The 72,089-nt window shown below is 40.2% G+C and overlaps 3 protein-coding genes and 1 long non-coding RNA gene across 11 annotated transcripts; 2 read left to right on the top strand and 2 right to left on the bottom strand.

The window, feature by feature from the left end:
- The first annotated feature begins 1,125 nt into the window (after positions 1-1,125).
- Positions 1,126-3,860, top strand: LOC134470056 (uncharacterized). Of its 6 annotated transcripts, XR_010039136.1 has the most exons (5): positions 1,128-1,177; positions 1,737-1,821; positions 2,112-2,237; positions 2,905-2,990; positions 3,682-3,860. It is a non-coding gene; the product is annotated as an uncharacterized LOC134470056 (long non-coding RNA). The 6 variants fall into 6 exon arrangements; XR_010039135.1 differs by lacking the exon at positions 1,737-1,821 and having other exon boundaries at positions 1,126-1,177; XR_010039132.1 differs by having other exon boundaries at positions 1,737-2,237.
- A 23,229-nt stretch (positions 3,861-27,089) lies between these two features.
- On the bottom strand, positions 27,090-45,185 carry LOC134435054 (NACHT, LRR and PYD domains-containing protein 1 homolog). 3 transcript variants are annotated; one of them, XM_063183801.1, is made up of 18 exons: positions 44,969-45,184; positions 41,558-41,977; positions 41,156-41,212; positions 40,893-40,949; positions 38,926-40,660; positions 38,480-38,563; positions 37,911-38,078; positions 37,551-37,667; positions 36,708-36,827; positions 34,970-35,140; positions 34,613-34,693; positions 33,878-33,997; positions 33,460-33,603; positions 32,368-32,442; positions 30,684-30,821; positions 30,200-30,334; positions 29,215-29,328; positions 27,090-28,840 (listed from the first exon to the last, which is right to left on the bottom strand). In XM_063183801.1, exons 1-18 carry the CDS (start codon positions 44,994-44,996, stop codon positions 28,555-28,557), a joined length of 4,050 nt encoding a protein of 1,349 aa, XP_063039871.1. In that variant the 5' UTR covers positions 44,997-45,184; the 3' UTR covers positions 27,090-28,554. The 3 variants fall into 3 exon arrangements, with proteins under 3 accessions (XP_063039871.1, XP_063039872.1, XP_063039873.1); XM_063183802.1 differs by lacking the exon at positions 38,480-38,563; XM_063183803.1 differs by lacking the exons at positions 27,090-28,840; positions 29,215-29,328; positions 30,200-30,334; positions 30,684-30,821; positions 32,368-32,442 and adding an exon at positions 32,980-33,122 and having other exon boundaries at positions 44,969-45,185.
- Positions 45,186-52,083: 6,898 nt separating this feature from the next.
- tmem50a (transmembrane protein 50A) lies at positions 52,084-59,218 on the top strand. The gene is made up of 7 exons (XM_063183800.1): positions 52,084-52,141; positions 53,198-53,308; positions 53,675-53,787; positions 54,641-54,708; positions 56,961-57,053; positions 57,781-57,841; positions 58,318-59,218. The coding sequence occupies exons 2-7, from the start codon at positions 53,207-53,209 to the stop codon at positions 58,361-58,363; spliced, it is 483 nt and encodes a 160-aa protein (XP_063039870.1). The 5' UTR covers positions 52,084-52,141; positions 53,198-53,206; the 3' UTR covers positions 58,364-59,218.
- Positions 59,219-59,617: 399 nt separating this feature from the next.
- LOC134470055 (ras-related protein Rab-39A) lies at positions 59,618-61,458 on the bottom strand. Its single transcript, XM_063224078.1, has 2 exons — positions 61,093-61,458; positions 59,618-60,643 (listed from the first exon to the last, which is right to left on the bottom strand). Exons 1-2 carry the CDS (start codon positions 61,305-61,307, stop codon positions 60,223-60,225), a joined length of 636 nt encoding a protein of 211 aa, XP_063080148.1. The 5' UTR covers positions 61,308-61,458; the 3' UTR covers positions 59,618-60,222.
- Between the last annotated feature and the right edge of the window lie 10,631 nt (positions 61,459-72,089).

Here is a 72,089-nt window from a genome sequence, read left to right as displayed (position 1 = left end):
TCTTTGTAGCCTAATTTACTGAAAAATAAGCCGTTATTCATGTTGCTCCACATAACCGCGTATTGCAACTTCATAATTAAATCCCCACAACAAAATACTGAGCTTATGGGCTATTTTAGTCACATTTTAGTTCCTAGACAAAAGTCTGTTTTGCTAGGATATTAATAAAATAACAGAAACTGTTTTATCCTATACGAGAGCATTTGTAGTATTTGTCCAGAAGACTTTTGTGGCTGAAAACCATTCAACCAGTAAGGTTTTTGAAATATTCATTGTAAATAACCCTGACGTACCCCCACTGTTTATGATGATGTCATTTCATCGCGACCTCCATGCATTGGATTGTGGATTTGATTCACAGACCTGTATTAACCACTGCCTGCAGTCTGATGTGGTTTGGCTGAGCTTTATTCATCAATTGGTAAGTTAATCTGATAAATTAGATATTTATGATCTACCCTATTTGAATGCTTGACACAGCGGCACATCGGGATGATCATGCAATTTGTTTATCACACAATTCCCACTTCATTTGTTAAGCTAACTTGGTTTTACGAGCTAGCTGCTTCTACACCCGTATTGTATTGCTGGCGTGATTTGTGATGTTAACAGTTTAGTCCATAATTTATTAACGTGATTGTTTATATGCGTGCCATCTCAGCCACATCCACCTCTGGTTTGCATGTAACATCAAAATTAGCTGCAAGTTCAGTGTGGTGCAACTAAGTTAGCCTAGCTTTACCAAAGGTGTTGTATGATTGTTCTCCCTTTCCAAGGTCTCTGGCTTTTCCAAATTCGACATTAGCTCATTTTGCATCACTAACTAATCAGTATTAATGTGTATTTTGTGTGCAAAGTGCCGTTGAAAATATCTGAAAAAGGAGATCTGAACAGAAATAAGAGGAGCTATTAAGTCACACCAACCTAATTGTCTCTTCTAAGCACAATCTTCTCGTTGATTTAATGCATGTTATATTTTCCATCCTCTCCACAGAATATGACAACATTGTCTTCATATGGCTGTTTGTATGCATTATCTAACTGAAGTTGTGTGTGGTTTTTCTGTTGCACATTTAAGAAACTTACTATTTCTTTTGGTCTGAATCTTACTTTACAGTTTTATGTCTCCAGTTTTCCCTGAGGTCCAAAATATTCAGTGGAGTGAAACTGTTGATGGGTAAGTAGTAGTTTCATTTAATTCATATGCTGTGTTTTTTAACTGAAGTACAACACAAATCTCAATCCCTCTTTATCAGATCTCATTCTATCTGGTGACATTAGGATATAATTATCAATATTATAAATGCAGTTTTTAGGCATGTCCTTTGTATGTTCACAAAACCTATGAACGAAAGAGAGGGAAGACTAGGAGGGGCCTAGCAAAACCAAAGAGGCACATTAATACTGTAAAAATGACAATGACAGCATAGACGAGCATCATCATATTGGCTGAGAGGACACTATGATACCTCTTCCTTACGATGGTGAATAGTAGATGAGCTGGATAAAAGAGGGGTTAGAGTTTATGCAAATAGTCTTCCCTTAAAAATATCTACCCCCTGCAACCTTGTATGGAAATGGTCTCATCTTGAAAATCACTTGTATTGATATCATTAATACAATTGCTGAGGGGGTTAGTAGACTTAAGTCAGTGATGTGTATTTCCATTGCATTGGTTAATGTGCAGTCTGTTCAAAGTAAGATTCAATATCTATTGGTTGTGTTTCTGTCAGAAGTACAGTGCATTACCAGGCGAATACACCGGTGGCGACAAGATCAAGCGACAGAGAATCGCTGGACTGTGCAGCAAGAGTGATAGAAGTATGTCCGTTAAAAGCAGAATGCAAGCAGTCCAACATTCCAATTGGCTGTGGCGACTGTTGCAATACCACATCATAGCTAATTTGAATAATAAGTAAAACTACAAACTGTCGCTCAAGTCGCGCGAATTGCCTCTAGTTGCCCGAATCACTTTTGTTGCGCGACTCAATGCAAAGTCAATTACTTCCGTCGCTGGAATCGCTGATGTAGTGCTTGGTCTATTTGTGACGGATATGTTGTGGTAGGCTATTCACCTTCTATTCTTGCTATGGTTCATTCTTCTGTTTCAGCAGCAAAATGTAACAAGCTTGTCCTGGAGGACTGCTCTGATGGGGAATGCTGTGGAGGAGAGACAGGCAGACTGTGGTCCATCGTGTGTGCTCCCAGTGCGTTAATACACGGACAGTCCTTTTTAAGTAAGATTTCATATCTCCTGGACCAATAATGAAAATTTGTATTGATCAAACAAAAAAATGAAGGAGGAATAATATCCATTTATATAATCATTCAATGTGTCATTATGCATGTTTTTGTAATTTCACAGTGACACTTTTACATGTAGTTAAACACATTTCATATACAGACAAAAAATGTGCTAGGCTCCAGTGCTTGAGATTGTGACTGATGTAGACTTTGCAGCTGCACATTTAGTCCACCAGATGGCAGGATTAAGCTTACAAATCAAATAGTTACAATTAACAAAAGGCTTGACCTCAATGGGTGGCTGAACTGGTAGAAACACTTTTAGATGTTATGTTTAGTCATGGGAACTTGTGCCCAAGTCATGGAAAAGTCATGGACATTTGTTGGTTAAAATGTCTTTGAACTCTGATTGGTTGCGTTTCTGTGAAAAGTGGCACATTTAAAAAGATGCATTTCTGCATGTTGCTGTCTTTCTTTAGCCTCCTAGTTTCATAATCAAAAAGCAAGTTCACAGTAAGTAGTTTTGGTATTTTGGGCAGGTCTTTGATGTGCAGATTTAATGTAGTGGTGCGCTGCTTTCTTCATCTACACCTTTCTTCATCCACACCTACTGGTGCTATCACAATAACTGATGTACACTTCTATCTGTGTTGTTTTCAGGTGCAACCAGAGGAATAATGTGATTGAGAGGAAGAGTGGCCCCATACATTGCTTGACCTGGAGCCTACCAAAGTCTAAGGTCTCAGGTAGGCAGCAATTGTGGGAATCTTGTTGGAATGTATTGTGTGTTGGCGTTACAGGGCATTCCACTCATTTCTTTGTGGTTAGACGATTCAATGTCATGAATGTCAGCCAAATCACTGGGGTAACATACTGTATGCTTTTAAACTAAACTTCTGTCTAAATTGGAAAAAACACTACTAACATGATGTTTGCCCAAGTATTGACACTACATCTTATGTGACATTTTTATGGTCGCCCTTTTACATGAAACTTAGTATGTTTCATAAGGGGCCAGTGCACAGTATGTTAGCATTTGACCACCACTGTTTGAGGTGCTGAGGAAATATCTTCAACTCCTCAACATGATGCAATTTCAAATGCCTGAATCTGGACTCATGTACCCTCCACAAGCCGTACACAAGTTTTGATGAGCCTGATTGAAATTAAGAGATGAAACTAAGGTGTTCACTCTTAAATTAGAGCTGATACTAATAGTATTACTGATAGTAGATACTAATAGTATTACTATCTCTCACAGTTTGTAATCATAATTTTAGCATTCCTGTTTAATGATGGAATGCTCTTGCTGAGGACTGCTGATTCTGCTGTGTTGTGTTTTGTAGTTGGTGTTAATGTTGTTGTTTTTTTATATGGCCATATGCACCGTCATATATTTACTCATGCCCATGCATGTATATTTATTTTGTTTTGCAGGTGTCTCCAGAAGAACACATCCCAATGAAGACCCCAGTCATAGTCATCAACTTGACAGCTCAGCCTGTTACTTGAACTGTGTTCTTAGAGCCAAGTGTAACTGAGGTGTTTCCACACAGTCTGTCCCCCTTAGATCTTGAACTTGCCACCACCTAGTCAACGCATCGGTTCGGGTATGGGAGGCACAGCACGATGCAGCTGAGCTAAAGGACCAGTCCCATAGCTCAGCGCTACCGATACTGTATGAGGCTTCGGGAGGGAGGTTTACTATTCTTCCACGCCACACTCTGCTAGTTGGCCTCCGTTACACAAGCTCGAATAATCCAAGCAGCCAATCCAACTTCTTCAGCACTGCCTTTGAACACTATGAAGAACCACTCAGAACCACTGGTCCTAGAACTAAATGACCACATTATACTGTTAAAGGTCCACTGTGTAGGATGGTGATCAGAGCAGGTATTGCACCTATGCTGCTCATTGCAACTGTGCTACCTATTGTCCATTTTGACTTTTGAATTTTCAAGAATTTTACCAAGTATTTACTAGTATGTACCGATATTTACTAGTATGACCAAAATACAGTACATTATGCAACTAAATTCAAGATGGTGGACAATGGACTCCTTTCATGTTTTCATGAAAAGTGTAATTTTCCCAGTCATAATGAATACTCAGAATTTGATGGTGGTAAGTATTCTGAAAAAGGTTACATTTGTGAATGGCCTGAATGAATTCTGGAAAGAAACTGCTTAAAAATATTACACAGCGTACCTTTTAACATTTCATCTGTAGTAACAGAATGTAGCGTTTCTCAGCTGCGACTCAAACCTAGACCCTCTTTCGTGGTGGTTGTTGTAATGACACACTAAAAGCGATAATATTGAAGCTGCTCAGAAAGTGTCACTGGATATATACCTTGATAAAAGCAACAGAATCTTCAAAGAAGAACAGATACAAAATGGGATGCATGCATCATGACATTCCAACTGGTTGCAGTGATATTCATGGAAATGTCTAATGCCTTTTCACCATTAACTTAAACTTCTTTTATGTTCTGTTCTTGTCTCTTTGTTATGATTGAATTAGGAGTTTTAATTTACACAAAAGCTGACACATTTCCCGCCTTTCTGTTAAGACTTGGTCCTAAGTGTTCTGATTTGTTTGCTGTTTTATACCTTGTGAATATTGATGATTTTTTAATGATTTTTAATAAACTGTTTTGATCATTACATTGCACGTCTTAGTTATTTACAGGATTTTGGTCACAGTCCCTGGAGATGTGTGGGTTTAGGTGCGTTGCACAAGGGCACTTCAGCTGAGGATGTCGGGCGAGGTAAAGCTGGGATTCAAACATGCTACCCTCTGATCTTAAACTCATTTCCTCAAGCATTAGACCACGACTGATCACCTTGTTTTACTGGTGATTTCATGTTTAATGCAATAAATAAAACATCTTAGCATTGATGATGCCCTTAGTAATTACTGTCATTGTCTTTTAAAGTATGATCACTGCATTTTGGTCATGGTTATAAGGCCAAGTTAGGCTAACACTGACTTGAGGAGTCTTCAGTGCAGCATATTGATAAAGTCCAGACACTGAGTTAGTTGATTCAATACAGTATGGACAATGAGTCTTTTTGGGCTGCATTATGAAAGAGAGCTGGCCCAAAACCTGGTTTAGTATGTGTTGGTGTTGAATACTCAATAGAAATGCAGGAGCAAAGTGAAATGATATCATGCAGTCTTGTACATTCCTTATGATGTTTAAAGACTACATTCACCATTTCTAGCTACCTTCTAGGCCAGATGTGGGCAAACTCTGGCCCGGGGGCCACATGCGGCCCGCTGAGCCATTTCATGTGGCCCGCAGAGCCTTTACAGCAAAGACGACTTTAAAAATAAGCTTTTAAATTCATACGGTCACTCAACGTTTTTAAAATGGCCGCCTGAAATAGGGGTCTTGCCAACTTAAAAATGGGCAGAAATGGCATAGCTGACAAGTTATGTTCACTTGTACGCAATATCTTATTATTAGCAAGGGGCAAGTTGCCTGCGGCATCTGGCCCCTCGGACGATATTCTAAACCCAATGTGGCCCTTGGGCCAAAATAATTGCCCACGACTGTTCTAGGCCCATAAAATGTGGTAAGCACAGAAATGAGTAGTTGTGCCCCTGTGTACACCAGTGATACACATATTTCAAGACTACAAGAACACTAGGATTCTATCACCATTTTCAGATACTTTATAGGCTGGTAGAATGTTGATTATATGCTACCAGGACATTCTGACATGTCCATACAACAACTCACCCAGGCATGGCCCGTATTCTAAAGAATTGTATTATTTGAACCCAAGATTAAAGCCATGCATGTGACATACAATAATTTCCTGAATTATGCTGTGTAATCTAATTGCAATTTACACACTCACTGGTTCTGTAGCACCACCTTATACACCACAGGGGTTTCATCATTTTCAGTTTGTTTCATCATTTTCAATTTGTGTAATCCCTAACAGTAACATAATGTTCCACGTGCTCATATTTGTTTTCAATAACTGCCCTATAACTCTATTACAGGCTATTCATTATGGAATTCGTGATAATTAGGGTTAGGGTTACCATTTCTAATTTCCTTTTATTGCAGGATGACAAAATTTGGTATGCAACATCAATGTGTAACGAAAAACATGGGATTGGAGTCTGATTGTGGATTACTCATTGTTAAACTCAATAGCGCCCCCTAGGAATTCTTTTTTTTGACATTTTTGGCACCATCTGCTGGCAACATGCAACAATCTGGAAATCTAAAATTTGGCATAGAACATCTTTGTGTCTCCCAGAATAAGTAAGTTAAGTCAAATTACAGATTTCCTAGCCACAGACTCTGTAGCGCCCCCTACAATTTCATGCACTTTCTCTCTTTTTGACAACTTTGGCCCCACCCCCTTGGAATTCAAAAGTACATACAGACTTCATATTGGATATGTCACTTATATAGGTCACACTGAACATGTGAGTGAAGTCAAAATGCAGCCAACACATTTGCAGACTCAATAGCGCCCCCTAGAAATTCTATTTTTTGTCAGTTTTTCCTAATTTTTGACCCAGTCTACAGCCAACACATAAAAAGGTAGAAGCCTGCAATTTGGTATGTTAGATCTATGTGTCACACAGAATAGGAAAAATAAGTTAAATTACAACTTCCATGTTCACTGGCTCTATAGCGCCCCCTAGAAATTCCACATTTTTGATTTTTGGCCCCGCCTCCCAGTCACATACAAGCAGGTAGAGGGCCAATATTTTACAGATATGTTTGTCACTATAGCCTCTATCAAAATATGTGCCATATGTTGACATTCCATGAAAAAAAAGGTGTTACGCCTACCAAGCTGTAAATGGCTCCTTCGCTTCTTTTAATGGTACCTTTTTAGGATGGCTGTGGGCTAAGCATCGACAGAGCATGAAAATTTGGTGTAATATTTTTTTTTTTGCAGATCATGTATTTCTGCATCAAGACAAGTCAAAATAAGAATGTTTTGATGTTTTTTGACCAATTTATTGACTTTTAAGCATTAAAAGTCACAACCGTTGGATGCCAAAATTACACATGGCAAGCATTTCCCTTTCCCCACAGTGGCTACTATTAGTCAAATGCCTGAAAAATGGTTAATATAATTTCAGCACATATCCATTTGTCAATTCAAGTACATATTGGGATGTGTAAGTGGGTAATAAATGATTTATTAACTTAAAATTACCAACCGTCATAGCCGTTTCCTACCAAAATCATGCATTTCCAAGCATCCCAGTTTGCCCCACAGTGGCTACATTGACTCAAATACCTGAAAATTGGGTTTTCAATCATTTATTTACTTATAAGTATCAAAAGTCTTAGTCGCTTGCTGGCACAATTATGTATTTCCAAGCAATTCAGGATGCCCCACGCATGGCTATTGAATCAAGCGTCTAAATCTTGGATTATTTCCTATCAACTTGCCAATTCAAGTGCATATGTGGATGTTAAAGAGAGTTTTAAGGATGTATGGACATAAAAGTAGGCTACCAAAAGTCATAGCTTGCTGCCAAAATAAGCATATACGTTCCCCCATTGAGTCAAATCATGCTGGATTATTTCTGCAAGGCGTATGTTCACCTATCAATTAAACTAAAATGTGGATATTCAAGTGGGTTTTGAATTAGGCTATGTAAGTTATGTGTGTAGGCAAAACATACCTATTTTTACAGAAAAAAAAACGAACTGGCAGCATATCCAAAACGGTCTCAGATTTGACATTGCAAAACTGTTTTTTATTTTTATTTTGGAATGGCACACATCTGGCCTATAAGCACAACTCAAAATACATATTTACAAGTGGGTTTTGAAGGATCCAAGCCAGGAGTATTAAGACAAAATGCCAAAATCAAAATCTGAAATAAAGTTAGGCCAAACTAAATATTTGTTTTGTGTGTAATATTGTTTTGTGTGTAATATTTTTAGTATTATTTCCAGAGTAATACTAATACTACTGCTACCCATTAACAGATGTTAGGAGACCTTTTTAATGAATACTTACCACCGTCATGAAATTCAAAGTAGGCTATTTGTTATGACCGCCATTTTGAATGTCCAGAAATAGAATTTTTAGCTGCAAAACTTACTGTACTTTGGTCATACTATTAGATATCACTTTAGGCCTATTATTTAGTAATTAATCATGAAAAGATCTAATTTGGCAATGGGCAGCACTGTTTCAATGAGCAGCATAGTTGCAATACTCTGGCCAACATCCTACACAGCGCACCTTTAAGTAGACCTAATATGTAACGAATTGGTCATTGCCATTCTGGTAACAGCTAATTTAGGTCTACAGGGGTAGTGTTTTAAAATGTTACATACACTCTTCTCCATCATCATGCATGGTAGTTCATATTGTGTTACATATGAATGAGCTGTTTCATTGGCCTGGGCTCACTCATATTCCTCTGACAACCAAATTGCATGTTCAAGTCTTGTTACAACATACATTAATGGTGTATGTGGGCCAACTGTGTAATACACATTTGAAATGATCCCATGGGCTGCATGAAATTAAGATTTTGCCCCCAGTGTTATGTACAATAAAACTGTAAACAATACGCTACACACAGAGCTGTCAAAGTCTAGCCATACCAGACGTTTATTTCACTGAACTCGCATCCCAGCATGCCCTGCACAAATGTTATTATGTCGTCTTCAAGTAGCATCAGGAAATATGAAATATCAGCACAGGCAACAGAGCAGACATAACATTTCCCCCCTCCCCAGGGGAGACCCAGGAACATCATTCATATTGTCAGAGTACATAGTCCCTGAGATGGCCTGGATGGGGACTTGTACGGGCCGGTCGCCTCCAGGTCTGTTGCAGTAGGCGGCGGCACCTTGCGAACACGGCGGAAAATGGCGGGACCCAGCTGCTCAGTCACTTGCAGTGGGGCAGAACAGAATGACTTGAGCTTGTGGCCCCGGGTAGGCCTGCGGATCCTCAATCAGTCCAGTGGAGCAAGTGTGGGGCTTTTAACCCTGTGGGAGCGGTCAAAGCACTGTTTCACTCTGCGTTGATGAGTGGCGACCCAGCTGCTCCATTGTCTGGTGTCGCGCACCATGCGGGGCAGATGGTAGTGGGCCAACAGGGAACTGCAGACGATCCAAAGGTAAAGGCAGTTCGGTCTAAGTTTAATGTGAAGACTAGCAAAAAACACATTCTATTAATTTAACATATACTCAACTCAAGCTCAAACCTGATAAAGGCATATAGTATATTGACAATTCAAAATTCAAAACAAGGACCAACCAGATGTGTCAATTACGTAAACTTTGACAAAGTTTTGTATAAAAATCACCTGTCACATCGACTTGACTGGTCCCTTGAAGAAGAAATATTACAGACTGTACACAATTCAGAATCGTTGGCAGGCATCATTAATGTATCACAGCTATTCAAACCACCTGAAATAAAATATGACTTATAGTGGATCGTGTAGAATTATACTGTGAGTCTGCATACAGCCTCTGGTCATGCCATGACCAAGTGAAGACGTATGGCAGTTCTTCAGTCACTTGGTCATAATTCGGCATCCTGGGATGGGAGAGAGGAGGGACGATTCGGCATGACAGTCTGGTAGATGAAGATGTTGGCGAGTCTGGAGTTGCGGAAGCAGATACTCCTGTACCTCTACCCGGAGGGCAGCAGGCTGAACAGCTTGTATGCGTTATAATCAGTCCTGCCAATAATCAGTCCTTCATAGGTGAAGCAGGTGGTAAATGTCTTGCTTGAGGGGAGTGGGGTCCCAGAAGCCTTGTTGTAGTCTGTGCAGCTTCCACCCCACATAGTGATGATGAATCTACGGAATTCGGTGACACACTGGAAACAACATAAAAAACAGGAGATATATATTTTAAACAAATATATACTTTTTTTTAAAAAAAGCAGGAGATATATACACAGAAACATATACATAACAATCTCAAATTAAATACAGATTCAGACATTACAATGGCTTTCCACTTGTTGCTGCATTTGGGGAAATGATACATTTTTTTAGTGTACTCATCCCTCTCAACTTTCAAGCAGTTTGTGGAGACTCATCTCGTCTGAGAGAGCTCCCCTACATAACAAAGCATTCATTCCTAATCTGTAATTCATAACCCTATGCACTTACTTTATCCTGCTTACACACGATCAGTAGGTCTTCAGTTTTACAATGGTTTACTTGTATACAGCTGTCCTCTGTGTTCACCCCACACTCTGATCCACATGGATACACATTTGGATAAAGTGTCTGCTAAATGCATTGTAATGTAATATAATGTGATAAAATCACAACACCAAAACAACAACTAAACTGTACTTAAGTTAACCTTCCTCTACTTGGTGGGTTAAAAGATGTCAAGTAGACATATTCTTTTCAGCTTTACAATGTAGAGGGGTGATATTTGTGTGGAGATCTACAAACACAACTGGGAGGTTAGCATGGTCCATTCTGCAGGAGCAGCACTGAGCAATGTGTGCGGTGTGGGGGAGATAATATGGTTAGGTTGAGAAATATGGTTAACTACTTCTACTGTGATCCACCTTCATAGTACACGGACGTAAGACACTTTACCACTGACAGATATTTGGTTGTCTATTGACCCCAAGTGATGGCCTTCAAAAACATCACAGGCAGGATAATGGAGCGCAACTTGAAAAGAATATGCTTTTTCGACAGATAAAGTAAAACATACCTGCAACCAAACTGGCAGTGTGTTCACTCATCATCTCCTTAGCACATACCCATTAGAATCTGTGAAAAGTGTAACATGCAATGAAATTAGAGTTGTCTGCCTGTATTGTGAAACTCAAACATTCTAATGACTAATCTTGCGGAGCGAGTAATTAGTGGTGTGTGTGTGGAGTCAAGTCAGTTATATTGTCATTTTCTTCATATGCACAGGTTATACAAGTAAAATGAAATTCTCACTCTATGCCATGCCAGGACATAGTCTGTAAATGTCAGCCCTGTGTATGTCTGACATTACAGTGCAAGACAGGACACGTAACACTAGTAACAATAAAGTAATTAATTAATAAATAATTACAACAAGCAGCGTTGGTGCATTGTATGTTACAGAGGCCAGCAGTTCTTGGTAGTGGAGGTCTGAGGTAGTGCAGGTAAGGTGCAGGTAAGGTGCAGTCACATGGTGCGGTTCCATAGGAGCTGTCTGTGTGTGTGTATGCGTGTGCGTGTGTGTGTCCTTTCCACGAGGGACAGGATCAACAAGCCGGTATGTACAGTATGATGTCAAACGCAAACAGGTCATTTGAGTAATCTGGGTCTTCACTTTTTCCCTTGGATGCTCATCAGTGTAGGGCCTCTAAAACTTGGTCGAAGTAGACAAATACTGTGGCACTCAAGGTAACATTTTTTTTTCTTTCATTATTTGGCTACAATGCCTACGTGTTTCGATCCTTATGTCCCTTCCTCAGGCATATGTAAAAATTGTAACCTTTAGGAGTTTAGTGCCTCAGCATTTTTCTACCTATGTATGATGTGTTGTATGTTGTTGCAGGGTCCAGACAGTTATTGTTGGGTAGTGTATGAATGGGATAGTGGGGTAGTGTGTTTAGAGAATGCCAAAAATCTGCACATAAGCAGTGTAGTCAGTAGATCCACATCACAAGATGAGATTCTGGGGGGTGAAATGGGATGAATTTGATGTGCAAAATAGAAAGACCACAGCTGACCGACCAGTATGACAAAATGTTCAGTTTGTGTATGCTTACCTGCAAATTAGTCTCTGGAAGTAGGAGGGGGAGGGCTGGATTATCTGACGGAGGCTGGACAGGATGAATTCCATGGGAATGGTTGAAGAGGGCAGTCGGGGTGCCCGGAGTGTCATCACTACCCCTCGCTGCAGCTCCTGGATCAGCTGGGTTGTTGGCACTGCCTGGGCTGAGGAGCTGGATTTCTGTTTTTGCCATGATTGGTAGACCCTTTGAATAACTCGTTACCAGCATGATCTATGTAGGTGGGAACAAGCAAAATCCACAAAGATGGTGTGTATACAGCAGGGGTGAAAGTAGTTTTCATGTCTTACAGGTGCTATACCCCACCCATCCCCACCCTCAACCAAACAAAATAAACATGAGCACTACAGATCTATAACTGACTCTTTCAGGTGTCTTCATAGGACACTTGTCTCAAATGGCAGTGTATGTGTTTTTCCACACCTTGCTTTTTCAGATGAGGGTTTTTGTCCAGCATTAACTCTGTTCTCTTACCAGCTATGTGTTGCTGCTGTAAATGTTATACCAGTCATACACACCTGTGCGCAACGGTACACTTTCAGATGCCTAGGAGCGATGCGATGGAGATGCCTAGGGAAATGCAGACATAACATATGATGACCATATGATCACAAGACTACTACTACTACTACTGTAACAAAACAACAACAAAAAACACAAATAACAGTACTAAAAACATTATGGTAAGCTTATTTAGTCACACAGCATCTCATTCATATGCAGTTAAAAAAACATGAAAAAATAAATAAAACAGCCCCACCCAATGAAGTTCGATATAGAGTTGGGGGAATTAGAATATGTAATGGAAATGGGCCATTTTATACAGAGAAGCATTTGAAACAAGGTAGACACAGTTTTGGCTGCAATGCTAGGTTGGGTGCCATGGTCAATAGGACTTTTTTTTTTTAATTACTATGACATTATACTTTAGCTGACGCTTTAGTCCAAAGCACAGAGTATTGGTTACAGTCCCTGGAGCAGTGTGGGGTTAGGTTACGTGCCTTGCTCAAGGGCACCTCAGCCATGGAGCAAGATAGGGAGTGGAAAAGTGGGATTCTAACCTGCAACCCTCTGATCTGACGCCCGCCTCCTGCTCTAGGCTGCCTACTTCATGTATAGATGCAAATGTAAGTTCAAACACATTTTACCTGCATGTACAGAAAGAATGGAATTTGAACTTGAAACACCTAACCAAACCTGTAGCCTACACACACAAAATGACTGCCCATGTAGCCTACCTGGGACAGAAGCACCAGCTCAGTAGGTTAATGACAGAACCAGTCCGAAGCAGGTACAAAATATCCTGTCACCTGAAAGTTGGGGAGAGAGAGAGAGAGAGAGAGAGAGAGATTCGTGAACCTGTCAAGCAAGTGCTCTGCTCAGAATGAGATTTCAGAGTACATATCGCGCTATTTACTCTCTTTAGCAGAACTTTGGCGCATCTGACGTCGTTTTCAAAGTTCTGCTTGCTTGATGAGGCCGAGATACCGCTTGTAAAACCAAACAGTATAAATAATTATGGACAGAATAATTGCCACGCGAGCAATAATGGGTAGGCTAGGCTAGGCTACACAGTAGAAGCAGCTGGCTGGTAAAACCAACTGTGACAGTCAGAAAAGTTTGGCGACTAAACCAATGATGTGACCTGGAAGATGCATTCAAATATAGCAGTTAATGCACATTCACCTTATCAATTAAATTAACTTACCTCCAGTCCAATACGGTCCAGCTAAACCCAGTACATGGGAATGCAGTCCGCAAAATCCACAATAAAATGACATCATTGGTGTAGTAGCAGAGGGAGGGGGTCTGGGGATTTATGAATGAAATATTTGAAACTATTCAAAACGTTGTAGGCCTAGAGGTTGTTGTGCGCAAATCACGCTCTGGACAAATTTATGTCAATGTTTACAGGGTTCGTTTTAATTCAATCAAACAGAAAAAGACTTGCTAAAATCAAAACTTGACTTTAACAGCCCAAAAGAGCTCAGTATTAGTTTGTGGGGACTTCACAGCATATTTATAATGAGTCGTTACGTTAAGCAACGTGAATAACGTTTTGTTTTTGTTATAAATAGGCTAACAATAAGCACATACGACTTCATTGCGAGCGTCGACGTTGCGCAACGGACGTCAGCGAGAACTTGTTGTCACGATGTGGGTGTTATTAAATACAGCGCATTTAAAGTCGGCCACAAATATGAACGAGACGATGAGCTCGCACCGGTTTGCTCTACTAACACACCACGTGTGATGAGTGGGGGGACAGGCAGTGAGGAGGAGCTGAAGTGGGGACCTGCGCAAACTTGTGTAGAGGTGTGAGACAAGACCCATATACACACGTGAGTGAGTTGTTGACCAACCAGTTCATGGACGCGTGACCTCGGAGGCAGTCCGCCGACGAGCGTTGAAGGGGATAAGCAACTGCAGAGGTTGCAAGATCTGACTGCAGCCGCATTCATCCCGCGATAGTTTTACACCATGTGACATGTCACCTCGTCAACGCAACGTCGACGAAATTTCGAAGTTTGACAGGAAATCTAACCGTCATGCAGCATTTTCCATCCAGGGTGCATTGCTGTGTAAATGCGCATGCATGCGTTAACACATCTCGATCGCACCTAATAAAGCCTCCTGGCCTTAAAAGATAGTGCTGGCTACTGCGCATGTGTGACATAAAAGAGAATGCGTCGTTATATCGACGCAATTTTGGTTTTGGTTTGCGTGATAAATGAGACGCAATTCATTCGAGATCACGTTGGTTGCACACATTGAATGATCGTAGTTTCCTCAGGAAGTATAGCCGACTCTGTCCTTTTTTGTATACTGCATCTGTATTGGCAGACCAGTCTAGTTTGTTATCCAGATATACCCCTAGATACTTATATGTGCTTACAATCTCCACCTCAACATCAATAGCGACAGGTTCCAGAGCTGGCTTGGACCTCCCAAAATCCACCACCATATGTAAATAGCCAGGAAAATAAAGAGAAGGCAATGAATGACAAAGTGTGTCCAAACTTTTGGCCTATAGCCTTCATACTTAGCCTATATGTCTTTGAAATCCTAATAACTCAACAACAATCCACTTACTGCCTGCTTTGTAGGGCATCGTGTAATAACATCGTGTTTACAAACACTGCGAACCCATGTATAAACTAAAGTGTATTTAGGCTACACTCAGAATATAAGCCCAAACACAGGTGTGAACGAACAGACGAAATAGGTGACATGGTAGCCTAATTACTCTACTACAATATGGATTAGCCACACAACATCATGGCACAAATATCCCATAGTACGTACAATGTTCAACAAATTCCTTGGCGGAGGTCTCTCTCAGTGCATTTCTAGTTTCCATTTTGTAGCCTATGCCTAGATGAATATAGGCATATGTAAAAGTGTAGGCCTATAGGCCTATAATTGATCACCCTATCTTTCTACAAACAATAACTGACCAAATCATCGTTTACATTTCCGCCCTTTTTAGTAGGCCTAGAGGGCGAGCTCAAGAACCGCGCCTGTTATTATTTTGAATATACACATTAGGCCTATATAGGCCTAGCCCCCCTTATGTAACGTTGAAATATCGGAAAGGGTGTGCATTTAGCCTACCTAATTTTAAGCTCTTCGTCAAGAGATCCATTTCGCAGTTGCGTCGTCTGGTCTGTGGAGTTTTAATGTAGTGCGGTAAAGTTAGTTTGATATTGGACATTCATTTGACATTCAAAATAAAAACGTGATGGATCTGAAAAATAAGTCTTGTGGTACATGAGGGACTTCTGTCCCTATGTTAAAAATATGGTTTGATGACTCAAGGTCAAAAGGTCAAGGAGCCTAATTAGTTTATATCAACATATTAAGTATTTTTATTATTTGTAGAATTACTTGAGTGCTAAATCTAAAAAACAAGTCTTGTGGTAAATGAGGTATATTTATCTCTGTTTTATAAAACTGGTGTGGTGATCAGAGGTCAAAAGGTCAAGGAGCCTAATTCATTTACAACAGATTTTTTATGATTTTATTTTTTTCTGGATTGACAGAATGAAGAATGACAAAACGAACTCTTGTGGCATATGAGGGACACATGCCTCTGTTTTACAAAACTGGTTAACCGACTCAAGGTCAAAAGGTCGCGGAGCCTAATTCAATTATATCACTCATTTTTGTAAATATTATTATTAAAATACCCACCAAAGTGGTTCATCTGTAAAACAAGTCTTGTGGCAAATGATGGACATTTATGTCTGTGTGATAGACCTGGTGTGGTGAGCCAAGGTCAAAAGGTCAAGGAGCCTAATTCATTTATACCACCATTTTAAATATTTTTTATTATTTATAGAATTACTTGAGTGCTAAATCTAAAAAAACAAGTCTTGTGGTAAATGAGGTATATTTATCTCTGTTTTATAAAACTGGTGTGGTGATCAGAGGTCAAAAGGTCAAGGAGCCTTATTCATTTGCAACACATTTTTTATGATTTTATTTTTTTCTGAATTGGCAGAATGAAGAATGACAAAATGAACTCTTGTGGCATATGAGGCACACATGCCTCTGTGTTACAAAACTGGTTAACCGACTCAAGGTCAAAAGGTTGCGGAGCCTAATTCATTTATATCACTCATTTTTGTAATATTATTATTAAAATACCAACCAATGTGATGAATCTGTAAAACAAGTCTTGTGGCAAATGAGGGACATTTATGTCTGTGTGATAGACCTGGTGTGGTGAGCCAAGGTCAAAAGGTCAATGAGCTTAATTAGTTTATATCAAAATTTTAAATATTTTTATTATTTATAGAATTATTTGAGTGCTAAATCTAAAAAACAAGTCTTGTGGTAAATGAGGTATATTTATCTCTGTTTTATAAAACTGGTGTGGTGATCCGAGGTCAAAAGGTCAAGGAGCCTAATTCATTTACAACACATTTTTTATGATTTTATTTTTTTCTGAATTGACAGAATGAAGAATGACAAAATGAACTCTTGTGGCATTTGAGGCACACATGCCTCTGTGTTACAAAACTGGTTAACCGACTCAAGGTCAAAAGGTCGCGGAGCCTAATTCATTTATATCACTCATTTTTGTAATATTATTATTAAAATTTCCACCAAAGTGATTCATCTCTAAAACAAGTCTTGTGGCAAATGATGGACATTTATGTCTGTGTGATAAACCTGGTGTGGTGAGCCAAGGTCAAAAGGTCAAGGAGCCTAATTCATTTATACCACCTTTAATTTTTTTTTAAATTATTTATAGAATTACTTGAGTGCTAACTCTAAAAAAACAAGTCTTGTGGTAAATGAGGTATATTTATCTCTGTTTTATAAAACTGGTGTGGTGATCAGAGGTCAAAAGGTCAAGGAGCCTAATTCATTTACAACACATTTTTTTATGATTTTATTTTTTTCTGAATTGACAGAATGAAGAATGACAAAATGAACTCTTGTGGCATATGAGGTACACATGCCTCTGTTTTACAAAACTGGTTAACCGACTCAAGGTCAAAAGGTCGCGGAGCCTAATTCATTTATATCACTCATTTTTGTAATATTATTATTAAAATACCCACCAAAGTGATTCATCTCTAAAACAAGTCTTGTGGCAAATGATGGACATTTATGTCTGTGTGATAGACCTGGTGTGGTGAGCCAAGGTCAAAAGGTCAAGGAGCCTAATTCATTTATACCACCATTTTAATTATTTTTATTATTTATAGAATTATTTGAGTGCTAAATCTAAAAAACAAGTCTTGTGGTAAATGAGGTATATTTATCTCTGTTTTATAAAACTGTTTTGGTGATCCAAGGTCAAAAATTCAAGGGACCTAATTCATTTAGAACACTTTTTTTTATTTCATTTTTTCCCAAATGGACAGAATGAAAAATGACAAAATTAACTCTTGTGGCATATTAGGGACATGTGCTTCTGTGTCACAAAAATGGTTAAGAAACTCAAGGTCAAAAGGTCAAGTAGAACAATGCATTTTCATCACTTTTTATAAAGTGATAGATCTGTAAATGAAGAATGAAAAATGAATGAAGAATGAAAAATCCTTTTTTGACATACAACGGACATTGGTTTACAACATTGGTTTTGTGATTCATGGTCAAAAGTTCCAGTAGCCTTTTCCACAACTTATGAAAACACACTTGTGAACTGTATAGCTTTGTCAAAAGCATGCAGTACTTGATTTTCTGCATGTGAGTAACCAATCAGAATGCAGAGTTCGGTACTTCTCGCCTGTTCATTGGTAGTTCAAGCCGCGGGAACTTTCAGCGAACGTTCCATGATAGAGTGGCAAGTAAGCGAGCAAGCGAAAAGCTAGCTCTGTGTGTGTACGCCGCTTAATAGTCAAAGTTCGCTCTGGTCGCTCAGTTTGCTTCTCTCCTGGCGAATTCCCTCTAGTAGTTTTATTCGCCTTCCCTCATAGACAAATAATGACTTCCGCCGCTCAGGTCGCGTAATTCGCTTGCTTGGTGTACATGGGGCATTAGGGTTGCAACATGCTAATAACACTAATTCTGTGATTTTCACACTATTGCCCATTAAAGTACCCTAAATTAGCTTTATTGGCATGTTGTTACCATGTCATTGCTGCCAGGTTAGTGTTAGGATTTAGCACTAGGGTCAGGGTTACAATTCCTAACCCTAGGCTCCTTGACCTTTTGACCTTGGCTCACCACACCAGGTCTATCACACAGACATAAATGTCCATCATTTGCCACAAGACTTGTTTTACAGATGAATCACTTTGGTGGGTATTTTAATAATAATATTACAAAAATGAGTGATATAAATGAATTAGGCTCCGCGACCTTTTGACCTTGAGTCGGTTAACCAGTTTTGTAACACAGAGGCATGTGTGCCTCATATGCCACAAGAGTTCCTTTTGTCATTCTTCATTCTGTCAATTCAGAAAAAAATAAAATCATAAAAAATGTGTTGTAAATGAATTAGGCTCCTTGACCTTTTGACCTCGGATCACCACACCAGTTTTATAAAACAGAGATAAATATACCTCATTTACCACAAGACTTGTTTTTTAGATTTAGCACTCAAGTAATTCTATAAATAATAAAAATATTTAAAATGGTGGTATAAATGAATTAGGCTCCTTGACCTTTTGACCTTGGCTCACCACACCAGGTCTATCACACAGACATAAATGTCCATCATTTGCCACAAGACTTGTTTTACAGATGAATCACTTGGTGGGTATTTTAATAATAATATTACAAAAATGAGTGATATAAATGAATTAGGCTCCGCGACCTTTTGACCTTGAGTCGGTTAACCAGTTTTGTAACACAGAGGCATGTGTGCCTCAAATGCCACAAGAGTTCATTTTGTCATTCTTCATTCTGTCAATTCAGAAAAAAATAAAATCATAAAAATGTGTTGTAAATGAATTAGGCTCCTTGACCTTTTGACCTCGGATCACCACACCAGTTTTATAAAACAGAGATAAATATACCTCATTTACCACAAGACTTGTTTTTTAGATTTAGCACTCAAGTAATTCTATAAATAATAAAAATATTTAAAATTTTGATATAAACTAATTAAGCTCATTGACCTTTTGACCTTGGCTCACCACACCAGGTCTATCACACAGACATAAATGTCCCTCATTTGCCACAAGACTTGTTTTACAGATTCATCACATTGGTTGGTATTTTAATAATAATATTACAAAAATGAGTGATATAAATGAATTAGGCTCCGCGACCTTGTTTTGTAACACAGAGGCATGTGTGCCTCATATGCCACAAGAGTTCATTTTGTCATTCTTCATTCTGTCAATTCAGAAAAAAATAAAATCATAAAAAATGTGTTGTAAATGAATTAGGCTCCTTGACCTTTTGACCTCTGATCACCACACCAGTTTTATAAAACAGAGATAAATATACCTCATTTACCACAAGACTTGTTTTTTAGATTTAGCACTCAAATAATTCTATAAATAATAAAAAATATTTAAAATGGTGATATAAATGAATTAGGCTCTGCGACCTTTTGACCTTGAGTCTGTTTACCAGTGTTGTAACACAGAGGCATGTGTACCTCATATGCCACAAGAGTTCGTTTTGTCATTCTTCATTCTGTCAATCCAGAAAAAAATAAAATCATAAAAAATGTGTTGTAAATGAATTAGGCTCCTTGACCTTTTGACCTCTGATCACCACACCAGTTTTATAAAACAGAGATAAATATACCTCATTTACCACAAGACTTGTTTTTTAGATTTAGCACTCAAGTAATTCTACAAATAATAAAAATACTTAATATGTTGATATAAACTAATTAGGCTCCTTGACCTTTTGACCTTGAGTCATCAAACCATATTTTTAACATAGGGACAGAAGTCCCTCATGTACCACAAGACTTATTTTTCAGATCCATCACGTTTTTATTTTGAATGTCAAATGAATGTCCAATATCAAACTAACTTTACCGCACTTTTTAATGTTGCAATGACTGTCAAATACACGTAAAAGAACTCAGAAAGGAAAACAGAAATAATTTGGCGTGAAACAAGCAGAATTCATCTATAGTCTAGTCGAAATTCAAGTAGCCTAACCCGGTTTGTACCAAATTCAATCATTATTTCGCGCAGAAGGACAAGGCAAGAGGGATGGTTTCACTTTCGCTATAGGGGAAGGGCTGGGCCACGACTCGTTGTCGAGATAGACCCCTATCGCAAGTACAGCCCTCCCGGCAGACACGGCATGACTCCCCTATAGGCCTACCAGCGACGCTGTTACGAGGTTTGCGGAACAGGGAGACACCCGTGCCCCGTAAGCTGGTGAGAGAGATGCATTGCTTTAGAGGTAGAACATTAGACGTGCATTACTACCGCACTGAGTAATTTTTGCGCATACCCTGGCTTCAGTTCCTTGCGCAAAAATGAATGAATGAAACTTTATTGTCATTGTGCAGGTTAACGAAATTGGTAAAGTAGGCTACAGATGCTCACAGTGCTTAAAATCAACAAACAAAAAAACATATAGGCTATAAAGTCAGCTGTGCAAAATGAAGTGTGCAGGTTGCTTTTGGATAAAAACTTTTAGCCTGTTAGTTTTTGTACCCAGAGCCCTGTAACGCCTTCTGTCTGATGACAGCAGCTCAAACAGTTTATGTGGTAGGGGTGTGAAATTTAGGCTAGGGGGGCAGGGGACAGCTGATGATCTTCTGAGCTGTGCTGACCACCCTCTGAAGAGCTCTTCTGGCCGTTGCTGTGCAGCTGGAATACCACACACATAGACAGTATATGTTATGGATGCTCTCTATGGAGCTCGGGTAGAAGGCCACCAGTTGACTATGGGGGAGATATTTAGCCCGTAAGACCCTAAGAAAGTAGAGTCTCTGCTGTGCCTTCTTGATGGTGGCAGTGGTGTTGGTGTTCCAAGTACGTAAGGTCGTCCCTCAGATGCCCACCCAGGAAGCGGAAATCAGAGACCCTCTCCACACAGGCCCCATCGATGACCAGCGGTTGAATGTTAGCCTTTGTCCTCCTGTAGTCCACTATCAACTCCTTTGTTTTTGTGATGTTTAGGAACAGGTTGTTCTCCTTGCATCAGTCTCCTTCATGCTGCTCTGTCCCATCTAGAGCAGCAGGGGAACTATGCCAGGCTGCTCTTTGTGGATTTTAGCTCAGCATTCAACACTATCTTCCCCAACAGACTCGTGACCAAGATACTGGACCTGGGGCTGTCACACTCCATCTGTCGGTGGACCCTGGAATTTCTGACGGGCCGCTCCCAGATGGTAAGAGTTGGCTCCCACCTGTCCTCAGCCATAAACACCAGCACAGGCTCCCCCCAAGGTTGTGTGCTAAGCTCACTCCTGTACACTCTATACACTCATGACCGCACCCCCTCTCACTCCAGCAATACTATCATCAAGTTTGCTGATGACACCACCATCGTAGGTCTCATATCCAAGGCAGATGAAACTGCGTACCGGGAAAATGGGCTACCCCGCGTCAAACTTTTCCCCAAATCCTATCTGTCCACCCTGGACACTGATTTAAGAAAATCCGGCCTAGGCCAATTTACCCATCATCTCATCAAACTATTCCTAACTAGCACATGGCATCTAAAAAATTAGACAGGCTGTCTCTGTTTAAGACAATCCGAGCAATTTCCCACGCCCGACGTTGCATCACATTCTAATTAGCCTATGTGGCATGCCGCAATTTAGCCTACCTATGAAATTGTGATTCTTGGAAAATGTGTACTTTTACTGTTCATGGCCAATTTTTTTAGGATGTAGCCTACATAATTCTGGAATTGTTTCACTTCATATGTTAACTTCAGCATAAATCCAGCTCTGAAAAAAATCAACACTGTTCTATTTTGATATTTTCTTCACTTTTCAACACCTTTTAGGTGTCAAAACCACTGTTTTCTTCTTGTCACACACCCAGACTTCTAGACTTAAACATTGAAAATGATGCTGGAAAATATAATTTATTTGAAAGAAAATTATGTAAATTAATAAAGCATCAGTTAAAAAATAGAAATGCATTATACTTCTCAATTTCAGATGGCCAGCAATATCATTTTTATCCAAAATGTAGCTGTCACACAATGTCAATTAATTTCCACCACACAATGTCATTTCCACCACAATGTAATTTCCATCACATCATACATTTTTGGGTTTAAAGACAAAAATAACATTGTTACAATAATGGAATATGAGGTTTTAAAATGTATACAGCTATGGCTTCAATTCAATGGTCACATTCATAAGTTTGCTTGTACAACACATTGCTTGCAGTGTGATGGAAATGACACATGTTAAACAAAACAAAAAAAATATATATTTTATCTAAATAATTTAAGCACATCCACTTACATAATGTGTTTCTACACCTGATGGAGAATTCAAACATATGAAAAAAACATTGGCCCATACATATCATTTCTTTTCAAAATGTCTAAGGCCAAAAGAACCCATTTTCTACGAATCACCATATAGACTCCATGTGCTGGGAACAGAAACGCTCAGCTTATTTAAACATCTGTGATTATGAAAAAAATACACAAAGCAACTGTGATATTCGTTGCTACAAACCCCAACTCCGGTGAAGTTGGGACGTTTGGTAAACAGTGAATAAAATCAAAATGCTATCCTATTCACAACATGCAATCCATTCATTAGACGGAGAATAGTGGAAAGACAACATAGTGAGTCTTAAAACCGAGAAAAAAATGTTTTTGGGGATGTGTACTCATTTCTAATTTGATAAATCCAACACGTCTCAAATAAGTTGGGACAGGGATCAGTGAAATTTAGTAAACATCCAAATAAGATAAAACAACAAAGAAGAACATTTCAAAATGAATTGTACTGACGGACAATATAGGTGCCCAGGTATAAGATCATCACAGAGAGGCTGAGTCACTCAGAATTAAAGATGCAAAGGGAATAATTACCATAGTTATTACATACATTTTTGAATTCCCTTTGATTTACCACGATTGAGTGTATATAAGACATATTTCTGTTACTAAAATCATTGTATAGGTTCATGACATCATGAAATATATATTGGCTGTAGTCTCACTCTAGCACTCCAGGAATTAGAGCTCTTGAAAATTGACCATATTAAGAATGCTTAATGCGTGCAAATGATACAGGGGTTTAACATTCTCCTAAGCACCTGAACTCACTTGAAATAGACCCAGAAGACATGGGAAACTGTCCTTTGCTTACAGAAGTCGGCAGAAGTTGTAGAAGTCCATTCTTTTTGACAATAATAGAGCATTGCACATCCTGTGCTACAGTGAAAATGGACCATCCAACTTGTGTTAGTGCTAGCTTCAAAAGGGGTTTGTAGTTGATAGGCCTAATGGCTGAGAAACTTCTTCGGAAAGTCAATAGGCATGGACGAGACACCCCGCTCGTTTTAAAATAGTAGGCCTAAATAAAATAAACAATTCATAGGCTATCGGAAAGTTATTGAAAGCGTCTCCAATGTCTCCAGTGAAAATCAAGCTAGCTCATTTTGACGACGGCAGCGTAAATTGATAGACGTCACTGTCTATAGCCTATAAGCCTACACGTCATTGGACGCCACTGTCGAGTTAGGCTACTGGTAGTCATCTCGACGAAGCAGCTCATCTCGACAGAACACCGGGGCATATCCGGAGGGAAAATCTAAATGTGGATAGGCCTATGTCAATGCATGATGTAAATATAGACCTATCATCATACGTACATCTAAAATAGGCGGACAATGAAAAAAATGATATACAGTAGGCCTAGAATGTTATGATTTGCTTTTTGATCACTTTGCTGAGGTTCAGGTTGTCATATCAACATGGTGGCTTGCTTGATGGAAAGGTGGAGTTGTGCTGAATCCAGCAATAGCCTACCTTGTAGCCTATGTAGGCCCCTAGTTCTAGAAAATTAATGATGGTAGATTCCAAAATGAGATGTCATAAAAATGTGATACAGCTCCCAGCTCAATGCAATTAAGTGGTGAGATGAACTTACAAATTACTTAACACAAACATATCTAGTATGTGATAATATGCTATGAAAGGAATATTTTTACACTGAAAATATTTTCATCAAAATCTTAACAACATCCTATTTTATGTCTTACCCCTCTGTACAGTAAAGCCATAAACTGCAGTGATACCAGTGACCATTTCACTCACCATATGGCTTTGAACCTTCTAAGGACCAACCCTGTGGAGTGCACTATATGGTTTTGTTCTTTACACTGTCTACCTTGCACTAGCAGCACCTCATAAGGACCTGCCCTCCACCTTGCAGTAGCTTATACCATGCTGCTTTTTTTTTTTTTTTTTTTTTTTTGCTCCTCTCTGATTCATGATATACTTCACTTGACTTCACTACTGCTCACAATAAGTTTTTATTGTTTTAGTTTAGACCTTGACATTTCTTAGAGGTCAATATAAGCAAGTCATACAAAACTGAAACAAGCCTTCTTTTCCATGAGTCTTGATTACTATCCAGGCTTTTGCTTCCTAATGCCTCTCCTCAGATTTATTTTGCTCCAGCTACTAGGTCTTGAACCACAGCTAGACCAAAATGTTTGCCTGGACTAGGAAGCGAGGTACAATCAAGGTGACAAACAGAAGAGTGAAACTATGATCTTGTCAATTCACGTCCATCTGTGGTTTAGTATGCATGTCGTGGCGAAACAGCAGCGATTGTTAATTGAAAAAAGGTCAAGCCTTGACCACAAAGTCAAAGAAACCAGCTGATGCATCAGACTTTGAAACAATAAAAATACCAAGACACTCTCGTTTATCTAAAAAGCCTTTATTACATGGCTTGGTTACAGAAACTCCAAAATGATGTATCAAACTACAGTAGTTGATTAATCATTAATGCAATGTTTCAGGCCTTCTCACATAGACAATACAAAAGGCAGCAGCAGCAATGGTTCTTCCTTGTTAGCTCCCTTCAGACCAATAGTGCACCATGCCAGATGTATGCTGGTATGGCCACTCCAAAGTGACACACAAAAGTAAATTGGGTAAATTGTGAAAGCATGTTGGAAAATAATGCGAAATGAGCTTAATAACCTTTATTTAGATAGATTAGCCAAGAAAGCGGACAAAGTTTGTACTGACACTACCCACCCCCTCTCAGTTAAGTTCCAAACACTTCCTTCAGGACGCAGGTACAGATACCCTAACATTAGAACAAATACAGTCCTTCACCCCCATGGTAATTAACCAATTGAACAAGATGTAGGAGGTACATTCTTGACATCATGGACATTCATATTTAATTGACCTCTTTTTACTTTTTAGCAGCGGTGTCAAAAGTAAAAGTAAAAGTACTTTAGTGGTGTAATTACAGCACTAGCACATGGCGTTACATAGCTGTTACACCATGTATTCCATTGTACCTAATGAGATAGATTGTGTTGTTACTGGAAAAAACACCAAAAACCTAACAAGGACCCACCACAAACTTCATCAAACCAGCGCAGAGTCAGGTGATCACAAGACAAGTGCACTGGTCTATTGGTAACTCAGATAAGTTTCTTGTGTTGGAAGTGTTTCGTTTTTTTTACTTTTACTTTTGACACCTCTGCTTTTTAGCAATCCCCTTGTATTAATGGATGCATTTGACCAGTGGTCTGTATTTATTTATGTATTTATTTACTTATATGTCTAGCTATTTATTGTGTTTGTACTGTATGTGTCTTTTTATTGTAGTCCTCTGTGTTTTTATGTCAAGACAAATTGCCTTTTTAAGGATTAAAGCTTTCAAGTCAAGTCAAGACCAACTCAAGAGGATTAAATTCAGGGCCATGCGTGGGGCTGGCGGCTGAAGGTTGTGAAATTTGGTTCTGCAACAATTTTAGGGTCATCCTCTCAACCTTCTGACAATTTTGTAGTAGTGGTAATAAACAAACTTTTCGAGGAATCAGTTGAAACATATTTAATGAAAAGGCACTTGACAATAAATGTTATAAAAAAATATATATAAAAGGTTAAATGTGCTGGTTCAAAATATTTCAGACAATGTGCAAATTAGGAGATGTCTCCTCATTAAAGCAGTTTTTGGTCTTTCGTTGTAAACAATTTCATGAACATCCCTTTATGACACCATACACTTCAAACATAACTCCCTCATAACAAATGAAAGATTAACAACAAATCCTTCACATGATACACAAGCCACCCTGCATTGAGATGATGACATTATGAAAGAAATGAAGATTAAAATATCTATAGAAATAACATTTAACTTTTCATATTTAACACATTAATTCTGAAGTTAATTGCAAACCCCACCTCCACAGATACAAGAACATCACATAAAAGACGAGGAAGAGCTTTTCAATGTCATGAAATACTGCCATTGGTGCACTTACAAAGATAATGCTAATTCATGGTAAACCATTTGACTAGACAAAAAGTAAATAGTACAATTGTTTCTGTCGGGCACACAGGACTTGACAACTGAAAGTGGGTCTTAATATTTCTCCTTTATAAAGATGGAATGTGCGTTCTAATGAAATTATAGGCAAATTATCAAAGATAAATGATGGTTAACTTCTTGTCTTGGGGTGCAATGCTATCTCTAAAACAAGTCAAAGGTGTGCAGTGATCTCAATCCATTTTAGGGCTTTTTTACAAATAAATCAGACAATATCCAACCACATATACATCTCGGTTCCTCTCTGTGTTTGTTATAGCCTGGCTATCGCCAAACTTTATTACAAGTGAGACGTAGTCTGGGACTGGGAACCATCAGTTCAATTTCTTGTAGGGGAAGTCAGTCTACTTAACTTCTTAAAATGCTATCTGGAGCTTGATTGAGGGCTAGTTTTGCTTCTGCTGTCAACATGGTGGATCTGTAAACAAACCACAAGCTTCCATTTGTCTAATATTAAATATTGCCCTCCCCCCCCGTTCTGTGTTTGGGTTCCCAAACTCAGGCGAATATTTCATATTTCATCGTAACGAGCGCGCAAGGCAGCATGGGAATTCCCAGGTGTTAGTGAGAACCCATGCTATGAATAGTGGTGATCTGTGCATGCGGGTGTGCTATAGGTTTTATTATGTCCCTGATTCAAATACAAAATAATGGCTAAAAAATTCCAGTATAAAACTAAATGCAAAAATATATACGTATAAAAGCTGAATTGATTTTAAAAAATACAAGTTATAATATGAAACAATAAAATGTTCGAAAGAATGATTAATGAAAACGTTAAAAATCATGTTTAAAAAAACCTGAGTCACTTCATCTTAACAAGTGTCCATTGCACACCAACTGGCCTAAGTGCACCACACTTAACCTGCATTACATTGGCTGTTGTGAAAGACTGCTGCGGTTCCATTGTAATACTGATTCACGACAACCACAACAACACGTACAGCCAAAGCAGCAGTCCCTTTTTGCCATCACATTTTGAGGTCAGATTAGCGAATAGGGGGGGAGGAAGTGCGGACATATTTTACCGCCGGTGTCTTTGAGTTTTTTCTGGTAGCAAAGAACTAAAGGGAAGAAGGCTTTCCCGCTGGAAAAAACATTGGCAATGATGAATTCCGTAAGAACTGTTTCATGGGCATCGTTGTATGGGTGCCACCATTCCCAGGTTGCAGTTTTGGGGGACAGTGCATGTGAATCACGCATGTGCAATTAAAGTTAAACAATTTACTGCATAATGTCGCAAGGCTTTCACGTGTGCATACTAAAACAGTTTACGGCAAAAGGCAAAGACATGACTTCCGTCAGCCCTAAAATGGTGTCAGAAATGGCACCTGGCCACACTACACTTTTATGACGCTAAGCTTTCTTCCCTTTATGTTTTTTGCCTGGTAGTAAACTGTCGCTGTCGGATCATCAGATATGGCTGCCGTGACGAACATCCTGTCATTAAAGGATCTCATCTCTACTGAAAGCTGACCCTAAGTAATAGTGGCGGCAGACCCATGGTGGGTAAGGGACATATTCGGTCAAGGTCATGAGCTTACGAGCAGAAGATAACCCTCCACCACTTCACTCAACAATCTTTGGATGGCTTGGCACTCACTGCAGTTTACAAGAGCAACAACACCGTGTTTTTTCTTGTTTGGGGTGATCCATCAGGGGTGATCCTGGGTCCTCCCCATTCACCTCCTCCTCATTCCCCTTCTCCTCCTCCTCCTTCTCCTCATTGGGCGCCTCCTCTTCCTGCTCCTGTTCTGGCTCCAGCAGAGTGTGTGTGTTTGTGAAGGCCTCAAGCTGACTACTCTGCAGCTGGACCCAGTGGTTACAGTCTCGCTCACTGCCATCAAAAGCGGTGCATGGATCTGTTGTTTTACTGCACCTTTGCCTGCGCACGCACACACACACACACACACACACACACACACACACACACACACACACACACACACACACACACACACACACAAACAAAATCACCAACTGAATGGGCAGTTCACAAACAATACAGTACAGAGACAGATACAAAGAAGAGCGCAATATGAGCTGTGGGGTGCCGAGGGTTGGCACAACTCAGTGTATGTTCAGCACTCAGGAACAAAGAATAAACACACGCATCATCCACCCTTGCTGGACTGGGTAGAAGAAAACAAATATAAAGGGCACGTCCCCCACAACCTCCAAATAAACACAAAAACTGTGAGATGAGACTGGTCTCACAAATGTTATTCTTGTCTTCTGTGTTTGTTATTCATTACTCACCCTGTGAGTGTGATGTTGAGTTGAGGGCGGCTGATCTGGTTTTCCCTGAACGACTGAAGGTGATCCTGTAGAGCCTGGACTCCCTCTTCCAGCAGGAACTGTTCAGCGTCCAGCCTGCAGGACAGACCAACATGCAGGGCTTGACATGGCTCTTTTCAATAGCACTCGATTTAGTGCTGCTGAGCACGTAAACAAATCAGAAATGAATATGAAGTGTTAATGTGTTACACCAGGGTTTCCCAAACTGGGGTGCGTGCACCCCTGGGGGTGCGTGGCCTGCTACAAGGGGGTGCGTGAGCTGAATTGGGCAATGGCAGATATAGTTTTTATACAGCATTGATAAACATTAAGTAGTTTTTAATTGAATGGTGAATTGTATGTTGGAAGAAACATCAAGTCTTTTGGAAATAATGATTTCCCATATGACTCTGTATAATTTGGCATGATTTGTGCAGTGAAGCCATACTTAAGTGGCCATCAGCACACCAAAACATTTGCTTAGGGGGTGCGCGAACCACATTGAAATGTACAAGGGGGTGCACAAGGAAAAAAGTTTGGGACCCGCTGTGTTACACCAACCAAGTAACACATGTGGTAAAATCACACCTGCCACCATTGTGGCCTGACCAAGTGTTCTTTCCATGATCCTAACTTCCGTCCTCCCTTGTACTTGTGGCCTCGTGATGAAGTCATAAGACGTCATTGGCGACAGGAGTTAACTTAAATATCTCGCAAAAGCGCGATTCATAGGTAATTTCTCATTTGCAATTGGGGTGTTGAACGGGGAAAAGTCCCCCAAAAGTTGTTGTGGGCGAGGCTGACAGCGGGGAAACTTCATTGTTTCCTCCACAGAGGCGGGGCGTCAGCAAAGCACAAGGCCACAATGACAGGTCGAGGATGGGAGTTTGGATAATGGAACTAGAACACTAAGTGTTGAATTAAGGCTAAAATGTACTGAGTGTGTGTAAAGACTCTCCGTCCTTACGTGATGCTGCAGAGGGAGGGGCAGCCTTCTATGAGTTCGGCGAGGGGGTCAGCCCAGTCCTCCGTCAGGTTGCCGAGCAGGACCAGCTTGATCTTCCTGATGCCCGGAACACACTTCACTTGCTTCACAAAATCCCTGTTCAGGCCACGAAGGGAAACCAGTTGTCACACACAGTCAGAACTTCAATGCAAGATATCAGTTCATGCATATACTGTACAATATGTATATCAGCACATGCATCTGTACATATACACTCGGGCACCTGTACTGCACACACGGGAACAGTTTGAGCTTTGCGACCACCACAGTTTGGTGTGTGCGACGTGCGTGTGTGTGTGTTTGAGTGTGTGTGTGTGTGTGTGTGTGTGTGTGTGTTTGAGTGTGTCTGTGAGAGAGAGAGAGAGAGAGAGAGAGAGAAAGAAAGAGAGAGAGAGAGAGAATGTATGCGTGTGTCTGTGTACATGTGTGTGTGTGTGTGCATTACCTCTGGTCCAGGTCTCTGAGTGTGCGTATGGTGTGGAGGTCCAGACATGCCAGATGTTCCTGGGACATGCTGAGGGATATGTCAGTGATCTGCATTTCTGTGAGTGGAGTTGTCTCCTTGTTGTACTCCACCAACAGCCTGAGAAACAACAAACACTGTAACAAACACTTCTGATCTACATCTGATCTATCGGCAACACATATTGTATACTGATCTTTAGTCTTCCTCAAAATACTCTAGTCGCACCACTAGATAAGACCTTCCATTTCAGCCCCTCATACACACACACACGCACACCCACACACACACACGCACCTTGAGCAAATCACCTGACGCCCAGGGTCCAGGTGCTTCAACCATTACCCTCTGTACCTAAATAACTGTTAGTCACTTTGCATGTGTACAATGTACTCGTCATTTCCAGTCTATAAATCGCTACCTTTTTCTCATATGCTTTCAACCCTGCGACTTAAATCACGATGCTACGCATGTATAGATAATTACGCGTGACAAGCACAGAATGGTGGGAGTTGTAGCTCCAGAGATAATGTTTCGTAAATATCACGTTACAATGTGGACAACTGTGGCTTATAGGGCTACAGAGGTGCGGCCCATATATATACAATTAAATGTTTCTTCTTACGTTGAGTGGGTGCAGCTTATCTCTTACGAAAAATCAACCATGGTTGTGCACGTTTTTTTTTTTTTTTTAACTATGGTTCAATCATGGTTTGACTATGGTTTAACTATAAATTATTGGTATAATAAATAAATTAACCATGGTTTTACCATGGTTTATAATTATTAATTAAACTACACTTGGGAGCCTCTTTTTTATCCAACGCACATATGACAGTCCCTGCTCAAGGGCTTGCTCAAGGCAAAGAGGTTTGATATATAATAAGAGGAATCGAAACACGGCCACTCAATGCAAAAGCGTGTGCTCAAAATGTGGTCTCCTAAAGGGGCGTTGTCAACTCCTTCTTCTCTTTTCGTGCCATACCGCCATATACAGCGCTAAGGGGACTCCATTTATTCTCTACCTCAAGACTCCGAAGGTCTCCTAATCGAAGGTCTCCTAAAGGGGCGTTCACCCGACGTAAAGTGGATACCGGAAAAGAACCCGCCTGCTTTATCTCACTCTCATATACGATTCTCTGCTCAAGGGTTCTTCAGCCATGGATGGAGGTGTAGGGGGAGGTAAGGGTGGGATTCGAACTTGCAACTCTGTGATCTTCAGTCCAACTCCCTAACCATCACACCACGACTACGATCAAGTTTTTTTGGGGGGGTAACCATGAAACCCACAATTAACCATGTTTTTTTAGCATGGTTTGTGACTATGGTTAAGCCATAGTCACAAACCATGCTGAAAAACCCCCATGAAAACCATGAATAACCATGATCCATGGTTAGTCAGGAACCACGGTTTTCATGGTTACCACAAAAAAAAACATGGATAAGCCTAATAATAATACATGGTTGGTTCAGAGTACTTAGAGTAACCATGACATACCATGGTAAAACCATGGTTACTACAGTAAAACCACTCGATTTTCTTAAGAGATATTCAGGGGCTGCAGCTTATAGTCCAGAAATTGCGGTAATGTAAGCAAATAAAAATACCTCCACTCTACTGTCTTGTTCTATTTCACCATTACGGCACCTTGTGCCATACACTCACATGATGTTATCGCCCTGTCGTTCCACACTTAGGAAAGAACAGATGTTGTCTTGGGAGTCAGTATCAGGTCTCAGACTGCAAAGCAAAGAGAGGAGCACGGCATAAATGACTTGACATCACCGTCTTCACTTAGAGAATTACCTTACCACATGGTGGTGGATATTACAGTGTTTCCCACAGACCAAGTAGCATTGTGCATCTTTGAGTGTCATGAAAAGCGCTATATAAAACCTATGTTTTAAATGCATTATTATTACCAATATTATTGTGTTGTATACAAAACAAGTTGAGTAAGGGCAATGTGTCACTGTCAGCGTTGCATGTACACGTGTATACCCCACTGGTATCTGTAGCTGTTGATCAATAACAGAATGACCTACAGTATGCATGGAAGCACTGGATTATCTCCAGAATTTATATACCGGTAGATATCTAGATATTTTCTATATTATTTTTAATATCTAATGCCCTGAATGCCATACAAATGGCCACAACATGTATACAAATGTGTACTGTATATTATATAATAATCAGAAATATAATTTATTAATCATTAATAACTATGACAGCATTTTACAAAATGGGCAGACTAAGAAACACAATGCAAAGACATGATAATTTAAGGATATACTTCAGTCCAGTAAAGCAAGGCAGGTGCAAAGCCCTGAAAGCAGGCAAGGGTACTGACAGATGCCTCAGTTTGGCAAGCAAGACGCCCCGCATACAGTATCTGAGAGAAGGTCTCTCAGGGAAGCCTGCAAACAGGATAGGCAGAGAAGAGAAAAGCCAAAGAAAACAGAGTGGTGTGTTGACGATAGGATAGGAGAGAGAGAGAGAGAGAGAGAGAGAGAGAGAGAGAGAGAGAGAGTCAGGAGAGGTGATCATAGGTTGACATGCAAGAAAGAAGGCAGGGGGTGGTAGAGAGAGAAAGAGAGAGAGAGAGAGAGAGAGAGAGAGAGAGGGAGGTAAAGCATGCAAATCAGAGGAAGAGAATATGTTACTAAGATTGGGGAAAAAATGAGAACGCTGTGAAAAACTGTGGATGTGTGTGTGGTGCGCATGCATGCGTGTGCTGGGCAGGGTCAAGCTGACCTGCAGTACTGCAGCGGTGCAGCAGGGGGCGTGGCGGGAGTCTGGAGCTGAAGGAGGGCAGCAGCCCAGGACTCCGTCAGGCAGGTCACAGTCACAAACAACCTCTGAAGCCCACTCACATCACGCATGAAGGACAGATCCTCTCTGCAAGCACACACGAAAACAACATGTGTATAAATATGTGTATACATTTTATTTCTTGCACTAAACCCTGCTGTTATGTGACTAACCTGAAGCCTGCACTGCACCTGTATTCCCTGCTATTTATTACACCCTCGTCTGTAAGTCACTTTTGAATGAAAGCGTCAGCTAGATGTAAGGCAATGTTAAGTGATAACCTTGTGCTGGTCAGTAGGCGTGTGAATAGTTTTTGAAGTAAAGCACATGTGATGTGTTGGCCAAAGCATCTGCCTACTACCTTCCTGATATTCCAGCAATGTCCTGGAACACTCTGGCCCAGTCCGTTTCCTTGGAGACGGTTGCCATATCCAACTCCACTTCTGAGAGTGATCCTCCAGCATGCGCTTCCACAGTTAACCTGAAACAGACAGGGAACAAGATCAGTCAGTGCAGAGTGAAACTGTCAAATCTACTGGGTTTGCAGAACTGGTGATGACTCCATAGAATAGTTACTTCGTTATTTTTTAAATGCCATAGAAAATGTTTCAAGACGCAATATATGACAGCAGACTATGAAACAATGTCAGGATAGTCACTGTTTGCCTATTGATGATTCCTTCAAGTATCGTCTGTCTTGTGAAGGTAATTAGTTAGAGTATTTGTAATAAATGGTAAACGCATATAAAAAATGTTTAGGTAGACTTTCAGGTCCAAGTTGGGAACAGCAAAAATGACAGACCCTAGGTCTGATCTTGAAGCCAGATTGGGGAAAAAAAATTCTCACAAAGCATAGCCGCAAACATTTCAACTGTATTCCAGAATTTAAAACAAATGTTGGGGTTGTTTTTTGCCTTTATTATTAGGACAGTAAAGTGAAGAATCGTGAGAGGACATGAGTGGGAGAGAGAGAAGGGGAAGGATTGGCAAAAGACCGGGGTCGCCAGCGTAGCAGTGTAGTACCCTACTGTTGGAGCCACGGCAGGGTCGGAATTTACAATTCTAAATGAGCAGAATAGAAAGAGTGTAATCTTACATCACAGAGTCGGCCATGTTAATCAGAGAAACCTCCGAGCACACGCTATTCTCTCGCCCCGAGACTTCAGACAGCTTACACCTGTGGAGGGAAAACAAGCAAAGTAACCATTTAACCAGTAACTAAACCATACATGATCTAGTAGTAGTACAGCATATCATTCAAATCAGAGAGAAGTCAGAACAGGAAGAGAGGTTCTTTTACAATTACTGTTACTACACACATACGTAAGCATGCACACACATACACATGCACACGCACACACACACACACACACACACACACACACACACACACACACACACACACACACACACACACACACACACACACACAATCATGCATGCATACACGTACGTTGCTTTTTGTAGAGTTGCCCCATCCAGGCAGGAGAAGAGGAACCGAGTGGCCATGTCTGCAGTCAGGTATTTGACCGCCAACTCAATCGTCTTCACATTCGGGACTTGGAGGAGACAAGATTGCACAGTCTCTATCTGCTCAACATCCGCCTTCTCAAGAGCTAAAGGGCTACAGCGACACACGCATTCAAGCAAACACACGCACACGCACACACGCACACACGCACACACACACACACACACGCACACACGCACACACGCACACACACACACACACACACAAAATCAAACTGATTTACAGTCATGATAAAAACATTCACTTTCCATCATCTGCTCGGAGGCATAGCCTGTTTTTACCATCCCTTCACACTGATTTCAGTGGAGGGTAAAGTCAAAAGAGAAAGGGCAAGAAGACTGCCATGGCAGATTCGCCTGAAGAGCTTTTCAGAGGGTTTTAATTTGTTTTGGAAAATAAGCATTTACCATAGTCCTTCTAATGGCTACAAAGTCCTGTGGTAAAACAGGCAATTAGGCAAGGTAATATGTGTTAAAGCACGTAATGAGGTAAAGGGAAAATTGTGGTAAAACGGGTAATGAGCATTTTTGTTTTTGGCATGCTATGTTCCCTGACCATGGAATCCAGCAAAGAAGAAAAGAAGACAAAACACCCGTGAGCCATTTCAGAATACTACTGTTATTGTTGTAATACCATGATGACCGAATTGCACCTGCCAAAGGCGGGATCACTCTGGTCACATGGTTCACTTGCACCTGTACGTATGTTAAACCAGGTCCATAGAGGTAGAACATTAGACTAGAGGTGACCCCATCCCCCTTTTCATGGCAATCTGTGGCAGCCATTATTTGTAGGTAGGCCAGAGAAATGGAAATGAAAGGATAAGGAGGCTCACCTCTGTCAAAAAATGGCTTAATAATGTGAAAATGTCCATCAACACACACTATACAATATTTGAGGTGTTTTGCTAAATATGGACATAATATATATACTTTGATTTTTAAATGTATTTTAGCTAGTCATATGATTTAAGTAGACATTTCAAATCTGATCTTTGATTAATGTGTTACTTCATATTCACACAGTTTTAGTCCATTTTTTAACAGGGGTGGGTGTGTTCTCCATTGACTTACATAGACTGAAGGTGCCTACACTACCTACAGAAGATGGGAGGTGCCATGTGCCATTTCCCAGTGCTGAAGGGAAGTGCTTTGTCACCTCTAGTCTAATGTTCTACCTCTATGACCAGGTCTCTCATACCCTGCTAGTTAGTCCTTGTTCATGCAAAAGCATATTTGCTGTTGATATTGCTGTCTTGCTTGCTTGGTTGTTCACAGCAGCTGCATTACATGTTGCAGTCTGAAGATTTGATTACACTCTCTTATGTCCCCAAAAGTGGTGGTAGACAATTGCATGTGTGTCTATTTCACTGGGGAAACATGATGAGGTGGTAATAATATGAACTGAAAATAACAAAATTGATAACTTAAATCGCTTGGTTTACAACTTACAACTTATCTTACAACTCAAAATTGCTGTGCAGAAAGTTGGCTTGAAGATCTGTGTTGAAGTAGCATGTTTTTTACTCTGTGTGTGTGTGTGTGTGTGTGTGTGTGCGCGCGTGCATGAGCGTGTGTGACATGTGTAGAGAGAGAGAGAGAGAGAGAGAGAGAGAGAGAGAGAGAGAGAGAGAGAGAGAGAGAGAGAGAGAGCTCCTTACCTGTCTGCCAAAGAGTGTACTGTCTCCAGTAGGCCTGTCCAGTCATTTCTGAAGAGCTCAGGGGAAGCTGTCTGATTGACAGAAATCCCTGATAAGCATAGCGCTGGATTATCGAGCCCACTGAAATATAAAAAAATAGTGCAAACCCTTTTATGTTTATCACCAATGGCACGGAAAATATGTTAAATATAACACAAAAGGGCCACACACTGCATCAACTGTGCTTCTATTTCTGTAAGAATATGTAAGATATGTTTTAAAAATGGTTATCATCAGCAAAAATATATATTTTGTGTAGCTATGTATAAGTAATGAGTTTAAAAGAAAGTTCAAGAGTTCAGAAGAAGACCTTTCAATAAACTTCAAATAAGGAGCTTGAAACTAGACTGCATGTTCTTAGAAGTAGAAAATATGTTTTGCAACTGTCACCGATGTCAAATATGACAAAAATAGTCTTGCTTTTTCTGGGCCAGGACAGAGTCAAGATCAGAGTTTGTTCTGTTCTTCCTCTCCCTTTGGCCAAAGCGTAAAATCGTATTTCTCTTGCCCGTGTGTTTTTCTTGGTAATCGTATACAAAATCGTCTAATTTTCTTGACAATTTCCTACTGCAAAGACGCGTCTCAGCCTGTGCCTGCTTCAGTGTGACATAAGTAGGAACGGTTTATGGGAGGTGTGCCACACAAAGAGACACAACCAACAAAACAGAGAAAAAAGCACCCCAAAGACAATAGCCCATCCCCTCTCTAGAGGGGTAGGGCAAGAAACAACATGGCCTTATTTTCTGTAAATAACATTTGTTAACACAAACAAAAATTTGACATACAAGCAAGGCAATGTCTTACAGTTTGAGGATGTTTTCGCATCTTAGCTCTGTGATGTGCTCTTTAATCTTTCGCTCCACACTGATGTCGAGCAGTCCTGCAGTCTCCAACTCCTGTGGTTGGTCACTCAAGCTTACACTGCACACACACACACACACACACACACACACACACACACACACACACACACACACACACACACACACACACACACACACACACACACACACACACACACACACACACACACACACACAAACAGAGTACAGTATATAATAAAACTGCCTGTCCTTGGGTCACGTTCTGTTACATTTAAAAAAAAAGAAATTACAGTGTGTAAGCTTTCGGTTTACACGTTACGTATGTATGGTTGATTCCTACCATACATCCTCCATGGAAGTATCGATGATTCCTGGAGCAGAATTGTCGCAGGAGACGCTCAGCTTGAGATCAAGAGTTTCCACCTGCTTCTGTATGGCAAGAGTGTTTAAAACCTGCAACACACTCTCCAGAGAAAAACGGAGGCGCTGCTGTTTGCTGTTTTTGACTCTGCAAAGAAGAAATTATATGAAGAAAAAATTGGTGAGAAAGTTTATTCTCTCTGGTAGCAAGGCAAGGTTACAGCACAGTTAGCAAGGTAGCAATCCAGCCATAAGATTAAAAGAAGAGTATGTCATTTCAATGTATACCGCAAATTCACAAACTTGAGATTTTCAGGAGTATTTACTGAGTAATGAACTAATATTTACGGGTCTGACCAATGTACAGTTTTGCTGCCAAAGTTTTGCTGCAATTGCTAATGAATACTTTGAAATTGATGGTGGTGTTGAATATATTCATGAAAAGGATAACATTTGTGAATGGGCAGTGTAATTTCTGGAAACAAACAACGTAAGAAATGACATACTCTAACATTAATGGAAGTAGTGGTAACTACTTAGGTCTCTTACTGAAGGTCTGCCACAATTGTTTCCTTTCCGAGAGCCTTGATTAGATGATCCACTTCACAATCTCTCAGATCTTCTACCACCAGCCTTTAATCAGGAAAATAGCCATACAGTGCTGTTTCAGACTTGTCACATATGATATTTAATGACATTCCCATTTTTACACATGAAAAGCCCGAGCACATCGGCGTACACTATATAAAAAAGGAACAACAATTGCAGTATAGGAAGCCAGTCTCTCTTATGATTTCAACATTCAAATGGTACATAACAACACATTGTTTTGATTTACACACCAGTGTTAACCTGAGTGCCCACATTATTTATAATAATAATAATGACATTCTTTTCTTCTTTTTGTAAGTTCATCTTATTTATTTTTGTCATATATTTGAATATACCGTATGTATGATATTGCCCTATTGCCTTAATACTGGCACCACACTCACCCAAGTGTCTTGCACTTTGCCAGCTGTGCGGCGAGGACACCAAGCATTTCTCCAGTGAGGTTGCAGTCCATGAGTGTGAGCTCTTCCATGGCCGGGCAGTGCTGAATGCAAAAGGACAGCACTCTGCAGTCTGACATTGTCAGAGGGATGCGAACGAGGTTGATGCTGTTCCAGACACACATGGCTCTCTGCACGAAGCCCTCCTCGTGGGCCTCGTACAGGCAATACAGAATGAAGAGCTGAATGTTGTGAGTCCTTGGCAGTCCGTCCTCTTCTTTGATCAAGTCGTGGATCCACTTTTCCAACAAGGGGCAAACGCGGTCAGGTTCGGGCTGCCCGGGGAGTCTGGTGACGTCCTGGTTTGAGAGGCCAAAGAGGAACTGGATGACAGGGAGCAGGTGGCTCATCTTCAACTTCTGTTTGGAGGTGTAGAGGTCCTCTTCCACCTGTTTCAGCGTGCTGGTAATTTTCTCCTCAGCAACGTCCAGGTCGCAGAGGTGAAAGAGGGCGGCGAAGAACTCCTGGAAGCTGAGGTGCATGAAACTGTACTTTGTTTCAAACTTGCTGATCTTCTTCAGGAAGAACTTGCCAAGGAAAGGTCCACGAAGGTTTTCAGGTATCCTCTTGTCCACATCGCTGTCGTCGAACAGCACGATCTGCTTCATGACTCCCTCCATTGCCAGCTCCCCCAGACTCCTGATAAGGCCACTCCATTGGTCGTCATCTACTGCCTGGCTGGGGCCGTGGTGCTCCATCTGCATGGACACGAAATGTGCAAATATGGAGGTAGTTGTGTACAGCGCAGAGGATATGTCTTCGCCATCCTGGAGCATATCTTCGAAGACATTGCAGATGATCCAACAGGTTACTGGAATGGAGCAGGCCGTGAGAAGGGTAGCGTCTTCCATCACACGCTTCTGTACTGTGCTCCCCATGTCTTCGTTCTCCACGAAGAAGGCCTGGATATACTTCTTCACCCCATCATTGGAGAACCCCAAGATCTCTGTGAAGCAGTGAGGGATCTCCAGCACATCACTGAGACGCTTGGAGGCAGTGGACCTGCTTGTGACAAGCAAGGATGAATTTAAGAGTTTTCCTTTTAGGAGTGCCACCAGTATGGTGTTAACACTTGCAGGGGTCTCAATCGTGAGATCACGTGAACACTCCATATCTTCTCTCGATAGTCTCAGCTCATCAAAACCATCTAGTATGAACAGAACCCTATGGGGTGCATGCTTCAACACATGTCTGACAGTGGACTCATCAATACCAGATTGAGTATTTTGACTCAACAAGAAGTCAACCAGACTTTTGGGCTTTTCAACATTGCTCAACGCCTTCAACTTGAGGAGAAACACAAGGTCGAAGAGGTCGTTGTACAGTTTGCCGGATGCCCAGTCATCTATGATCCTGTGGGCAGTGAAGGTTTTCCCATATCCAGAGTGACCCTGGAGGATGACTGCTTTGGACACATGTGCCTTGCTGTTTGGTTGCTGACTGAAGAACTTCTCCACGCTGGTGCCAACATACTGCTTGTTGGCCCTGGCCAAGGCACAGTCTAGCTCTGCCCCTCTGCTTCGAATCTCCTCCTCTCGCATTTTCACTCCCTGAGGCCTCGTCACCATCACCAGATCTGTGTACCGCTTCGACACCGTCACCCAGTCGCACCCTGGACGAGAGTTGTACTCCTTAACTCTGCCAAATTGCTCCTGAATGTAGTCCTTGTATGTGTCAACTGAAGGAGAATAAGTTAGAAATCAGGTTAAGTGTTACAGCAGCAAGTAATTCAGAATGCCTTCGGCCACAGCTCTCCCCTGTGGCGAACAATTAACCGTTTTCCAACTATTCATTTACTCTTTTTTCACCCTTGTTTTACCACTACTGTCACGGATAAGTAAGTGTCCACAGACAATACGTTAGAAATATGTTAATAATGTAACATTTCCATCACAAATATATAGACTTACATGCTTTAGTTGTATCCACTGTGTCATATTGATTGCTTTCTTGGCAAATTCTCCCCCCTGAAAAAGTAGAAGAATAAGACACAAGTTTATTTATTACAACATGTCTGTCTATTTATTACAAGGGACACTGTAATGGCACAAAATAACATTTCAAAAACTTTCTTCTTCCATAGTACAAAGTTTTACCATGCACAGGCAAGAAGACAACAGAAATCAGTTTCATGTCCTGGTTATATCCGGTGCAACTAGTGAAGGAAACTCACCATGTACAAGGATTCTGTGGATGTCGTCAATTTTACTTTCCATCCGAGGCAATATCTCTGGAAAACAATAAATAAATGCTTTATAATACATCGGATGCATATCTATTGTGTGTGTGTGTGTGTGTGTGTGTGTGTGTGTGTGTGTGTGTGTGTGTGTGTGTGTGTGTGTGTGTGTGTGTAAGTGTATGTGTGTGTAAATTACATTACATTACTGTTAGCACACACACCCACACAACAGGCTATACCGTACAATGGAGTGTATCCCAGTTACTGGGGAAGCTCAGGGCAAATGGGGTGCGTACTAGGTGCACATGTTGGGTGTATGGGAATATTTAGCAAGCCAAAAGGTTCGATGGCATGGATGGGGTTGGGATGTGGCGTGCTCGGCTCGGCCTGTCTCACCTCTCTCCCACAGTCTGTGGTCAGCTTCTGCGTCGGCTTGGTCGTCTCTCCGCCTCTGTGCGTTCTCCAGGCCCTTCAGCTTCCTCACCTGCTCCAGGTGCAGAGAGCCTCTTAGTTGCTCATAGACGTAGCTCAAGCCCTCATTCAACTCAGCAAACTCCTCCTTCAGGTCGTTAACCTTCATCGCTGCCTTCAGCCAATTCATGTCCTTGTGTTTCGTGATCAGGTCGACCGCGTCTGTCAGCACTTCCTTGAATTTGTCGAGGGCGCACCTCACTTGTTGGTTATCCAGCTCCTCAGCAGCAACGTCATTCATGACTCCCTCTATGGCCTCCACTCTCTCCTTAAGTCGCTCGCGCCGGCTTTTGTTAGCCTGTATTTCTTGGTAGAGCTGGTAGCACGTATACAGTGCCTCGATCACTTTCAGGAGGAAAAAAGTGTTAAGTGTTACTTACATGACTTGCCCTGACTTTCTATGTGTTTTGCAAAGTATTCTGCGTACAAAGGTAAAGAGCAGTAAGCAAATAATTTGACAAAATTGAGTTTAGACTGAAAGTCAGGTCTTTACAACACCTCCTTTATCTTGAGACAAAGCCTTATGGTCCAAATGTGTCTCGATTTAAAGATATCACTATGTCAAATTTGCAGTAAATTTGCAGATATCACTATGTCAAATTTGCAGTAACTACATTATCCAACCTAATACAAATAATTTGAAGGCCTTTTTCTTAGTTTCAGTGTTGGCGTAGTAATTGCACTTTGACTTTGTAGGGCGGTATACCACTAGTGAGTTTAGATGTTGACTGAGAGAACTGCAGCTTTTGTGTCAAAGGTTCATCAGCGTGCCCAGGGCCGCTGAGAGCCTTGACTGGGCCCAGGACAAAGTCATCTGAAAGGGCTCCCCAGCCCAATAGATACAATGCAACGAGGACTCACTTCTTTTTGGCCCCCTCTCTCCCTGGGCCCAGGACAAACAAACAATGAAATTACTGCCTGCTTTATAAGGCAGTATAAGTAAGGTGCACACATACACATTCTATCATGTACTGCAACCAGAGTTATTATGATTTCAATGACAAAATATAAAGTTTATTAATATTATTAATCTGCAAAGTATGTGGTAATGTAAGTAATAAAACTGCCACATGTAATCTGCCTAAAACCACTCCTCTGCCACTAAACATTGTAGGCCTACATAAGAGCGCGTGTGGGGGGCTTTCTCATATGGCGCATAGCCTACCATGAAAGTGGCCCATTTTCTTTTTTCACATACGCCATAAGAAGCCATGTCTGTCTGTCTGTCTGTCTGTCTGTCTGTCTGTCTGTCTATCTATCTATCTATCTATCTATCTATCTATCTATCTATCTATCTATCTATCTATCTATCTATCTATCTATCTATCTATCTATCTATCTATCTATATATCTATCTAAAGGTAATGATTCAAACTTTTCATTGATCTTTAATCCCCCTATGAAAAATCTACCTTCATCACTTGGTGGAACATTCTTTTTCCCAGGTCAGAAATCACAGATTTTAAATGCATTGTTCCATTCAGAGGGTACAATCGGCTACTTTTAACCTTGATGTACTTGAGGTCATTATTGTGGTGCTTTCATAATTCCCTTGTTTGAATGGTGTTTCAATCATTTACGTAAAAGCCATAAATGGTCTTCATTTATTTAAACTTATCTTGTTTGGGTAAGATAAATGTACTAAGCGTGTAGTCTACATAGAACGCAGCCCACGTAAAAATGTCAGGGATTTCAGAATACCCACCTAAAATGGATTTATTCAATATTTATAACAGCACAGTAAACCCATCACAAAAAAATGCTCAAATATACAGTACACCCACCACAAAAAAGCACAATACTTCCCAAGATAGTCTGGGTAAGGCAAAGTGTTTGTGGTTTTCAATGAAAGGAGCCTACACACGAGATAGATGATGATGCTGATGATGATGCATATTCCATTACAGTTTTTCTCGATTGGTTTGGCTAATTTCTTGAAACTGAGATGACATTCCTATAACCATTGGGTCATTTGGCCAAACATTCTTACACTTCTATACTTTGGATATGATGACTTACACAATGAAATCATGCTGACATGTTTTGGAGAGGGCAACCATTAGACTGAAAATTGTCTAATTCATTTAGATAAGAAAGGTCTTTGGAAATGTATTTGGAAAATGTGCTAAATGTATGCTCAATGTGTCAACTGTAGGGTACTTGTACATAGCCATCTGCAGAGATGTACTAAACATTTGAGACATGTACAAAGCATTTGAGATTTGATGACAGCAATGAGAAATGCCATTCTGTTGTGGGAAATTACAAGTTGGTTTGGGGATTTGTCCGTGTTGTTTTGAGAATGTCATCTCAGTTTCGAGAAATTAGCCAAACCAATCGAGAAAAACTGTAAATTAAACCATTCACCTTATCATCATTATATCATACAAACCCAGCCACCAACTTTAACAATAGATTAATGCATTATTGCCATTCTTTAATTGTCCACGGCTCACCAGAAGATATATCATTGCACACTAGTGTTCCCTGGCACAGTGGTTGAAACTGGCCTACAGTATGGGCGTGTTTGGTTTATTACCAAGTGTTTCCCAAGAGTTTTGACATGGGGCAATTTTTGCAGATTGTGTGCAAGTAATTGGCAAAAAACTGTAGGCCTAATCTAGATTAATTCCATGTTTGCAGTGAAATTATGTATGTCTTGTAGGCCTACAAAATGTGTTTTCCATCACTGCAAACACACACACACACACACACACACACACGCATGCATTCACACACACTCGCCCCGCGTGTGCACGCACGCACTGTATTGTCAATAAAGTAATTGGCCTATGTTTTATTTTCATTAACATTTACAATTGGTGGTGTGCCGTGGCATTTTGTCATCGAAAAATGTGTGCCTTGGCTCAAACAGATTGAAAACCAGATGGCCCACGCGCAGAAGCCTTCAAGGAACTTGCAACAAATTTCCCCGGTATGTTGCAAGTTGTGTCAGGGAGTGGTATGGCCAGGGTTTTGAAAACGGAGAACAGAACAGAATCCAAGAATTCGGCAGTGGCAGGATATAGTAGGCCCACTACTCTAGATAACACAGCCTGGTGACTCGAAGTTCTTTGACGAGAAGTTTTTTTTTTTTTATTCAGATAGTTCGCACTCGCAGTAGACAAACAGCAAAAATATGCAAGCTCCAACCTTATCCGTGTGTACAGTCGACCAATCATGGTTAACATTTTCAGCCCATTTGTATAGGCTTAGTCGACGATCGCCAAGACTTCATAAAAAAGTTCAGCCATTATTTGAAAGACAAAAGTAGCCTATACAGTAGCCTACATGTTACCAATGCGTCGTTAAAATATAAAGAATGTGCATGCTTACCTGATTTTACGCCCTCCAAGGCGTCCATCTCTGCGTCCGGTCTGTACGAGCAAAAGTGAAACTGCCTTGACCTGTTTTAAGGCAGAAGGGCTTTCGAGGGAGGATACGTCATTTGACAAAAAAAAAAACAACAACAAAAAAAACCCAGCGAAAACAACAACACACACAAAGGCTATGCGTGAAACTAGCAGTCCAATTTATCTACTACAAGTAATTCAAGTAGGCTAACCTGGTTTTACTGTAGCACAGCACTCCCTTGAAAATTGCATTCGTGCAGAAAAAACTGCGAGACATAAACCAAGCCAAAGTTCAAGGACTGCAGGGCATCAGTTGGGCGTGGTTGCAGAATTCATGCAAAAGTAGGCTTAACTCTTCCCTGGTGTGGACTAGAGCTGTGCAGGCTGTTTCGCTTTCGACGACGTACGCATATAGTATAGGCTTCTCACCACCCGGAGAGTTTCATTCCATGACGTAATTAAAACATTTTTTTTTCTTCATTGAATTGTGTTGTTAGGCAGATGGACGCAAGTAAATGGTGCTTGTTTTTGGTTGCATAAGGTAGCCTAGAAGTAGCCTATAGGGCCTAGGCCTACTAGAAATGCAATTAGGCTATACAAAGTTGAAAGCATGTAATATACTTGTAATTACGCTTGTAGCCTAAATACTTCAACTTCTAATTTCTACAACTGTGTTGATTGTAGTAGCCTAGGCTAGTAGAGAAGGGGGAAGTGATTTCATTTCAGTGGTGGAGAAAGCGGTAGGAAGTAGTAGGAGGTAGGGCCTAGGTATTTTTAGCATTCAACATTATGAGGAAGCTATCGTAAAGCTATTGTACAGCTATTGCACAGTGTCATAGAAACATTTCAAGAGGACAAATAAGTAACCGAAAATGAATGTAAATTTGTAGCTCGTCACAGGCAAGCCTGTGCATAGGTCTACTCTACATCATCCCAAAGATAATGCGACATCAGCAGGCACTTACATAGCTGAAGCAAGGTGTAATGTTCATGTGATAGGCTATGTTCAGAGGACCTTCACTGATTTAGGGCCATACCATCTCACCAAAGGACAAAGTCATCTGAAAGGATCCAATATGGGCCCGGGACAACTGAACCCAGTACACCCCTGCTTCCTTCCCGTGATTCGGGACAGCATTGGCCTATTGGTGAAGGAGATGGGCTTTAGATCAGAGGGTTGCCGGTTCAAATCCCACCTTTCCACTATACCTACTGCATGCCATGACTGAGGTGCCCTTGAGCACCTAACCTCGCATTGTTCATGCGACCATAATCAATAGGACCTTCTCTGTAAATAACTGTAGGGTGCTTCATCTTCATGTACTAATCTCGGCCAGAGAGTAAATCAGTGTAGAACCACAACTGGCTATTATAAATGGCAAAGATGTGTACACTTTGATTTGTCAAAAGTTTAATTTGGTCCATATTCTCCACATAGCTTTGAATAATTCTAAATGTAATTTATTGTAATGTACAGTCTATAATGTATTCCACAGGTGTTCTTTTTTTAAACAATTTTTTGGGTGTCTTTTACGACTTTGTTTGACAGAACAGTTTGAGAGGGGGATAAGATGCGAAAGGGGAGAGAGATGGGGAGGAGTTGGCAAATGACCCGGGCTGGGGTTCGAACCAGGGTCGGCCGCATGGCTGAAGAGTGCCCTACCGGTTGACCACGGCAGGGCCATATTCCACATGTGTTCTAATACCAAATTGTTTATTCTTCAGAGAGCAATGACACAAGCACCTGAAGTTGAATTCTCATCTTAAGGGGAGGTGGTGGGGGGTGGTGTTCTATAACTTTTGATCCATGTAGTGTAGTCCAGAGACATCTACAGTGTATGGGCCTACAGTATGTTATATCTACAGCTGTAGGCCTAGTATAGGCTATAGTCTGTAGCCTATAATTCACTTCTTTTCAGGACTTAATGTTCTTTCAATTGGGGAGGTCTTTCTACAAGCCCAAAGTTCAAACCAGACAGGCTACAGTGTCGAAATTCACAAACCTAAAACATCGGAATGCATTCTGCTGCATATACCAATATTATTTTTGAGCCATAAAGATCTTAGGATAAGGATGTTCAGTGTGCTATGATATGATAGGAGCAGATGAAGTTGCTGCTGTGCTTGTGGTCCACAGGCCAGCATCACCTATGGCTAATTGTCAATCTGGTGTGTGGATAATAATTTGCTCTTTTGTCACTAAAACAGTAGTTGAGTCAAGTCAAGTCAAGTCAGCTTTTATTGTTACTTTCTTCATATGCACAAGTCATACAAGGAAAATGAAATTGCGTTTTCTCTCTATACCATGCGAGGACTTAGACACAAGACTGACATTTTACAGACTGACATAAAGTGCAAGACAGGACAGGACAGTTGATAGTGGACTTTGAGAGGATCCAACAGAGGCTCCATCAGCCGATCTACATTGATGATGCAGCAGAGGAGAGAGAGACTCAGCAGTTTTAGATTCCTTGGCGTTACGTAACATCAAGGAGGATCTAAGCTGGTCGCATCACATTACTTCATCACCAAGACGGCTAGACAGTGACTCTTTTTTTCTGAGGCGGTTGGGTCATTCTACAGAAAAGGTTGAATCTGGGAAACATATTTCCACTGAAATGTGTTCCTTCTAATGCACTTAAAACTTCTTTAATATCAATATATAACTTCTTAACTTGGTTAATCCACACCAGGGCCAGCTTAATGTATTTTTTAATTTTTTTTATACATTTCATTAAAGAATGCATCTGTTGTTTTTTCGTCATTGGTGTTACCTACAATACACACAGTATTAGGATAGGATAGGATAGGATAGGATAGGATGAGCCTTTATTGTCTCTTCTAGAGAGAAATTTGGTATGGGCACAGAGAGTCTAAGCGTTTACACAGAACACATATCAACACATTAGACAAACACAAAAAACACACTTAACATGCAGGACTGAACCACAAAACATGTAAACATGTAGCCTACATCCAAACATGCACATATACACACAATTATATCATACCATGACTCTTTCAACCCCCCACCCCCCCCCACACACACACACACACACACACACACACACACACTCACACACACACTCACACACACACTCCCCAATTCAATAGACCTAGAACATTTACACAAAAAATAATCCTGAGTATTACATATTTGTTTAAAAATTGTTTAATTTAAACTGGAATATTGGACTAAAATCAGATACACGGAACCATAAAACCAAGAGAAATATCTGATTTAACATTTACAACTTCATTTAAAAAGTAAATAGTCAACATCATGTGAATCTATGTGACTTTCGCCATCAATGTTTTCCTTTTTAAACAAAAAGAAGTGGAATAGTATTCAAATAAGTTCTTGGAAAGTAACTTTAAAATATGAGCTAATGAATACAACAATGATGACAAAGAAAATATTGATGAATATAACAATAATTCAAGTGAACCAGGTCAAAAATAGGTGAAAAGTAACACCAGTGATGTGCCATAACACCAATGACACAAAACGTCAAACGACCGCAAAGATACCAATTTATTTTGGAAATTACCTCTTTTAATTTCTTAAACTTATTCATAAACTCATATTATTAGCATTTCATTTCATAAACTGATTTCATAAACTGCTTTTCCTACTCCAATTCCCTTATTTCTGATGTATTTGGTACATGAATGTCATTGGTGTTATGGGTTATTTTAGGCAGAAAAGTAACACCAATGACCACAAATTACAGTAACACCAATGACTTTTTTAGGGGGAAACTACAGTTAAAAACCAAACTGGCTGAAGCTGTGGGAGACAACATGCTTTCAGTGATATCAAAATCCTTTACTTATTTGATGTATTCAAGTTTTATTTGAATTGGCTCACATCTGTGGCTTTAAACTGAGTAACACCAATGACGGGCTCCGTAGCTTCATGTACAATTCTTCAGGACATTTTTGAAGAAGACAGATATCTGACTTGTATGATGTCTTTGAACACTACACCTCCTCAAATGACCTCTTGCCCACCCAAAAGCCAATTTAATTTTCAAAATAGCAGTATTTTGTCTAGCAGTAACACCAATGACGTAATTTTGAGTGACAGATATTTATTTAATATTATAAATAATATTAAACCATTTCTTAAATATGTATATGTTGTAGTCATTCCATGTAATGTTAATGAAAATGTAAGTGAGGTTAATTTAATGGAAAAAAAATATTTTTAAATAAAAAAAATATGCAATACACTTCCATGTATCATATTAGTGACACAGCATTTCTATGGGTATCCTTATTTTAAAAGTTGATAAAAAATTAAATATTAATAAGTAGACCAATACTACTTTTTACATTACAAAACAGTCTCTATTAATTGAACATATGTAAAGTATGTGATTATCAGGTCAACTTTGGCTGTATTGGTATCTACAACGTCAGTGACAGCATTTCCACCTTTTCTGTAGAATGACCCGGCTGCACATTGTATGGTATGAACAGTAGAATATAGCGAATTTCTATCCCTGTACCCAGGGGCGTAGCACCAAATTTGGGGCCCTAGGAACAACTTCTTTCATGGGCCCCCCTACTCACAACCCCCCAAACAACCCTCCCCGCGCGCGCGCGAACGCGCGACTGATATTGTCATCCTCCTTGCCTTCCTCAGACAACCCCTCTAGGCCTATGCTTTCCTCCCCTTCACTTGAATCATCTTCATTTTCAATCATATGATAGCCTATCACAGAACAGACATAATGTCCTTATTTTTCACATCACCAGTTGTGAAAAGTCTGCTATCATATTCATAGAGATGACTTTTAATCACTTCATCACTATGGTGTGAGGGGGAGGAGAGAGACTGGTAAATCTCTCTTCACAATGCATTTAGCCTAATATTTCGTGCAATAAGGAGACATGAGACATTGATATAGAACTGAACTTTCTTCAATATGCATCCCTTAACAGAAACACACGCGCTCGCGCACACATTATTCATTCACTTGCACTGGCCCGCTGCACGCACGTCATTTGTCCGTTAGTTGTTTTTTTGGGAGAGCAAGGAATAGAGAATCAGCTGGCAGAAGCTTACTATGGAATGTCGCTTAAAATAGGCTGGAACAAAAGTATCGCTGTTTGGATTTGATGCCGTTATTCTCAACCTTCTAAAGTCAGGGCACCCCGAACCTAGTCACATAGAAATCATTATTTATAAGGCTACTGCATCGGCTATTTCAGATTTAAATTGGCCAGTAACTATTTCACAGTAGCCTACCTTAAATAGGGTAATTGTCATGAGCACTCAATGCAGATAGGCTACCTGCTCAGCACCGAGGTAGGTAGGCTACTCTGCTTATCTTTTGTCTTGCGCTTTGCGCAGATTAGAATGGCGTCAGCAGCATTCAAAACGCAGACTGGTGTCCCGTCAAAATCTCGTCATTAATTTACCACACTTCAGCTACAACGGACGTTGTCAGATGGCCAGGGAAAGTAACCAGAGATTTCCTATTGAGAGTGTTGAGACCGCAAAATGAAGCAGAATGACGGTTTAAGGACTGACAGCTCGCACCGCCACCTTGACATTGGCAACTGATGAACGTGACGTTGATTAATATCGTTACGAGGACATAATCAATCTGCAAATGTGATGCACCCGATTGAGACACTGCTTTTCCTCAACATTAGGATATTAGGCTAGCTAAAATAGGCTCACCTTCTCTCAAGTTCGCACAATTTGCATCTGTGACAGGGGGCATCTTCACGTTTGTGACATTTTCTTGATTCATTTTACAAATTAGCTTTGCTATTTGGATATTTGAACCAACATCGACCCTTTGTTGGTCTTGTGACTTGTTATGAATATATCAAAGACAAATATGGGTTCAATAGGCTATCACAATTATAGCCAAAAAATGATATATATTTTTTAATCTGACTCCGGCTATCACAGTAGGCCACACGGAATGGGAATGAGATAACCAGTTAGCCTACTGTAGGCGGTAATTTTGACATTTGGGCTCACCTTTCTTGCAAGAAATCAGCAGCAGTTGCTTCGTTCTGGTTTCCCCTGTCTCTCTCTTGCCTTTCTATTCTTTTTGTGAAAGCCTGGTGTTTTAGACATCTTTCATTGCTAACCGGCTGCTGCGTTTAATGCCTATAATGAAGTGAGTGAGTGTTGATTACGCATATTGTGCAATCAAAAGTCCGCGAGAGGGCGGACTAAACCAATGCGTACTGATTATGGGGGTGTTTGATATATATTGTAGCCTATTTGCAGGCTAGGATATCCAATTTAACAGATGTATTTCCAGAGAACATTGGAATTACATAAATTACCAACATGTATTGACATTATTGTAAAAATAATGTTTAAAAAAGCAAAACAAGAAGAACATTTTCCATAGGGGCCCCCTGGTGGGCCCCCCAGGTGGGCTGGGCCCTGAGAATGAGTCGGGGTTTTCCCCCCCTGTTCCACGCCGCTGGCTGTACCATTAGAAAGTATCCTAACTGGTCATTTCAAAGCCTCGTATGGTCCACTGCCCAAGATAGGAGAGCCCTAGCCTAATCAAGTCTGCTCAACGTGTTATAAAGACAACATCCATAGTCTTCATAACCAACGATGTTTAAGAAAGGCAAAGCGCATAATATCTGATCCACCCCAGACTTCACCCATAGTAGGCCTACCATCTGGCCGCAGATAGTAGGCCTAAAATGTGTCCGCCTTTTTTCTGTTGCAGAGCTTGTCACCATATGCGCAGGGTGCAGATTTGTTGGAAAACCATAAGGGGAGATGTGTTTCAGATTTACGCAATATCAATGGAATTACATTAAAGTTTGATTAAAATCCTATATAAGTGGAGATATCAAAACCAGAACCCCCAGCTTAGGCCTAGGTCATGGCTCTGAATGACACATGCTAAATCCTCATGGTGATTCCAAAACCTAGGCCTATCATTTTCTCGTAGTTTTGCCAAGGGCAAACACCAGAAAGCAAGTCACATTTATTTTGTCGACAGATGACACATCAATATTAAAATGTGACCCAAAGCACAGAAATATGGTTGGCAAACTTTGGATGCTGTTCATGCAGAGCTCAGTCGACAACAACTGAGCATGCGCAAGTTCCAAATCTGTCGGAAACGAGAAGGAGACGGAACCAAAGGCAGCTGAACTGGTAATGTTTTGTAGCTCTAGATGTCCGTTGTTCTCACACAACTTCAACATGCTTGGCTCTGAAAAAAACTCAGTCGTTTATCACTTGAGTCGCTGAAGGTGTCGATGTAATTAGGGGATCAATGAATAGTTCTGGAGAGATGAAAGCGAATTTCAGGATAAGGTTAGCTCACAGAGCTCGCAGCTGACTGCTACACAAGCTAGCTTGTTGAAGGAAGAGATGGAGTCTTTTATCTATCTCCTTGAAATCTTTTGAAGATCACGGATATGCCACATTTTCATAAGCATTTGTGATCACAGATTGCTATTTTTCTAATTTGTCTGATGATAACTCATTGAAACATCGTTTTCGTTCACCAGCTTGTGTTTTGAGCGTTAATCCTTTGTGTAGCAATCATGTGGGAACATTCAACCCCGTGTTTACGCAGCAGCAATTGGATGTTGGACATCGAAGGTCCAACAACTTAACAAGCGAAGTTATGATTGCAGATACATGCTTCCTCCACAGTAATAATTAACCGGAGTTTTTCCTTTTGGCCACAGTTGAGGGCATTTATTGACCGCATCATTGTAATGTAGTGCTTTCCTTTGCATTGTTTTGTTGGTAGTTGCGCCTGCTGGCCTACATTTCCCAGTTATCCATGCGCAAGGACCTATCATGAAACTGAGACAAAATTGTTCTTGGTTGAAATGTCTCTCACTGCCACAGCCTGTTACACAAAAGCCTTTCCAACTAGCAACAGTACTGTTGACTGGTTTGTGCCAGTCAAGTGTGTGGAAGGTGGAATTGTGATTACCCTCATATGCTGTGATCTAGTGCCATATACTCTGTAAAATGACCTGATGTCACTGATCTATTTCAACCATGTACCGGTAATCATTCAACCAGCCAATCACCTACTTGAATTGGGCAGGTAAAGTCTGGTCATTTGGAATACGTGCCACTGGGTTGTGAAGGAATCCTTAGGTGATGGTTGGTTGCCCATCATTGCTCATATTACTAATTTATTGTGGCTATAAAACCTCTGAACTATGCAACGTCCTTCTCCCGCTACAGGTCAGAATCATGTCGGGGTTCCTGGACAGCATTAGGTGTGGAGACTGCGAATGCAATGTGGACTGGGGAGAGAAGAGAAACACCATTGCCTCAATAGCTGCGGGAGTTCTGGTGAGGTTTTTTTTTCAGGATTTGGTGGTGATAATATAAAATACACAGCCATTGATTTCTCAAACGGCACCCCCTATATTTTATTTTATGCGGGATATGTTTTAATGTCTGTATTAATGCAGTTGTGTGTAATATATTTGTCCTGCCCTGCATTTTTCTCTATTGTGTACTGCTGGACACCTTATACCCTCTGGATCACTTAGGGTTACCTTGTAGAGTACTTAGAATGAAAGTGGCGTTACTATAGTCGATTCTTTGACAGAGGACATTGTTAGCAAGCTAATGTTTGTCTTGAATGTCGATTATGAAGCAAGATTATATTGCTATTGTGTGTAATGTTGTCTTTGTGGTTTTTTTTTTGCATAGTTCTTCACAGGTTGGTGGATCATCATTGATGCCGCTGTAAAGTACCCAGAGGAGGAGAAGTTCCACCATGCCTACCACACGTGTGGGGTCATAGCCACTGTGGCATTTCTAATGTGAGTTGGTGCTTTCCATCGTGCTTTACTGTCAAGTCGACAACCTTAAGTAATAGAACTGCACAAAGAGTAAAAGCCCACCTGGGAAACTGCAGGTGCTATACAAAAGTGTGCAGTCAGTTGATGTAAGTCACAGTTGATCTACTGTATCTGCCTGATGAAGATCCAGGGTGATTGAAACTTTTTTTTTTTTTTTTGAGCGTATTTGGCAGTGTGCAGACCTACCTCCAACAACCAATTAAATTGTAGGAACATATCAGTTGCTTGCTTCCATTCATGCCAACTACAAAGCTTAAAGCAAAGACAATGAGCCCGTTTATATGGCCGTAATAATCGGGTTATTGGAACAAACAGGTTATTGGAGTAAACCGTTTATTGCTGTTTATATGCAGTCCGCCGGTTGACTGTGTTCCACTAAAGTGTGTGACACGAAGCTAGAATTTAAGGCTTGTGATTGGCTACTTATCCTTCTAGAATGTCAATAGCCTGATGATAACCTGATTATGCTGGATACATGTCTTCAGAAATCAGTTTATTAGCCAAAAACCTACCTGTGCGAATCGGATTTCTCATAAACCGATAGCGGCAATAACCCGATTCTGAAAACTGTTTATTCAGTTTACATGAGCACTCGAATAAACCGGTAACTCCAAAAACCTGATCATAAACGGTTTATTGATGCACATATAAATGGGCTCAATGTGATGATGTGGTTGATCGTAATCTCAACCCACCCAAAACAAAAACATGTTAATTGATCCATGGGCTTGCATTGAGTCGGCACTGTGAGCGGTACTGTCTCTGCCATCCTTTTGGTGGAATGGGAATGATGGTGTCTTGTTTTCGCCCATAGGATCAATGCAGTCTCCAATGGACAGGTGAGGGGCGACAGCTACAGTGAAGGATGCCTGGGACAGACAGGTATGTGATGTTGAATTATGATCTTATCAATATTCATTACCTTGTGTCAGTTTCCACTGCGAATGTGATCTTGAGGCCAAAATATCATTGATGTTCCAGAGCTGAAGTCTCCAATTATTTTTCCCCAAGGGCCGAATTATGTAGCGCATGTGAGACTGCGGGCCGGCCAAACCAATGCCCCAACCCAATGAGAAACATGTTAGATGTCTGGACAGAGAACAGATTTTAGTTTTCCCTTCTCGACAATGTCTATTTTGAGACTGATAGCATAAGATCTCTGTGAAACTCTCTGTGAATGCTTGGAGGTTTTAGTCATCGAAAATCACAAACATTTATGTTTCCATTTGTTCTGACCTCATGGCGAGACAAATGTTTGCCATTGGAGACCAAGGTTCTAGAGCTTCCTGAAGCCAGTCCCTGAATGACTTCAGTGCCCTCATGGCCTTCATCATACATTACATTTCACTTAGCTGATGCTTTAATTCAAAGTGACTTCTTATTTAGATACAGGGTACAAGTCACAGCTCAGTCCATAGCAATGTGAGGTTATGTGCTGTGCTTAAGGGCACTTCATGCAGCGATGGGTTGAGGGTAGGGTACTGGAATTACCCACATTCTTCCCACTTGTATAGGATTCGAACCCGCAACTCTCCATTTGCAACAACAGCTCCCCTGTCTATTAGGCCAGTGTCTCTCAACAGGGGTGCCGGGGCACCCTGGGGCTGCCGCGGAAACTTGGCTGATACACAAATTATGTAATATAATACATATTTGTCTAAACTAATAAAGTATTGCTTAGTCAGTGGAGTCTTTCATCTGCCATTTACGCACAATAAAGTACATTTAGGTCGCCCCAGTAAGCTGCAACTTTGAACGTAGGTTGTGTGACGTCTCCAAATGTGTTACTTTTCTAAGCTTTTGTGGTATCCGATGCGATGCCATGTTACAGCTTGTTGGTTTGGGGTGCCTTGAAAATGTTCAGGAATTGAAAGGGTGCCTCGCCTAAAAAAAGGTTGAGAAACACTGTATTAGGCCATGACTGCTTTGCCAGATAGAGCAATCCAACAGTAACTCACCAGAATAGTTAGCCTGGCAAGCTGGACTGTCACTTGAAAAGTATAGTCTGGGATTGCAACATAGGAAAAACTGAAGGTTGTGGGTAGAGCAAATGGTTTTGCTTTCAAGCTGCTTAACTGCGCATAATGAGCCAGTGCAGCGGTGTCCTCACCATGCTAAGACCGCCCCGACAACTCCAGTCGTCACCTCTGGCCCGCCCATGAAACTGCTTGTTTTCCCCTTCGTATGCTCCGCCCGCTTGTCGTGTGGTGCAAATCACTATTCGTCATTAGACATAGAAGAGTTACTACATACAACGGGTGGAGCATACAGAGGGGAAGACAAACAGTTTCATGGGTGGGCCCATAGGTGCCGACAGGATCTATACACATAAGGAATTAAGAAGAAAGAAGAACATTGTGATTGGAGGACTGGTCTGTGGCCCAGCTACGATTGTCCCCTATGGTGCAATGCTAGATCAACCCACATGGTTAAAATATTTTCTACCACAAGGGTTGTCCACCTTATAATCCATGTTTAAAAGGGCGGTGCCATTACTATTTGGCTGGCAGCTTCTAGGACAGGTAGTCAATATGGTAGACCAAGATAAATCAAACCACCCCTGCCAAATGCAAAGGAGTTTGCTCAAGCGGTCGGTCTCCTGGGGGCATTGTCCCCTCCTTCTCTTTCTGTGGCGTTTGGTGGCGGCTTGCATAAGATGTACGCTACTGCCATCTGCAGCACTAAGGGAACGCATTTATTCTCAACCAAGCAATGGAATGCTGTCAATTTCTTCAAATACCTTCACACTGTTTAAAGACTTATACGTTTCCTTATGATGTGCCTTTATGACTGCTGTATACATTTTCAACGCATTCATATTTTTCAATACTGATCTCTTTCAATTGTTATTGTTAATAATGCCATTTCTATTATGGTTGTCATTCTCACTGCTTTAAAGTGTTAGATTGTTCAGTGATGTTATATTTTGTAATATGTATGTGTTTCTTAGTGATGGCATATCACATTATAACAGAGGAAAGCAAGTTCAAATTAAGTCAATGTAAAGTCTTACATGTAAATGGTTTATCTTTTTCTTTCTTTTATTTTTAAAAGCAATCTAATAATTAATGTTTTGCAGGGTACCTTTCAATGTTATTCATATTACAAATTTTATTGCCACTTCGTTTATTTAGGTGCCAGGGTATGGCTTTTCATCGGCTTCATGTTGGCGTTCGGATCCCTCATCGCCTCCATGTGGATCCTGTTTGGCGGTTTTGTTGTCCCTCGTAAGTTTCTAGAACTGAAGGATTTTCATACTGTGTGGGCCTGCCATTGCTGTAGTACAACATATGCAAAACAAACATGTGAAAAAACTCCAGCTTTCTATGCACTTACCATATGTAAATAACTGTGTGGAACAACTTCCCTTGTTGTGTGTGAGAGAGAGGGAGAGATTGAGAAAGGGAGTGAATGTCAGCGAGTCATTTAAGTGAAGCCTAAGGGAATGGTAATTTGCCTAGCTCTTAGTGATGCTGTGTAAATCACTTCCTGGTGATACGCATGCAGAGTCTGGGTGCTTTATTTGAAGTTTGTATGACGAGTTGGTATTGTTAATCTGTCTACAGCAATAATAGCCTGTCTAAAATGCTGAGTTTTTTAGATCAATTATGGCAGTCATTTAAAAGGGCAAATATGCCCTGTGCTGGGCCATGACTGGGATGGCTGAGATTCCCCAATATGGACACTGGTAACCAACGTCTGTAGTTTTCACTGCATTTTGACAGTAGGCGGAACAATTCCTGCTGTATATTTATATAGCTGCAGTATATGTTTTTATGATATTCTTGTTGTAGTGTAACCTATACCTGTCCTGAGAGTACACATCTCTGCCACATGTGATAATGTTTGGATGATGTGATCTGAAAGTTTCTGAGTTTAAAAGGAAAACGCTTCAAATGAATTCTTATGAATTGCTTTGAGCACTAAGCCTCTTTCTGTATCGTCTCCTTACAGAGAAAGAAGTTGTGTACCCTGGGATTGCAGTTTTCTTCCAGAATGCTTTCATTTTCTTTGGGTAAGTGTTTCTGGTGTGGGTGTCTTTCTCTTGTAAAAAAAACTTTAAAGGCACAGGTGTGCTTTAAAGATGTCATGTCATCATTTTTTTCTACCATTAATTTTGTGTTGGTTGTGTCCAGTATTTAACAAATAAACTTGAGCAACAATCTTGACTTAATTGTTCTTGTTTCAGGCTATCCTAGATGGGAGTGGTGGTGTTGTGCCATATCAGTCATAGGCTATTATCATTTAAAGGCCATTCATTGGCAGCTGTGATGTTCATTCATTCATTCATTCATTCATGTATTGATTTACCCCCTGATATCATGTCCAAAATCTTATTTGATGCTATGCTAAGACCCGGCAGGTGGCTGCTGTAAACCAAGCACAGTCAAAAATATTGCAATAAGCTAACTTCCCTCATGGAAGAGTGATATTGATGTCAGTCAGTGTTTATCACCACCAATGCCCTCTTGTGTCTGTGTTGCCTTTCAGGGGGCTGGTCTTCAAGTTCGGGCGTACGGAGGACCTGTGGCAGTGATGATGCTTCAGTGGGCTCTACAGCGCTCCTCGTCTCCCTCCCTCCCTCCTTCCTGCCAGCTGGCCTCCTGCTTTTTCATTCCGTCTGATCAAACTGGTCAGGCAAAAAAAAAAGAAAAAAAGGACCATAGAGGGTGTTTGGCGGTGAACGTTCACTTGTTACAGTGTGGAACCTGTTTGATCCCCTGTCATATCTGTGGTCTTTTTTAGAAGAAGATAGGAGGCCAGGGTTGTTTTTTGTATTTAACTCACGCAGGCTTGGGTTTGTTGCTTACCCTATATTCCATACCATGGTTTGTATTTTATTTTTGCTAGGTGCAGGCCTAGAGAACGGATACAATGACAATAAGCAAACAGAATGACATGAAATTACAGTCAGGGGCTGGATTTGTTATGTGTTATGAAAGCAAACGAAGCAGAGTTATAAATAGTGAAAAACATCCTATACTTTGCCATACTAACTGCAAGAAAGCTGACTCTTTCTTTCTTATTTTATCTCTTTTTAAAGACACTACATCAGGGTTATTTGTTTATCCTTCTTCCGTTTAACATTTTAAAGGGAATGGTTTTGAAAATCACCAAGCTGGAACGTCTGTGAATGGATTTTCGATTGAGAATGTTACAGGATCGCCCTCTTCTGCATAACATGTTACCCTTGGCTGAAAGCATTGTGCTCTAGCCCATAACTGATTTGTGTTCATATCAGAAAATTCAGTCCGTATATTGTTCACGTCAGTGGATACATTATTTATAGAATGGTATGTGATGGCTTAAGCAAAAACCATGTGGCATAATGTAAAAAGCACAATTTGATATCTATGGTTTTGCGGAAAATTAAAAGGAGTCATGTCTGAAATCTTGTGTTTTGTGTCAATATAAATTTAATATGGGATGTAGGTACAGCATCATGCTAAAGTCTTAAAAGTGTTTTCAACCAAAAGAAAATGACAATCATTTTATGACATTAAAGTCAAAATGACAGCAACTCTTACAAAAGTTACACTGTCACGTGTCCTCGCTGTTGCAAGGTATCAATGCACAACTTCCCGCTTGAGCCATTGCTAAATTCAGGAAGACTTAACAGGAATCCACTCATTACACCTTTGCCAGAGAGAATACAAGAAGAGATATTAATAGAATGTTCAATCTCTACCTTTTGCCATCTATACTTGGCATTTTTTTGTTTTGTTTTTTTAATCATTTTTCTTCATATATATTTTTGGAGCAATGTGGTGCATGAGGGGCACAAGTCTACTAAAGTAATGTTGCATCATAAGGCCTGCTGTTTCATCAGTGGAGCACTGTTTCAAAAAAGCGTAGTGGGCTACTACACTCCTACATTACTATTACACAGAGCGGTTAGTAATACTCGAGAGGATCCATAAGGAGGAGCTGCCATGCTTAGTCTAATACTCCAAATACTTAGTCTAATACTCCCAAGCACAAAACGTGTCGATATACATGTATGTTCTGTCCAACTGAGAATTAAATACTTTCAGCAGTCATCACGTGACCACGTCAAAGTAATACTTCAAACGCCTAAACTAGTCATGTCAATACATTTCATTACATTTAGCAGACATTTCAAATCAACAAAATGACAGTCAGTAGCATGCAATACGTGGGAAAATAAGAGTGTGTAGCCTTGCACTCTTAGACTATTACTACTATATAATTACATAATAAAGACAAAGGGATTCTTGCAATGTGCATGTTACGGGATGCTTCCTTCTTCAAAGTGTAAAAGAAACCGCATACTCCACCAATAACAGATTTATTGCACAACATTATAGGCCTTTTGGGAGAAAGACAAGTGCAATTCATCGGGCTTTTTCAGTGTGTGTACCGGTAACTTTTGCCTCAACCACACTGGCAACCAGATTTCTTTGTCTGCGGCGGCTCAGTCTGGATAGGCGCTCCAACTGTGAATCCATACCATCCCTCTCGAATGGAGATGCGGCGTTTCTGGAAGTGATCGTAGATGCCCTTGGCCAGAGTCTGAAAGGCCAGGCTGACGTTTGTGTTGTCTCTTGAGGAGACCTCCAGATAGCCCAGCATGTTGAGCTTCTTAGCCATCGACTCTGCTTCTTCTTTGGTGACCTGTCTTTGTACGTCCATGTCACATTTGTGGCCCACCAATAGAAAGATCATCGGGTTGGGTTTGACATAGTCCAGTACCTCCTCTTGCCAGCTGCGAATTCGCTCAAAGGTCTGTCTCTGGGAGATGTCAAAGACGAGTAGACATCCAACAGAGTTCCTCATGTAGGACTTGGCAATTGACCTGTGTGTATGAAAGTACACAATAGATCAAATAATCTAGAATGCAGCAACCTTTAAAACAGACCCCACCTTCACTAGGTCCCCTGAATATAACTTAATTGTATTGCAAATGTATTTTCTGAGATTCCATTACAAAATATGTCATATTTCAAGTGAAGCTGAATAACATTAAAATTATATTGGGGGCCGGATAAAACGGCCTCAAGGGCCACAAATGGCCCTCGAGACATACTCTAGGCTCCCCACCCCTCCACTAAAGCTTACTACCGTATATAGGAAGAAACAAAAGATCACAGTCCAATGACTATGCCATCAGCAGGAAGGTCATCATTACTGATGAAAGCAGCTCTCAATGATGGTTGTTAATGAATGCTGTTAAGCAAGAGTGAATATCACTCTAGGCCAAAATTATTGTATTTCTATGATGTAAAATACATTATCCCTGCTCACCGAAACCTCTCTTGTCCAGCAGTGTCCCACAGGAGCATTTTAACCACGACGCCAGGGTCAAAATCCAGGTGGTGAACTTTAAAATCTATTCCGAGTGGTGACTGCCTGGAGTCGTCAAACGTGCCCTCTGTGTAGCGATGGAGCAGAGACGACTTTCCTACTGCTGAGTCTCCAAGGATGACGATACCGAACCTGAAGTTCCACGATACCTCCATTTTATGAAGATAAAATGACTGGATTAAAGGTTTAAGTGAAGAACAGTAGCCTACAGCAGACCTAGTATACTTCTCTTCTTTAGATTGTCTTATAAATACAGTAACTCATTTTCAGAGTGAGTTAGTATTCCAGTCTCCTATGCGTCTGACCTCGTCCTCATAACTGAACAAACTGGTTGAATACAAAGACATTTTCACAATTGTTGTGGAGCACACACCTACAGCATGTAGGAGTGAATGGCTTAGACACTGCATATGTGGGCAGAATCTTTGGCGTACATGGCAATGACAATGACCATCTGAAATGAGATACTTCTTCTGTCTCTGCGCACTTTATAATGTATCAAGTTAAGTTCCTGATGATGTGCTGGTTGATTAGATGCATCCATTTTAGCTTAGTTTTCCGATGCCTTCAGGCTGAGTTCATTGTCTCTGTTTTGTTGACCTTTTCATTTTATTTGAGCACTTGTCAAACAAGCTGGACCACAGCCTTGGAAAGGAATTGCCACATTGTGCTAAACCACACCAGGTCAGGAATACATGGCAAGTACAAAATTGCATTTAAATCTGAAACATGTTGTAAAAAACAATACATTGCAATATCATTTGTACGCAAGTGTCATATTACAAATATACCTTTATCGGTTGCTAATTTACAAGCTGATTCCTCATCAAAAGACAAGTGCCTCGCCTGTGCTGCTTAAGCCCCTAAAACATACTTGACACTACATTTAGCTGACCTGACAGACTGACGGTTATTTACAGATTATTAGCCTGATGAGGCAGACTAAATAGGAACGCTTTCGTCTAGGCCTGCTTGTATCAGACAGCAAAAAGCTGTGGGTGGGACCAAACTGTTGGCATTATTATTCAAATTGTCTTTGTTCTGCCTTGGCCAACGCTGTGACCAGGGCTCTAAATTAACATCAGCCAAACGGCCAAATGCTGATTTCATCAGTTTGGCTGGTAGAAAAGACAAACTCACTAGCCACTTTAACCCATTAGAGAGTATGTGTTTGGCTAGTAAGATTAACATCTATTAGCCATTTTGGCTGTTGATGAAAAAAGTTTATTCAGAGCCATGGCTGTGACCAATCAAATACCCGCTTTTTGTAAACAGTGGTCTCTGATATCCTACCAAGGACTGCCCCAAAGATTCAAACAGAATGTATATAGGAGCCAGGCTTTAAATCAAGGAAGTACAGTGTGGTATAGGCTATTTTTAGGACATTTTGCATTTATTTTGATTAACAGTGAAGAGTGGGACAGGAAACAAGTGGGAGAGAAGGGTCGGCCGGGGATATTACATGGGCCATGCAAGCCCACCTGGAGGGGTGCCTCACTGCCCTCTGCTACAACACCTTGTTGCTCGTTTATTTATGTTTTTTTGTTTTGTTTTAAAGAATGTATGCATATTACATCTCATTTGGTGTCCTGCCGCTCTGTGAATTTACACAAGTAAACATTTTACAGTGTCACAGCCTAGCTCAAAACCATGACAAAATAGGGACAGACGAGAGAGTGACCATTCACAATAATTTATTGAACCAACAGTACCAAACCAGACGGACAGACACACAGACAGACAGAGAGAGAGGGAGAGGGATTCAGAGCTAGAGCTCACCCACCTCTCACCGCCAGCCCAGGAGGCACCCAATCCATGTCAGCACCTGCAATGAGAAACGGACCAAGAGTATCTGGTGTCCTGGTGGAACCCTGCAATTTTGGCAGCCATGGCCTAGTGGTTGGAGAGTTGGTCTTTCAATCTCAGGGTTGCAGGTTCGAATCCCCCCTGACCTCTCCCTACATCTCCATCCATGGCTGAAGTGCCCTTGAGCAAGGCACCTAACTCCACATTGGGGTTTTGAACGGTTTTGCACTAGTCACTAAAAGACAATGTTGACATTAGTTGACAGTAAAATCTTGAATAAAGTTATCATGTTACTGTATGCGGCTGAATAATTATTTGATGGATTAGCTACAAAACTATACCAGTAAATCACTCTCCGTGAACCCCCTTCCCTTGATGCAAAAAAGTCTGTTTTTTTGTGGCTATTTTCTACAGTATTAGGACACAGACTCACTTCCTGGAATTTTAAGTTTCGTTTTTCCAGAAGCCTGAAGGTTGTTGTGCTCTTGAGACTAGATGGGAAAACAAGAAATATAGAATTATCTTCACCATCAGCTCTCTGTGTCACTTTTCCATCACTAAGGTAGGACACAATCCATGGCACTTCTTAAATGTTTGAAGATCACAATTTCCCCGTCAGTTTTTTTTGTCAGTATGTATGTAAGGCTATGTGTATTTAGATGTACAGTATTTCAGTGATTACATCTAGGCCTTCAATATAGTATACATGAGAAGATATGAATATTAAAGGCAGGCCAATAAAAAGGGAACTTTTACAGTAACACCAGAAAGTTGTTTTTTCCTTAAATGTAATGTATTCCTATTGCTTCTTCTAGCACTTTAAAAACACTGAGTGGACCTTCTTTTAACTTGAAGATACCAGGTGAGAACACATCATTTCATCTCTTCTTGTTTTGATCTCTTCTTGTTTTGCTTTAGTTGGTCTCTTGTGCAAGTTTAAATTAACAAAAAACAATTAGGGTGGGGGGATTTCAAAGCGGTATCGTTCATTACTTTGTATACAAAGCAGAGGGTGACATGTTTTGAACGTTTTATTTTATTTATTTATTTTATTTTATTTTTTACAAAAATCATTATGTTGACATTTTGACAGTAACATCACAAATAAAATGTATTATGGTTAAAATGTGTTACTGTATGCAGCTGAATAATTATTAGATGGATTAGCTACAAAACTATGCCAGTACTCTACTCTCTGTGAATCCCCTTCCCTTGATGCAAAACATGTCTGAATGTTGCTTGTGGCTGTTATCTATTATGACACAGACTCACTTCCTGGAAGTTTAAGTTTCTTTTTTGCAGAAGCCGGAAGGTTGTGCTCTTGAGACTAAATGGGAAAAACAAGAAATACAGAATACTCCACACCACCAGCTCTCTGTGTCACTTCTCCATCACTAAGGTAGGACACAATCCATGGCACTTCTTTAATGTTTGAAGATCATAGTTAAATTGTTTTCCACTCAGTTTTTTGTCAGTATATATATTTAGATGTGCAGTATTTCAGTGATTACATCTACTTCTGTATTATAGTATATATCAGAAGATGTGAATATTAAAGTCAGACCACTAAAAAGGGGACTTTTGACACTGGAATGTTCTATCTTTTTTTTCTTCGAATGTAATGGATTTCTATTGCTTCTTCTAGAACTTTAAAACACTGAGTGGACCTTCTTTTAACTTGAAGATGCCAGGTGAGAACACATAATTTCAACTCCTCTTGTTTTGGTCTCTTCTTGTTTTGCTTTGGTTGTTTTTTATGGTCTCTTGTGCAAGTTCATATTTTATGGTCTCTTGTGCAAGTTTATATTAACCAAAAAAAACTTTTGACCCCCCCCCCATAACATAAGCCATGGATATAGAAACACTAAATGGACTGAGCCAACTTTGCCGTTCCCACTATGGTCGACCACAACCCAGACATGGACTTCGGCTTTTGTTTTGGTTCGCTGCTGAATACATTGAATTTGACTCCAATCCAATAATTGCTACAGAGCACCCGAATACTGCTGCATTTGGCTTCCACCCCTTTCACAACAGGCCAGATCATGATGGTGACACTCTTCTTCCTGAAACTGACAATTCTGATTACTATGAGGTTGGAAACCTTAAAAAGACAAATGCTGACCAATTCCCGGACTACGTCATGGAAGAATACACTGGCCTCCAGGACAATAGCAACTCTGATCGCATCATTGTGGACATGGATGGCTGGAATGTTTACAGAGTCTATGTAACTCACCATTTAGGACGTTCAAATTTCTCAAGCAGTGAAACTTACCGCATCAGCCAGGGCCTCATAAGCATTATAAGTAGAATGACCCTGGAGGACTTTCTGTCAGAAATGGAGCCACCAAGGCAGCCAGCTGTGTTACAGGCAGATGTCCAAAGGGTGACTTTACACAGAGATGAGAGCAGCTGGAGAAACTGCATTATATTGTAATTTCTTTTTTTGTTTTCCTATGTTGCAAATCTTGCAGATTTTTTTAGTCAGTTTGAATAATTTTCCTACTTGTGTTACCAAACCCTGACATAATGTACAATGTTTGTGTAATTAATCTCTGTGTCTGTATAATCATCTATGTCTAGTCATAATCATTAATGCCTGAATGTTGTCAGTTTGATTGCTGTGATGTTGAACTACTATATTAGTGACAAAATACAAATGCATAAAGACTATAGGCCTCCATATCTTAACTGTCTTGTATGTATTTACTTATTTTATTTCAATGTGTATTGAACTGCAGCAGAACCCAGCATCCACCAACCCTCCTTCCCTGTACTATATTTTTTCTGCATGGTTATTTGTGTCTGTCTATGCCTTTGCGTTTTTACTGCAGCCTATGTGATGATTGTGAAAAGGCAATAAAACATTCAATCGAGCAGAAAAAATGTGTCTGTGCATTGCAACAGCTGTTTAAGAATTTTGGAGCTTTTTTGCCAACAATGTCAGGACAGTTGAAGAAGTGGACAGGAAATGGTTGGGGGAGAGATATGGGGCGGGGTTTGAAAATGTTGTGCCAGGAACCCACAGGTCCCCAGTGTAACAGAGTGTGCCTTTGAAACATAGCCAAGACTCCCTTCAGTCTTGATCAGCTGCCATTGGTGATGACTTGGAGTACTTTTACAATGAATGATGAGTAGCCTACATTTCAACAGGTGGCCTGCTGACCTGTTATTGCCGTGTTAAAGCAACATGGCATACTGTATATGATCAAAGGTCAATTTGCTCTCTTACCCATGAGCCCATGTGACCCAGTGAATAATGAGTCTGTTTACCAGTTGGCTGATCTTTTTGATGGGATTTTGAAACTTACTTAGTTAGCCCTACACTTAGCCTACTTAGGCTACATGGGCTACTTAAACATTTACTTCACAAGTTAAAATTAAGCCACCAAAATGATCGTCCCTGAATCTTCTCCAAATTTTGGGAAGCCCCCAGTTTATTACATTATTACCACCCATTAGTTTATGTATTTTGTGGCATTAGAACTACACAATGTCAAGCCAGTAAATTCACATCGAGACGAGTAGGCTACACCTCTGACTATGTAAAGGTAGGAATTATTTATGTCTATCTTCTTTTCCCTCCTTCCTTTTATGCCAAAAGTAAATACATTTACACAACAGTGACAAGGCATTAAGCTGTTCTGTAAAAGCAGCACATGTAAGATTTTACATAAATATAGAACTGTAGGCCTACCCAAAGACTGATATGAACACAATAGTCCTTCACTGCTCCTGCACATAATTTGCAAGTGGAGGAGTGTCTCAACAAGGGCATGCAGGGCAAGCCAGTAAATTCACATCGAGTAGGCCTAAACCTCTGACTATGTAAAGTAGGTAGGATTTATTTATGTCTATCTTCTTTTCCCTCCTTCCTGTGTTGCAATGTGGTTCATTCATTAACCTTTACTTGACCGATCTGCAGGAAGAACTGCAAATCAATATCACTGTGAACTAAGAAAAACAGTAGACTTATGTTTACGACTAGAAATGAGACACTACCACCTAGTGGTCTGTCCACTGACGTGTCAAAACAATAACCGAAAAGAGGTCTTACAAACCAATAGGCCCTAGCCTATAGCCTATTGATTAAACAGTCATTGACTTTTTCCACTTAATAAAATAGATCTGAAATACATGAGCATTTATTCAACTTTTGCAGGCCTAATGCATTACAAAAGCAATTAATTACTGCAATGCAATCCTTTTTGCTGTAATGCAGTAGGCTAATGTAAGGCACTACAGGGCAAATATCTATAGGCCTAATATTTAGCCTACTTAGTTACAATGCTATGCCATGACAGCACCACACACAGCAAAGAAGTTAGATAGGACACCTTCTTTGAACACAGTTGACACTGCAACGAAAATTAGAAGGTAGGCTAACATTAATTGTGTAAGTTATAAAATAACAATGTGTTTGGAAAATAGCCTATTTCACAGGCAGTAAAATAGCCTATGTAGCTAGTTGAACTGTGTTTGATAAACCAGGGCATAATTAAACTGTGATCAATCACAATTTGTGTGGGTGCTTCGTGAACAAGAGCAAGGCATCCACGTGCGAAATAGGCTCTGGCGACCAGAGACAATAATGTTGATGTGTAGAATGCTGACTGGCATCGTTTTAGTAGGCCTAACAGCAGTCTGACGTGCAAAATCTTCCTCACAGTTAAAGCATTGAACGCGCGCTATTGTAAGTTTGCGCTCTCTCTCTCAAATGTGCCAAGCGCTGCTATCCCAGTGTCATGATTTTTATAGCTCGCTGAACATAGGCTGTCTTTAACATTAGGCCTATTGATGGGAACTGCGCTGTGCTGTGCGCGACATGAAGCGACGCGCTCGAGATGAGCGAATTGACACATACACGCACACTCTCACATGCAACCCGAACTCTTTCTGCAAGTTTGCTTGTGCAAAGCCGGCCGCCGACAGTGCGTAGGCCTAAACATTGAGTGTCGTGACCTGTCATTTTGCTACGCAGAAACGTTTACGTTGCGGTTCCAGATCTACCTTTGGGGTGTGGAATGTGAGTGACTGAATAAGGGGACGTATTGCAAAGTGTGGTGTCGGATTCGGTTTCAAACAAACTCTCATTGAGTTGTTGGACCTCCTTTCCACTTCAAGTAGCCCAAGCAAGGAAATGGATGCAGAAAGGGAAATTGGTAACACTTCCAAATAATTAACAGTAAAGTAGCTACAACCTAATACTTAAGTAAGGGTTAATAATCATTAGGCTACTTAATGCCACATTAGACACAAATTAATTGTTATTAATGCATTAGTAGTTACTTAACTATTAGATAACTATTACCTTGTGTTACAAGTAATAGCATATTATTATTTAACTAATAGATAAGTAAGGGCACAGTTAATAGTTAAGTAGCTATCAGGTCATACTTAACTAAGGACCAAAATTAACACTTACTTAATACAAAAGCAAGGCATAACTAATGGTTATATAATACATAAATATTGGGTTTTGGGACCCTTATATTAGAGTTGGCTGAGGATAACTAATGGTTAATTAATAGATAGATATTGGTGTTTGGGACCCTTATATTAGAGTTGGCTGTGGATAACTAATGGTTAATTAATCGATAGATATTGGTGTTTGGGACCCTTATAATAGAGTTGGCTGAGCATACCTAATAGTTAAGTAATTAATCTACTGTGACATCTAGTTTTCACTCGTTCAAATCACTGTAATAGTGGCAACAGGAGCCATTATATAGCAAGGATTGGACGTACACTTCTCAATGATGGTGGGATGATGAGATGTAATTTTTTCATGTACCACTTATTAAATTTAATGGTAAAAACCCTACAATAAATGCAGAACATTATGAAGAGTAACAGTTTTGAAGCGAAACTAAACCATTTCTTTTGTGATAATTAGGTTAATGTTTGAGAATATTAGCTCCAAGAAGAGCAGTGCATGATGGGTACGCAATCTATAGACAACAATAATTCGGTATTATTTAATCATTAGATATGCCTTACTTTTGTATTAAGTAAGTGTTAATTAAGGTCCTTAGTTAAGTATGACCTAATAGCTACTTAACTATTAACTGTACCCTTACTTATCTATTAGTTAAATAATTATATGCTATGAACTTGAGACACATGGTAATAGTTATCTAATAGTTAAGTAACTGCTTACTAATGTTTAACATGTGAATTAATAACAATTTATGTGTGTCTAATGTAGCAGTAGTGATTATTAACTGTTACTAAAGTATTAGGTTATAGCTAATTTGCTGTTAATTATGTTAATTATAATTATATATATGGCCCCTTACCATGTGTCTCAAGTTAATAGCATATAATTATTTAACTAATAGATAAGTAAGGGTACAGTTAATAGTTAAGTAGCTATTAGGTCATACTTAACTAAGGACCTTAATTAACACTTACTTAATACAAAAGTAAGGCATATCTAATGATTAAATAATACCGAATTATTGTTGTCTATAGATTGCGTACCCATCATGCACTGCTCTTCTTGGAGCTAATATTCTCAAACATTAACCTAATTATCACAAAGAAATGGTTTAGTTTTGGTTCAAAACTATTACTCTTCATAATGTTCTGCATTTATTGTAGGGTTTTTACCGTTAAAACTAATAAGTGGTATATGAAAAAAATACATCTCATCACCCCACCATCATTGAGAAGTGTACGTCCAATCCTTGCTATATAATAGCTCCTGTTGTGATTTGAACGAGTGAAAACTAGATGTCACAGTAGATTAATTACTTTACTATCAGGAATGCTCAGCCAACTCTATTATAAGGGTCCCAAACACAAATATCTATCGATTAATTAACCATTAGTTATCCGCAGCCAACTCTAATATAAGGGTCCCAAATATCAATATCTATCTATTAATTAACCATTAGTTATCCTCAGCCAACTCTAATATAAGGGTCCCAAAACCCAATATTTATGTATTAATTAACCATTAGTTATGCCTTGCTTTTGTATTAAGTAAGTGTTAATTTTGGTCCTTAGTTAAGTATGACCTGATAGCTACTTAACTATTAACTGTGCCCTTACTTATCTATTAGTTAAATAATAATATGCTATTAACTTGTAACACAAGGTAATAGTTATCTAATAGTTAAGTAACTGCTTACTAATGTTCAACATATGCATTAATAACAATTAATATGTGTCTAATGTGGCATTAAATAATGATTATTAACCCTTACTTAAGTATTAGGTTGTAGCTACTTTACTGTTAATTATGGCCCCTTATTTGGAAGTGTTATCGGGAAATTGCCATTTACTTAGGACATAGGCCTATTAAGATTCTAGTAGGCTAGACAATAACAAAAAGGCAGCGAGGGAATATGTCAATTTTGACGGACATTGTTTTAATAACAGCAGGCTGTATTCCCGACAGTTGGCAAGCCTTGAACGCCTTGATGTTGTAACTTTGCGCATGACAATTTGTCAAGGCACAATTCACAATTTCATTGTTAGTTTTTAATTTTCCTCTTTGATAATTTCCAACAGAATAGCTAAGGCGAATTCCTACATCTGCTACACACTGGCACAAAGCGTATCAGCAGGCTCATATGCAAAATTGAGTCCCGACTCCTGAGTCCCGACAGTTGGCAAAGCCTTGAAACCGCGCTGAAGGTTGTGAAGTAGGCTAATATAGGCCTACCTATTTGATTTAGATGTCCTCGTAATTTTGAACACACTAGGCTACTTTACGCGCTACATGTGGGTCTTGCAGCCTGGTTATGGGGTGCCCTGCCGTCTGTTGTCAGCTTGATGTTTGCTCCTCTGTAGGCTAAGGTCTGGCATGGACATGTCGCACCCATCCACACCTAAAATTACGCCCATGGGTTGTGCCACACTGCACACCCCCCCCCCCGCGCCGCCCCCCCGTGCACCCCCTTTCATCACAACCATAGTCTGTAGGTCTGTGAGTCAGTGCCCCACTGAGCTTTACGAAATATAATGGTGTTGTGTTAGTGATGTTCAAAACTGCAAAGGCCTAGGCCTATTCTAGTTCTATATCTTAATTAACAGGAATATTGTTTATCTTGTTGATGGTTTATTTTGGTGTACAAAGTTATTCAACATATTCAATTATATATTTTATTTTGCTTTACTTTTGCTGCCAACCTGCCGCAGCCCCCCTACTCCACAGCCCCTGAGAGGTTCCCGCCCCCCACTTCGGTGTTATAGAGTCTTTGTTGTTGGGGTTTTTGGGGGTTTCTCCCCCCGGTAAATTTGAAAATCAGGCACATAAAGTGCAAGGTTACACGTAATACAATATGAGAACATAAATAGCCTATAGACATGAAGTAGGGTATGTGGGTTTATTATTATTATTATTATTATTATTATTATTATTATTATTATTATTATTATTATTATTATCATTACTTCAATTTTTTTGGTATGGAGGCTTTGGCTTCTGGCCTCCCTTGGCTCCTGATAGGCCTGTGCTATAATCTGACTATAGTTGTGTAATTCATGCAACAACAAAGGCGCTTCAGGCAAAGGTGTTGCTAGCATCAGATGGTCAGAGACAGATCACTGGTCAGAGATAGCGATGAGGAGTTACTTACCTTGACCTCTGTCTGCCTTATCTTTTATGAGTCTCTAGCTCACCATTGTGCACACCGCACACACACTGTAGGCCTACATCGCATGACACCAGCAGATAATAGGCCTACTAATTCATCTGTTTTACATACTGCTTTACATGGAACTCAAAGACGCATTAATCCTCTGCAATTTATACTTAAGCTTACTTTAGGGGTGTCTTTTTTAGGGTAACTGCAAATGGATAAGCATGTAATAGGCTATTTTGTAGGTCTACGTGCGCATATACAGTAACCCTAACCTTGAGGTATAGTTTAAGTAGGCCTCGTCTACATGATGTTACATGATGTCATTACATGCTTTGTTATACTGTACCTAATGAATATGCGGTATACAAGGGAGAGTAAAATGAAGTGTAACCAAAAGGGCATGTTACATAGCACAGTAAAACATGCAGTGTTAGTTCAATTTCACACCCTCTTTATTGTATTTGGTCCTAGAGTACTTTCTAAGTGTTAATTTTATTTTCTATGCTGGAAAGCAGAAAACGTACAACGTTATTG

This window comes from Engraulis encrasicolus, chromosome 19 (assembly GCF_034702125.1).
Source record: "Engraulis encrasicolus isolate BLACKSEA-1 chromosome 19, IST_EnEncr_1.0, whole genome shotgun sequence".
In the NCBI taxonomy this organism is placed as follows: domain Eukaryota; kingdom Metazoa; phylum Chordata; class Actinopteri; order Clupeiformes; family Engraulidae; genus Engraulis; species Engraulis encrasicolus.
The sequence above is the reverse complement of the archived record's forward strand: the minus strand, read 5'-3'. Positions and strand labels throughout refer to the sequence as shown.

What these genes read in the sequence shown, in the direction of transcription:
- LOC134435054 (XM_063183801.1), bottom strand. Translation starts at nt 44,996, where the DNA reads ATGGACGCCTTGGAGGGCGTAAAATCAG. An exon ending in CTTGGAGGGCGTAAAATCAG is followed by an intron (nt 41,978 to 44,968) that starts GTAAGCATGCAC and finishes TCCTCCTGAAAG; the next exon opens with TGATCGAGGCACTGTATACG. An exon ending in CCCTCCCTCTGCAGCATCAC is followed by an intron (nt 29,329 to 30,199) that starts GTAAGGACGGAG and finishes TCTGTCCTGCAG; the next exon opens with GCTGGACGCTGAACAGTTCC.
- tmem50a (XM_063183800.1), top strand. Translation starts at nt 53,207, where the DNA reads ATGTCGGGGTTCCTGGACAGCATTAGGTGTGGAGACTGCGAATGCAAT. An exon ending in GCCACTGTGGCATTTCTAAT is followed by an intron (nt 53,788 to 54,640) that starts GTGAGTTGGTGC and finishes TTTCGCCCATAG; the next exon opens with GATCAATGCAGTCTCCAATG. An exon ending in AGGATGCCTGGGACAGACAG is followed by an intron (nt 54,709 to 56,960) that starts GTATGTGATGTT and finishes TCGTTTATTTAG; the next exon opens with GTGCCAGGGTATGGCTTTTC.
- LOC134470055 (XM_063224078.1), bottom strand. Translation starts at nt 61,307, where the DNA reads ATGGAGGTATCGTGGAACTTCAGGTTCGGTATCGTCATCCTTGGAGAC. An exon ending in GCTGGACAAGAGAGGTTTCG is followed by an intron (nt 60,644 to 61,092) that starts GTGAGCAGGGAT and finishes TCATACACACAG; the next exon opens with GTCAATTGCCAAGTCCTACA.